Here is a 71,815-nt window from a genome sequence, read left to right as displayed (position 1 = left end):
TTTTAGAAGCTGTGTACAGTCGTGTTTCAATTTAACAAAACCTTGACCAGGGTGTCCTAGTGAGGAGTCACAGGACTGATTGAGTTGAGCACGATTCGGATGATTTCATCAGGGTTGACAGTTTAACCCTGAGTCGTCCTAAACACAGGGGTCAAAAGGGATGAATTATACGGTAACCATATTCACGTAGGTTCTGAATGTTGCGATTGCAACTATTCGACTTATCCGGACGTCGGGTACCATTGCTAGATGGTCACTTCGATTAGTACAGGAATTGGTTCCTGTGCTACCGGCTTAGGTTCGAACCTGCGGGGTCACACACATTAGAGGTTTCTTTCTGATTTGATGGCTGATTATTAGTCTTATATGTTTGAGACTCTATGATTGAGAATTAGGATTCTCTGATCATGAGTTCCACACATTTTGGGTACCGAGATCAAAATTTTGAATTTCAAATTTTGAATTTGAAATTTGAACTCTTCGATCAAGGTTTCATATTGATGGACTTTGATACCCGATTGCCCATCGAATTTAGACTCAATAATTATGAGAGGTTTTATTAGTGATTTGATCGCTAATTAACTCAATTTGATTGAGTAATTATTTTTGGATCAAGTTCAATTAAATTGGATTCAGTTGGGTTTGACCCGATTAGGTTAAGAGTTGACCTAATCGTCGAGATGGTTTGGTCCCTGATTTGATCAGGGGTTAGGCTTAGTTAATTTTTGATTTGATTAAGATTTTATTGAGTCTAATTAAGCCTAATTGTGTTGGGTTTAATCTAGTCTAATTGTGTTTAACCTATTTTGATTAGGTTGGTTCAATTAAGATCAAACCACCATTTGAATTTAAATCCCTGCACCACCTTAAATCTCTACGCCCATTTGAATTCACGAGAAGAAACTTCTCGTGAATTTTTTCTTATGAAAAGATCTTCTCATGCCCACTCTTGTGCGCCAATATTTGGATAAAGATGATTAGTTAACCATTCAAATTCAAAGTGTGTTTGAATTTGAATGGATAACTTATCTCTTGCGCATACATGATATTATCCACTTTAGCACCCCACATCTCACACGAGAAAGAGTTTCTCGTAAAACCTTTCCACGCACAAAGCAGACTCGCACCTTCTCTTCTCACGCCCAAGTGGATAGGGATGAGTTAGTTTTAGTTTGAATTCAAATTTGATTTGAATTCAAATGTGTAACCACTTGTCTTAATCCTCTCACGCGGATAAGACACATTTTGAACTATTTTAAAAGAGATAGGGAGCTGGGGCGTGCGTAGAAAAATTTTGAGAAAGAAATTGGGGCGTGAGGAAGCCTTGTGCATGAGGTGAAGGTCCAATACCTTTCGAGAGAAAAAGAAAGAAAAGAAAGAAAATTGGGCGCAGGATTTTTGGTGTGTACCCTAGGGTTTCTACCTAGGGTTCGAAAAGTGAGATTGGTGTGCCACGAATATCTTGAGTCCATCAAATTTTAGGAAGAGATCTATCAGCCTCTCGACCAATCATGCAGATGATCTGGAGCATCTGAGGAGTCGGCACACATCGATCGAAGGAGTTCGATCAACATCAGCCATCAAAAGGGTGAAATCACGAACTAGCATTCGTGAGGAGCCGATCAGATGGGAGCTTCATGTGGATGATCCGCAGAGGCCAGATATTAGTGTGGCTATGATGTGACGATCAGAGCCCTCCGACGGTGATCAGATTACGGTGATCGACTACCCGCAAAAGGTGATGTGTTTTGAACACAGTACAGTAAAAAGTTTACTGTTTCAAATTTGAATTTTAAATTTAAATGCATGCTGTTGTATCATATTTAAATCTTAGTGTAGGGTTAATTAGTATTAATTAATGAGATTAATTAATAATTCTATTGTAAAATAATAATTTTGAAAAAGTTTTAAAATTACCATTTTGCCCCTGCATTGAATTTTCACTTCACAACTATCACACACAATGAAAGAATAAGTCAACTGAGGCAGCTCATGCATAGGTCAAACTTTGCAGATGCCTCAGTTTAGTAGAGAGACTGACTCCTCAGCTCATACAACAATCATCGATCGTGTTGACAACCCGAGAGCCTGAAATACCTTACGATGTAATGCTGATCTAAGATACGGTATCTCCCATAACACTATCTCCCTACTTTCGAGTCTGAAAATCAGACGAAGGGAGTACTCCAAAAGTGCCTCGAACCCGATGCTCGGGCATTTCTACTTTCATGCCAATCTTTCGCATGTGACGTCAGCTTGATACATCCGATGCGGACGGACGTAACTTATGGGACTACTCAGACGACGGTCCTCTCGAGGCTTTAATTATTTTGTAGTGACTTTCATTTTCTTTCTCCTTTAAATTCACACTTTTAAAGAACGGGTATCCACATATTTCTTTGTATTGATTTTTCGTCACTTTCTTGGGGCAGGATGGATCCACAGCATGTGAAGAGGCTAGAGCAGATTCTGGCTCGAAGTAGACAAGTTGTGGTTTCGGTTGCTGAAGCGAAACCTACGGTCAGAAAAGAAGATCATGTCGCTCCTGCCATCAAGCCCACATTCCTATCATCAAAAGCTATGGTGTAAGATTCATCAGAAAAAGTTTCGATCGATGGTGCGCCATTGGAGACAGCACTGGACACGAGCGTCATGAGACGCTTCAAAGAGGATTCGACTGAAATATCATAGATGGAGAAGGTGGTTGACAATCCGGAGAAGGATCTGATGATGGCAATGAAAATTGGGAGATCTCTAGAGACAGTGACTCCTGCTTGGTGCCTTCCTGCATCCACTTCTCCTATAGGTCCTTCAAATCCGATGTTTCATGCTTCATCTGCAGGAGAGAAATTTCAATCCATGATAGAGTACCTGAGAAATCTCCTACCGCTAGCTGAGAGGCTGTTCCTCGACGATCTAAGGGGAGAGAAGCGATTTACCAATGCTTTAAGATCCCTTGCATAGGTGGGCCGATATTTGGCAAGCTTTGCGAGTTCCAATCTTGATGTTTCGATAATGGAGAAGGAAGAAATTGACTTACTGAACTACCGATCAGAGTGGCTAGAAAGGAACAATGTCGAGCTGGTCAAGAAACTCAACTTTACTGAGGAGGCTCTCTATGAGGCCCAAGTGTCAATCTTCCATCGGGACAAAGAACTGGAGCGGATCGAAAGGAAGATCGTGGCCTTCGAGCGGCTGAAATCCAAAGATGATGAGAAATCGAAGGTCTCGAGGAGTGGATTAAAACTCTCAAGAAATAAAAGTCTGAGGCTGAGAGAGACTATCGCCGGGTCTGTGATGACTTGGAGCATCTGAGGAGGGCACTTAAAGGGAGGAGAGATTCTCCTCACCTTGAAACTCACCTTCGAAGGAGCCCTAATTGGGGTCATTCCAAGAGGGCCAGGACTTCCAAGGGGATGAGCTATGGAAAGAGAGCTCCTTGAGGAGATGGGCATTATTCTTCCAAGGAAGTTCAGATCTCCTCAGAATCGCTCTCAAAAATCCAGGAGACTGGATCGGAGGTGGAGCACCTAAAGAAAAAGCTAGAAGAGAGAAAGATAAATCACAAGCTTCTTTGGGATAAATTTATAGATCATGAGATTTTATTTAAATGCGCTGAAAGTAGGAGAAAGAAGTTAGAAAAAGGAGCTAAGGTTATAGCCCAAGCTCACAGGGCAGCATTCTTCATGGGCTTTGAGAAGTACAAATCCGTTGTCCAGGTGCACCTTCCTCCTGACTTCATTCAGCAGCTTCAAACTGATTATCTGGATGAAGATTTATAGGCGATGTTATTTGATAATTTGTCAAGGTTCACGATGACATCCTACTTTTCAGATGAGATAGACAAGACTGATGCAGCCATCCAGGCCGAAGATATCGTCTGCACTGAGGAATACCATCCTACAGATGACTGTTCTGGCAATCCCCTTGAAGAATGATTTATGCTCTCCTCTTCTTTTATTTTTTTCTGTGTGATCTTAGGTTCTTGGTCTTGTAATAAAATCTTTCTTAGAACAAATATAATTTTTTTCTATTGATAAATATGAATCATACTTTTAAATATGTGAAAGAATTTAATATGTGCTCGGCTCTCGACTATAACTACAAAAACTAGAGTCATAGCCCAGGTGAATACCTAGCCTATTATGCTTTAAGCAAGGCACGAGTCGAGCTGAAGGTAGGGCTAAAATCTGAGCTGACTCGAGTTGTGATTAGAATCGCAAGAGATTAAAATTTTCATTATGATTCGGGGCGAATTTTCATATCTATCGAAGGTTGGAATTCGAATTGCTTCCGCATGGGAGCAGCTGGTGCATGTCTGTATGCACTCCTTTGAAAGTGGCATAAAGTGCGATTCATCTATCACTGGCATTAACTACCATATCGACGCAGTAATCATATCCATTCGTAGTCTCCATACGTCGCACGTATGCTAGCCCTCTGATGGTGTACGTCACCCGCAATTAATGCACAAATAGAGTGCAACTTTTGATGGTCCCGTTCGAGTCTGAGGTTATTTAAAATCTCCAAACAGGATGAGATGTGGATCTTACAGAGCTGTGGTTACCTTCTCTTCTATTGCAATTTTTTTTCTTTTTCATCTTTTTGTGGCTTTCCTGCATGAGAGAGAGATGTGGCTACCACGGAGTCTAATTTTGCACCGCTGGATTTTCAGTTAGAAATGACAGAGCAAGACATAATTATGCTGCATGAGTAGTACCAAATACCTTTCGTGTTTCAAATTGAAGTCTTGAGATCAGATGATCGAGTTTATCATCCGCCTCCAGGATGTATGAGCTTTTATGAGGAGTATTTTCAGGCTGGACTGAGGCTTCTTCTCCATCTCTTTTTCATGGCACTCCTCCAATACTTCAAAATATTATCATGCACGGTGGTCCTAAATGCATGACGATATATCTACAGATTCACCATGGTGTGTGTGCTGGCTAAGGTTGTGCCGAGCGTCACATTCTTCCACTTTCTCTTCAGCCTCAAGCAGCATCCTCAGAGAAAGAAGGATGGCTTTCGCTTGATATTTTCAGGTATGCCTTCCACTATGCATGACTGGAAGTCAAAGTTTCTCTTCGTCTCGCAAACATCAGGCGAAGACTAGAACTTTACTACTTGGGACGAACCCCAAGAGGCTTCGTTAAAGGAGCCTTCAATGAATAAGACTCTAGAGCAGGAGTGGCAGCTCTGTGGGGCTTCAAGATTTTAGAGTTGAAGGAGCTGCTATCGGCTCAGACGTTGTTTAATGCCGGTTTCAGCCAAGTTGCTCCTCAAGGTATGCGAATAAGCTGTTTTGATCTTAATTTTTCTGACTTTGTTCATCTTACAATTGGATCTTCATGATGATTGCAGAACTGAAAGTTGGAAAAAGCTTGAGCCCGTCAAAGAGAGAGAAAAAAATCCTATGGAAAAGAGGTGCTAAGCCCACTGCCGGGCAGAATCTTCGGATTAAAGTTGGAGATCCTGCGCAACCGATCCTAGAGATCAGGGAGTTTGAACCCTCCCCTCTGGAGGGTCATGAGATTGCACAGGTGAGAGAGGATTTGCCTACCATCTCTGACACTGCAGGTTACTGGGTGGGTCACGCAGAGCAAGGTCTGAAGGAGGTGATTCTGAGCTTATCCGCTCCTCTCAGTTCTCCGACCCGATGAACTTCACCTGCAGTCGAGCCTTCCTCAGATGAGGCTCCCATCGAGGTTGCCAGCTCATTTGAAATTGCACCACCTAAGTTGAAGCTTGTGGCCTTGGCATCGAGGGATCCCACTCTAGTGAGCAAGCTCCTCTCTGGACTGCTCCTCTCTGTCGATGCGAACGAGCTATTGGGAGTCCTTCGAAGGGAGATAAGGAGAGGAGCCGTGGATTGCTTTATCCGGATATGTTGGGATTTTCTCATTTAGCACCTACTGTATCTCATTTTTCATTTATGAATTTTTCTCTACTCACCAGCTCGCCCATTATCTGAATGGGTATATTGAAAGTTTTCGTGAGTTGGCCAAAGAGAAGAAGAAGTATGGACTCGAAGTCGAGATGCTCAAAAGAGCAAGAGAGAAGGCCGAGAAGAAGGTTGATGAAGTCTCCATGAGAGCCGACGCCGTCAAGAGGAGAGCCAAAGATGTCGAGGCAGCATTGAGGAAGGCTGTCGAGGAAAATTTTCGACTGCTTGAAGAAATAAAAGAGCTGAAGGTCTGTCTGGGGGCTGAAGAGAAGCAAATAGCTAAGGTCGCTTCTCAGACTGTGGAGAACTTTTCGGCCTCTGAAAATTATGAGAAAGAAAGGGCTAAATACTCTGTCGATGCCTATGATGCTGGAAGGCAGTCTATTCGAGCTCGAGTTGCTACCAAATATTCGGATCTGAACTTGAATTTTTTTGATGAAATTTGAGATCCTATCACAGTAGATGTCTCAGTGGCTGGCACCTCAGATCCAGGTACCGCCTCATAATTTTTATTTTTTTTTGATCCCTTTGGGATTATTTGTAAGAAAATTTGAAAGAAAAAAAATAAAAAAAATCTTTTTACCATACCTCGACTAGTAGATTTACTTACGTCAATCTGAGGCAATTCAATTTGAAGTAATTCAATTTTTAATGATAATCTCATTTTGCTCCCTTAAATGTGGATGATTATGAAAAATGATGGTTGATGATTTTGTCCGATAAGATTACGTCTGAAAAATGACACAAGGCCTGAGAAAACATGCCACGTGAGTCCATTTCATTTTGCGAAGCATCACACGGATTTATTCTCATTCTGAAAGAAGTGCATCATTAACAGCTTGGGTATTAACTTTTGAAAAGTACCAATTGACGATTGATGCGGTTGCTAGCGCCTATAAATAGAAAATCAAAGAGCAAAGGGATCTCCACTTCTCCTTCTGTGGCAAGGAGTCCTTTTCTTCGATTGCTGTCATGTCTTTGCCTTCGAATCTACCATCCTTGGGGCAAATCAAGCAACGAGTGAAAGAGCGGAATACCTCGGCAAGAGATGTCCGTCGGAGGTATCTAGCTCACAAAGGGGGAGAGCTAGATAGGCTGGCGCATCCTCCTCCCATAGGGCTCCCTCTCCTTTACCTCCTGTGGCTATGCTTCCCTCTCCATCTGAGTATATCCCGCCTGCAATCCAGGAGCACTGCATTGCAGAGTTTCAAAATTCTATGGCATTTAGAAAGGAGATGCTCGACGTCATCGCCACCATCTTTATCCAGGGCTTCGATGATTGTAAGGTCCATCTGCAAAAAATAATATCGTATCTAGAACTTCACGACATAGAAGCTAGCAGCATCGATGAAGAGGTGGAGGCCTCGACGGATGAAGATTGAATCAGCTCACTTGGATGGTGTGGAGGTGAGATCTCTGATAGACGAAGATCGAACCAGCTCACCTAACTGATCTGATGTTCCGTCGATTGCAGCGGGACATCCCTCCTCATCCTTCTTTTTCATTTTTCTCTCCTTCTTCTCCCATCTCCCTCTTTTTCTTCTTACCTTCCTCATTTTCTTCTCTTGTTTGCAAAATACTGTCTGGAGCAATTGTTCTCTTTTTGTAAAGCATATATCAGCTTCTTCTTTGTAAAGACTTTAATGAAATAAATTACTTTGCTTTGGTCTTTAAATTTGAATTTATGAAGTCTGTATGAATCTTACTCAGCTCGTAGAGAACAGCGCAGTGCGCATTTTGCTCGGCTCATAGAGATTAGCACAGTTAAATGCTTAGATCGGCATTGTTCAGCTCAATATAAGTGAAGTTCTAGGTAGCTCAGCTTTAGTATAACTGAGGCATCATAATAGCCATCTCAATACTATCCCCCTATTTCTGAATTTGAGACAATGCTTCAGACGGAAGGAATGCTGTTGAGATGATTACTGTGGCCATATGTTGTCTTTTTTATTCTTTCTCTAGTGCTTGATTAGCTATCTCTTATGAGTGGCATTATGTGTCTATGGCGATCTCATGCCTACGGCATCTAGCTCATCTCGTCTTCGCATTAGAGGCAGTGTGTGCCAGCAGTGAGCTTGTACCTATGATATCTTGCTCTTCTCATCTTTGTGTGAGAGGCAGTGTGTGCCAGTGGTGAGCTTATGCCTGCGGCATCCTGCACTCTCAACGACTTTCTAGGGGTCTGATTAGTTATCCTTTCAGAGATTCTCTAAGGGTCTCCCTTCACTTCTCGAACAAATCAGGCTCTACAGGAGTTTTGTAAGTTAGCCCCACCTCGAAATCGTCGAGGTCTTCTCGAGGGTCATGTAAGTTAGTCTTCATGAGTGGCTTTGTGCGCTTGTGGTGATCTTGTGGCTGTGGCATCTAGCACTTCTCATCTTCGCGTGAGAGGCATTATATGTTGGTGGTGAGCTTGTGCCTATGGCATGCACTTTCGGTAACTTTCTGAAGGTCTGATAAGTTATCCCTCACAAGTAACTTTGTGTGCCTGTGGCATCTAGCACTTTTCATCTTTGCGTGAGAGGCATTATGTGCCGGCGGCAAGCTTGTACTGTGGTATGCACTCTTGACGACCTTCTAAGGGTCTGATAAGTTATCCCTCATGAGTGACTTTGTGTGCCTGTGGCGATCTTATATCTACGGCATCTAGCACTTCTCGTCTTCGCCAAGAGACATTATGTGCCCGCGGTGAGCTTGTGCCTGTGGCATGTACTCTTGACGGTCTTCTGAGGATCTGCTAAGTTATCCCTCATGAGTGGCTTTGTGTACCTGGGGTGATCTTGTGCCTGCGGCATCTAGCACTTCTCGTCTTCGCGCGAGGCATTATGTACTGGCGACGAGCTTGTGCCTGTAGCATGCACTCTCGACGGCTTTCTGAGGGTCTGATAAGTTATCCCTCACAAGTGACTTATGTGCCTATGGCGATCTTGTGCTTGCGGCATCTAGCACTTCTTGTCTTTGTGCGAGAGGCATTATATGTCGACGGTGAGCTAATGCCTGTGGCATGCACTCTCGACGGTCTTCTGAGGGTCTGATAAGTTATCCCTCACGTTAGTTGACCATCGTTATAGTTCAAAATCTCAAGTAGGAGAAAGAAGCAACTCTTGGAAAACTTGGGTGCCCATCATATACTGGTGGCCCTGCAAATTTTATTTCCATAGAAAGCATTATTACATCATTGGTAATACATGCAGAGGTTTGCCGAATTTAAATTAGAGCTCCGTCGAGCTGCTTTAGCTTCCTTAGCTATAGCCTCCTGACATTTTGAGGTGAGACTCCACCTCTTCTGTTTTTTCGGTCAACAAGTTGGGTCCGCCTTTAGGTGATGGGATATCACTTCAGCGTTGATGTCGGACATGTTTGCAGCAGTCCAAGCGAAAAGATCCGCATGCTCCTGCAAAAGATAAATTAGTTGGCATCTGGTTACCTTACATAGATGTGAGTCGAGTTTCACCATTGGCTTGAATTCTCTTTCTCAACTAGTTGGGGGCGCCCGTCAACCAGGCCTTCTCTAAAATCTAGGCCCATCGGGGGCCCCAGACGATCCCTCAATAATTATGTGGATTTCTCTTCGGACGGATTGCTCTTTTTCCACCACCTGCTCTTCGACCTGATGCCGCTCCTGTCGAGCTAGAACTTGCTGTGGCTGAGGCATATGAGGTGGCTGCGGAGCTCTCAGAGCTCAGTGTTGAGGGACCACTCTCTAGACAAAATGATTCAGCCATCCTTGCCTAACGAGCCTCTCGATCTCGTCGTGAAGCTGATGGCAGTCTTCAGTATCGTGGCCACGATCATGATGATAAAAGCAATATTTAGATGGGTCCCAATGACGTTCTGACCTTGTTCGCATCAGTTGAGGTATAGATAACTCAGGCCCCACTTGTAAAAACACCTCGCTTCGAGAGACAGTGAGGGGCGTGTAGCTATCATACTGTCCAGACGGTGATAGTCGCCGTATCCTTCTCGGGGGACTCCGAGATCGACGACCTTGACTCCCATTATTCCACCTCGGGGGTGAAGATCGAGAGCGCAGATGGCTTTTCTCTATTTGCCTTGGATGGTGTTCCTTGCTAGATCCTGCTGTGGCTGAATCGACAGGAGTATCATCGGCAAAGGCCTCTTTTATGCAGGCATACTTCTCCGCACGGCAAGTATATCCGAAAGATTCCAGAAATAAGTTTTTATTAACGACTTTTTCAAATCGTTCTTCAACAGATAACTCATCATTGCAACCATCGCGGTCGACTGGTCCAAGCTTTGGACCTCCAAAGTCGTCGAGTTGGATCTATTCATGAAGGAACGGATCGACTCACCCTCCTTTTGCTTGATGTATGGAGATAGTTAGACCGCTTCTGCTATCGTCGACTGCTGATAAAATGACTGATGAAAGACTGACATAGATCTTCAAAGGAATGAATTGATGCTGGCCTTAGACTCGAGTGTCGAGCGGCCCCCTTGAGGGTTGGAGGGAATGCTTGACAGAGGATTGCGTCTAATGCCCCTTGAAGGAGCATTGCTACCTTGAAGGTCTCCACATGATTGACGGGATCGGTGGTCCCATTGCAAACCTCCAGCTGAGGCAACTTAAAGTACAGGAGGAGCGGTTCCTGCACAATCCTCGGGACGAAGGATGGTTGGCTGTTATATCCTTCGTAGGGCAGTACCGTGGAGCCATTATTATTGATGACTTTTTTTATTTTTTTGACCTAACTGCTGGTCGAGCTCATGGAATTGCCTTTCGATATCGACCTCATGGACAGTACTAGCCTCAGAGAACAGAGGAGATTGACGTCCGAGGGTTGAGTCATAGCCCGATTGTGGGCTTGGAGATTGCCGTCGGATCGGCTGCTGGGCCCTAAGATGACTTTGATGAGTCAGCCTCCTCTTCGGACTTCGAGGAGGCACCTGCAGCTTTAGTTGAGGTGGTGGTTATGGAGCCGTAATTGAAGCAGGATTCTGTGGAGGCGCTGTTGCGAAAGGCACAAGTGGCACCACCGAGGGAACCATATGACGCACCACTGTGGAGGATGCAACGACAGCCTAAGGAGGCTGTGGTGCCGCTTGGAAGGGCGCAAGAAAGGTATGGATCGTCTAAATTGCGATCGTCAGATGTTGAACTTGCTGAGAGAGCTGACCAAATTGGTCAGCCATGACTGACGTCGGAAGGATCGATTGAGCCAGTAGAGGGACCTCTGGTGCCAGTGGTTGAACTTGATTGTCGGCTTGGCTGACTGCCTATCGAGAAGTAATGGCATTGAAAAGCAGGAAAGATGTTCGTCTCGAAGCCATGAATGCGAATGTAGGCCCTTCCTCTATCTGTTGCTGCTTAAATCGGTTGAGGCCGGAAGACGGATGTTTGAGGTCGGAAATCAGACACCTGATCCTAGTGCAAGGATGCTGGCATTGGAGAAACCTGCAAAACAAATCCCAAATCGGAGGTTATGGCTCCGGCGAGGATCCTCTAACGCTCAAGTCAGAAAAATAGAGAACAAAGGAGGCAGCAACGAGTTCTTTGAGAGAAATTTGATTTGACTTACTTGGATCTTCGAAGTTTTGGTTGTTTATATAGAAGGATATCGGACAGTTGGTTGCATAGCTATGTGATCGTGTGATCTCGAGATTGTTGGGCTATTGAAATTGCCATAGTGGGCAAGATAATTCACCCCTTGATTGCTCCCGCGAGATCAGGGGAGACTGTTACGCTGGATTTTTATCTGTTCGGGATAGACAGCTGTCGCACACAATGAAGGGATAAATCGGCTGGGGCAGCTCATGCATAGGTCGGACTTCGCGGATGCCTTAGCTCAGTAGGGAGACTAACGTCTTAGCTCATATGACAATCAGCAATCGTGTTGACGATATGAGAACCTGAAATGCCTTACGATGCAATACTGATCCGAGGTGCTCACGGTATCTCCCATAGCACCATCAATTGGAGGCACGCTTACCAATTAATTTTTGATCGATATCTCACAAGACTGTCACTTGTCACCACATTGGTATATTTTCACTATCTCAAGCTTGAAAATGTTGCTATCATTGATGGCAGTAGTAGCTAATGGGTAATATTGTCGACTTTGCTATTAAGAGATATAGGTTTATGAAGAAAATTCATGGAATCGGGATTGTCGATTATCACAAGATTTGTCTGATAACTTATAATCCACACTATATACAAAATATAATTTTTTTACTTATTTTAATTATTTTTAAAATATATATAGAATAGATATTAATAAAATAATTTTAAAAAAAAATTGCATCCTACGCATTGCATGGGAGTTATAAATTAGTATATATATTATAAAGCAGAAACTGAGATAAATTTTTTAACATTTGAGATTGTCAACGTAAGCAATTTTTTCTATGCCATGTGTCCTCCTACCTAACAATCCTTCAAGCATTAAATTCAAACCTTGAATTAATAAAAAACCACATTAAATTTTATTTATCTAAATTAAATTATATTATTAATGTATGATATTATTGTATTCTTACAATTAAAGTCTATACATAGATAATTAAAAATATGAAATGATACTAAAAATTTGAATAAATATTATTTTATTATTTATATATAATTTTTTTTAACATGATCAGATCTAGAATCTGTGTGCAATATACGGATTCAAAACTAGTATAACTATAAACCTATTGCACCACATACAAAATGATAATAAAATAAGGCGAGAAACCATATACAAGAACTCCCTAGAAAAAAAACAATTTCATCAAACCATCAGGAAGAGAACTAATTTCATCAAATCATCAGTCAGAGAATTACAAATATGATGCTTCTGACATAATCCTCGTGCAGAAAACAGACACCTCGACAGAACCCTTGAAATCGCTGTTTTCATCAAATGAGAAGCTAAAGAGAATCAGCTAGGCTTCAGCAAAAGTCGAACAAATACCTGCCTATGCCCATTTTAACAACAGGAGGGAACTGGTTCTCTGGTTAACAGGTAGTTGCCTTTGGAGCAAGTGACCACCTCAGATAAATAAAAACAAGTACATAATATCAGACGAGATTACCTAATTTTTCATTTAAGCGAAAATGACTGAGTCGGCATTTCGATGTCATGACTTATTAGCGTGCCTTATGATGATATGTTCACTCAAATTGCCGTGTTTGACTGATGTATAACAAGTCCAACTCACTCACCAGTACGAGTCCATAAAAGATCTACCAATCCTACAGCCCAGAATTAAAACGGAACCCAGCAAATAGAGAAGAGGAACTCATGAGACGGAAAAATAGACGATTTCTTGGTGGTGGGGAGGTGCAAAGCAGAACCGGTAACAGAACATGAACCCTGCTAACACATTGGGTTAAGTTTCTCCATGGATAGGTTACACATAAGCCAACTTAATTCAAAAGGTCAAAATTGGTTTTCCTTCATCATCAGGTAACAAAACTATTGGTCTGAGAACTTAAAAAGATAAGTAATTCAAGTTTACCTGTACGTTTGGAGAACTTACTGGTTGGCATTTCCTACAAACAACAAATGGAGGCAGCTGCTGCTTAATTTACAGTTGTCTTGATCATCCAAATAAAGAAAAGGCAGTCACTGAAAAGAAAGGGGTGCTCATTTCATGTTGAGCTTGCGTGACATCTAATTATAACAATGAGACGAAAAGGAAAAAAAAAAAAAAAAGGATAAATGATACATCTATAAGCCTTAGACAAGCAAAAACAGCTTGCGATGTCAGGAGAAAAAAAACAACACGCCATGCTTCACAGATGATTTTCCAAAGGTCAAAAGAAGATACAATATAACTTAGATATAACATGAATCTACAACTGCACTTCACACGTTGCCTTGTTGTGACCAGCCTCCTTGCACCTACTGCAGTGGAGTGGCCTAATACTGGTCTTATGAGGATTAATTCGCTTTCTCTTTCGCCGTCCTGGCGGGCGCTGGGCATGAGGGGGATATGAATTTGCACCAACTACAGAACTGATGCTCTCAATATCTGGTACCAGGTTGATTGATGCTGAATAGGTCAAACGATAACTTTCACATTTGAAATATCTAGAGCAATATTCATAAGCAGATCTACCAGTACGATTAAAGACTGCAATAGCATGCAAGCACGGCAAGCCTGTAAGCTGCCACCTCTGGCATGTGCACTCCCAGCTAGCAATATTAACAACGTTTATTGAACTACCACGAACCTCAAATACAGAATCAGAAGAACATACAACAAGAAGCATTCGGGCCTTGGGGATCTCTTTCTGCAGTTTTTGCTCCATTGATGGTGTCAGTGTTCCAGCCCATGTGCTAGAAGTTTGCCTACGAGAATCCATAACATCCTTTGTCTTAGCAAGCAATGCACCAATCAATTGCACAATTGTCAACTCGTCTTTCACTGCAATCCATCTGCTTAATGAATCTACAATGTTTGGTGAGAGATGATCATACCGTGAACCTCGAAATAAGGCATTTGACCAATGTTCGGGCTTAGTAGACAGTACCCATTCAGCAACATCCCTCGAAATATTTTCAATTCTACCAATGCATGCATTAAAGTCATCAACTGCATAAGCTTGGGCAGCACTTTTGAAATCCTCGACAATTGCATGCTTATCTTGTTCTGAACAAGAACTCTTCTTCAATTCTGCTTTCAATTCCTCAATTAGATGGAACAGAGAATAGGCATGGTAACTATCCTCAAAAACTCTAGGCACAGACTCATCTAGCCCCTTCTGTCTGCAAGACACAATCGTCATATTACAAGATCTTGATACTGCATGTTTTAACTGCACTAAGAACCAATGCCAACTATTGTGAGTTTCAGCTTCCACAGCAGCAAAGGCAACTGGGAAGATACAATCATCTCCATCCATCGCAGCTGCACCTAATAACTTCCACTGATTATTTGCTTTTAGAGGAATTCTATCAAGAAAAAGAAGAGGCCGACACCCATGCTCAAAACCATGAAGAGAGGCATGTAAAGAGACAAATACACGACGTACCTTCGAATCAACTGATGCAGCCAATGTGGTTATACTACCAGGATTAGCCTCCATTATTTTTTTGCACAAATGAGGCAACTGATTGCATACTTCTTCATGCAAGAAATGAAGCTCTTTCTGGGCAGCCTCTTTTGCATGCCAAGCTTGAGTATAGTTCAAATTAATTCCATAATCTTGATAAATATCTCTTGCAATATCTCTGGGCTTTGATTGTGGATTATCAAGTAGTTTTTCCTTTACAATACTTGCTAACCAATGCCTTGTTGCTCGCTGGTGACCATCATCACCACTTCCTGCTCCACATGTGTGTACATTGTTGAATTTCTTGATCATAAACTTCTGCTTACGAGCGGACCCTGATGCATGTATCCGCCATGGACAAGTCTCTACAGTGCATTTAACAGTAACACGAACATTGTCATTCTTTATATATTTGTATGCGAAACCTTTGACAAAAGCATATTTACACAGTTCATCACGAAAGGCTTTCACATTATCAAATTCTTGCCCAACTTCAGTAATAACACAATCCCAAGGAGCAGACTGTGGTCCAGCATTCTCAGCAGCATCTACAGCCATGATGATAGGAGTGCTTGAGTCGGCTAGGGATCTCTGAGTTGCCCTACAGAAACATGTATTCCTAGTGATTTTGTTCATGGGATCAAGCAGCTAACCTGAGGAGATCTCATGGCATACCTGTCTTCAACATTGTCATCAGCGACTAATATTTGCTGTCCAACAATGTCCGCAGTTGGGGAAGAGGCAGAAAATGTAACTGAATCAGCTGCAACAATCCTAGTTGCAATGTAAGAATTAAAAAGTAATGCAAGGGAAGAAAAGCATTTAAACAACTCAGAACAAGTACTCATTATTTTCCGATTTTAAGTCTGATCCTGAAAACTTCTTGAACTGGTTTAATTGCCGTACAGGTAGCCAACATAACTATGATGGGAAACACAAAATAGCAGGTTCAAAAGCCATACTACAAAGGAAAAGGTAAACTATGAGTCAGACATATTTCGGTGATACAGTTCTTTACAGATCCTAGTCCCCTAATAACTCGAGTAGAGCATATGCTTCATGTTGGAATAGAAAATATGATTCAGACATACAAAGCAGAGTGATTTTGTAAAATATACCTCCCATTACTTTTTCCTGCAGTGTTTACTTCCAACTGTCTAATATTTTGAACAGTAGAACCAGTCGCAACTTTATGGGTATTTGCACCTACCACAGAAATCCTACCCCTAGGCACCCTAAAAGAGTACAAGTTTATTAATTAATGTAGGTAGCAAAAACTTAGAAAGCAATAACTGGAGTATATATATACCTTTTGCTACCTCCATTGACAGCTGCAAGCCTCTGTGATCTGACATTGCAGACAGCACCAACTTTGTCAACTATAGAGGTACCTGAGTCAGCTGCAATATTTCTGTGTGCCCTAGAAAAGAATACAGTCCTTGCAAATTCACAATCAAAAAGAAAACAAAGGTGCAGCTCATGCAAATTAAAAAAAGGATTGTATTTGAAAACTCATTTATATTTTAAAGGGCAATGAAAACAGGGCAATTGTTTCTAGGTTACCTGCTGTCAATCTTACTTGAGATGTATAGGTCTGTTGTTATAGAACCCATATTAAAATCAACCATGCGCCTTAGATCTTTGTCACTAGATATCGTGATAAGAGTTCGTTGGTTGCCTGGAAGAAAGTATTTGATAGACAAGTGACTACTGTCAATGTTAAACATACTTGCTAATTCTGACTTGAGATCATCAAACTTCATGTCACGGCTGATATCTAGTGCATGAGCTTCTCCACCACTGTAAGACATAGTTCCATCATCATTCGGGACGAAATCGCCGCCAAACTGGCAAACAGCTATAACAGTCCCCTCGACCATGGTTCTGGTCAACCGCATGTGGTTATATATTCAGATGAAAACTACTTGAAAAATCAATAAACACATAAAGTACGAAGAAGAAATGCCCAGATATAGTATCTTATTATTCAGTTTGTGCATTTATATACTGAAGAGTATTGCATCTATTACATGCTCACTGCAGATTTATTGTATCCTAGCAAAAAGATCTTTGGTGCTTTAAGGCACCTTTGAAGTTCTGACCATGCAAAATTATGGGCAAATAACAATTAGCTAAGTAGGAGACGTTTTGTGATAAATTGACCTCTTATAGACAGCACAAGAAATGTTAGTTGAAGGCATAAAAGGACAAGCTAGAATATCTGCAGCTTTTCATGATTGGTGGTCCATTCTAGGACAACCTATTCTAATTTTCAATTACTCTAGCACTGCTCACCAACATTTCAAAACATAACAAGCAGTGATGAATGTGAAGATCTAACTATGAAAAAGGCAAAATAGACATCAGTGAATCATTGTTTATGGATTTATGCATCCTAAAGTTCTTATACAATCATGCCTTCCGAGGTTTTAAAATTTAGTTTTGGTCCCTTTGGTAGAGTTTCAATTTTGGTAGTTTCACTCAGAGATTAGGAGTTTCAGCCAAAAAAAAGGCACAAAAATTTCTGGAAAAAAAAATGACAAAGAAAAAACAAAATCAAGGTAAATTATTTGCCATCATTTGATTGTATTTTAAGTTATCTAGGTTCAGAACTTATACAGTTTGAGTAGTTTCAAATCAAACAAAACCATAGACAAGCCATTGCCTATCAGTTAAATTGAGTTTGAAGTTATCTACGATCATAATTTGTATAATTTGCCAGCTTCAATCTGAAATTTAACTATGTTGAATCAACACTATATATATTACATGAATGGACCAATATCTTAACCAAATTATAAGATATAAATCAATCGAGCATAAACTAACAAGATAAGTACACAGGAGTGTAAAACAAATTACGTTTACCTATTTAATACCACAAACTATTGCAAAGTGACTCATGCAAATAACAGTGGCATCATCATTATCATCATGTAGGTGTGAGTACTGATAGTGATAACAATAAACATGAGATGGCTCCTCACCAGTCCAAGAAGTTATAAAATGTTTTATTTATTATTATAAAAAGATTACCTGGTAATTGCATCGTATTTAGTTGTTTATAATAATCTTTTTAATGTACTAAGATTAAGGGCCATTAGAAGCCTTGGCCATCAAGAATTATATATACTATAGATCCCTTTTTAACTCAAGAAAAAAAGGAAGTCCATTAAATATTGGTACCATATAGCTGATGCACTTAAATTAAATAACAAAGAAATGATAAATATATGATAGAGAACATAAAAAAGCTTGAAAAAAAATAATATTATGGCTAGTTTTAGTCAGTTTAGGCCAAAACTGACCTAAACTAGACTGAAACTACTCAGTTTCAGTCAAAACTTCACTTGCAGTACATGAGATTTTAATTTTTATTACTGTCGTGAGCTGTAACACTGAGCAGACACCAATCTGTTGCACAGCTTCGATTTGACTTGTTTTTTAAATGATGGAAATTGCTATAGGTGTTCTTGGTTATATGTAATCCAATCACCTGAAATTCCAGTTATTGAATTTTTTTGGCTATAAATATAAAAGTTACAAGTTGCTTGAGCATCAAAACAACCCTAAAGATGGCATAACACCATTTGTGCTCTATGAAGACCATGTGTTAAGTTATGCCCGCTTATGACAACTAGCTCATTTATTAGAGATATATTTGAGTGCAAATAAAGCTGTTGCCAGTGGAGTTGATGTAATTCCAAGCACAAAAATCTTGATCCATAGCAACTTTGTCTAGACAACCCTTTCAGGTCTTTTGAAGCATCTAAAAGAAGTTTTTGTATGATAAGCCAAGACAAGTGCTCATTTCAATTAATGAACCTTAAATGTTTTCCAGAGAAGATTTAATAAATCTCATGTGATTGAAAGTCCTATTTTAAACATCATCCATAAATCTAGTCATGACAATACACTTCTGCTACACCAATCTTGCTTCAAGACATTGCGATCAGACCCAAATTCATGGTCTAATAACAAAGGCTGGTGCTGACTTTCCTTATCATCGGATCCCCGGGTGGCTACTTCAATATCGCTTGATCATCAATCATAAAGTATCCCATCCACCGTCAAATAATATGGCCAAGGATCCAATATATCACAGTCGAATAGGATTAGTTCTACTTTCTCAAGGGCACTATTACTTAAACTAACAACTGGATCTTGCATGGTGCATCTATTCTGGTTCTTCATTGCTGTATCCTTCATGATTCTTGTTTCTACCATGTTAAAATCTTCCAACAATCAAACTGCAATATATTAAGTCCATATAGCAATCGGGTTGTCTTCTGTCAAATGGGAGGTGACAAATTTATTCACGTTTGAACCCTCCATTCTCGAATCCTTACTTGGTGCCCGGTATACTCTATTCCATCATCATCGGCACTTAATATATCCAAAAACCTAAAGCATATCCTCCTTGTGGTCATCAATATAGTCAAGTTGTGGTTTTCCTGCATAATCTTACTTATAGGTTTAAAAAGCCTCCATGCTGTTGAATCAATCCGCCCTAAAACCATAGAATGCAATTCTAAATCAGAAAATCAAATTTAAAAGATATAATTATGATTTTGAGTCAAAGTTAAATAGAGATATGGATATGCTGTTCACTTGAGTACATGATCAAAAAAAAAAGGTAGGTGAGTCTTCTAGTTTAAATGTCTAATCTAGACATTCGCACACTCTGTGGATGAAGAAAGGAGGTAAAATCAGAAAATATACTGAAACCAAACAATTTTGAAGAAAATATATATGACCAAAAAGTAAACTGATATATTTTTATGAGAAAACATTATGCCCCTAATCCCATTAGAACATCATTCAAGGATGACAATTTGGCATGTGCAAACACATGAGGCACTTCTAGAAAAGATGTCCCAAAATAATACACCTTACCCTTATCGAGTAACAAGGTTAGAGTGGAAATTGTAGGGCGACCAATTGGATACCCCACTCAAACCGAATGGGGCAGTTTTTAATTGATCCAATTAAACCCCGGGGTGGGTATGAGTTCTAGGTAAAATATCTGAAGTAGGTTCGGATCGGAAGTAGATAATGGTATACCCCGATCCAAACCCAACCTAATATGTAACCTTAATCTAAATCCCTCCTTCCAAAATTACAATTATTTTAGAATGCATACATGATAAGTTTCTTATCCAATCCAACCCGTGACCCATCTTATCTACTTGACCAACCCAACTTGACTCGAGGTGGGTATGGGGTGGGCATGGTACGATGTTTTTAATTGCAGGGTAGGCATGGATATTGGCCGACCCAACCTATTGCCATCCCTGGTCAATGGATACCCTAGTGGCATCCTCTAACGTGAAACCTTTTCTTACTTAACTAATGACCATTTTTTCCATTTTCATGGGGAATCTAACTATGATAAGTAAATTTTTTATTATTAAAAAACTCCCAAATTTTTTCCCATAAAATCTCTCCCTGTTCCTCCATCTCAATCACATCTTTTACTGGCACCACAGCATTCCTTTTCTTCTCACCGTATAAGTAGTTTAGACTTGTTTTGAAATCACATAATCATAATAATTAGTGCTTTGGAACATTGGGTATATGCGACACATATTAGGGACATGGGGTGTTGCAGAAAAATTTTTAAGTCAAATCTCTTCTTTGAACTTCCAATCAGATATTGATATGTTATTGAGTAAAGCCAACATTACTCTTAACAGTTTCCCCAAGGACATCCATTAACAGTACCCTATATTATAGGACAAAAAATAGAATTCCTAATGATGTTACATCTAAAAATAATTCGATAATAACTAAAACCTAACAAGTGATTTTTCTACTTTGCAACCCCCCATAAGATACAGCCAAATCAACCTGTCTTTTGGAGAGCAAGTAACGGAAGATGAGAAGACCTATTAGGTTTTCACCACAAGATCTTAAACTTTGGCCGTAAAAAATCTAGATATAAAGCCCCGATATCTCCCTTCTGTAACCTTTCCCCCAAGTAACTAATAGCGCACACCCCGTTCCTCGTGCTTGTCCAACACTCCACCCCCACTTCCCTACACAACCCCCCCCCCCTCTTCTCTCCCGGGGATATCTCTCTCACCCCTTCTCGTTAGTGGCTTACAATCAAATAAATGTACCGATCAGAAAAAAACGTTAATAACCAGCACGAATGATCTCATGAGCACTTCTGGGTAGAAAATAGTCATTCATGGAGAGAACTGAACGAACCAAGCAACAAACTTACAGCAAAGAAGATTTCATAAAAGAAAACAGCAACAAATTAAAGGAGGCTACTTGACCGGAATTAAGACTTCCATCAAAAAGAATTGCAAAAAAAGTAAGAAATTATTTCCAGATTAGATACAAAATGAGGGAACACATCAATCAGGTATCAGTAGTCATCGATGATGCATACAAGAAAGAAGAACCCTTGAATCTCGAATCGCTGATCAGATGTCATTAGGGCATCACCAATCGGATTTCGTAATCAACAGAACAAATTTAGGTTTTCACAAAAAACAAAATTCTTTCTTTTCTTTTTCTTTAGAGAAGCAGAGAGGTGACGTTTACCGCCGAGGGCGTTGCTGCTTCTCCGTTGTTCCGCCGCTCTCCCCCCACCCTCGCTGGCTCCCTCTCGCTCTCTCACAAGATCGAAGATGAGGATCGTATTTGGGCCGGACGACGTTGGTATGGATGTAAATAAAAGGCCATGTACGCGGCGCCGACCTTCTGGATACCGTCGAACCCGAAACCTTTTCGGGGTGCCGCCCGCAGCGCCTTCGCCGATAAGGGGAGAGCAGCGAGCCTTGCCTGGAGACGAAACCTGGCCCAGACCCTAGATTCGCAAAGGAGAGGCGCCAAGGTCGGACCTAATCGTCTTTATGACTACATATTATCGTTGCCGTATAAATTAATAAAAATTTTGTAGCAGAAAGATAGTTTTTAGATCCGGTAATAGTTATATGATAAATTAGATAAAAATTTTTATTTTATATTTTAAATTAAAAATAATTTTTTATTTGAATTTAAATTAAAAATAATTTTTATTTTAAAAATAAATTAAAAACAACTCTCCATTTCTAACTGAAATGACTGTTATATTCTTATACCTCATACGGTTATACAATAAGACAGTATTATTTTACAATAACGCAGTACTGATTTATAATAAGATGATATTATTTTCTAATATCACAATATTATTTTATAATACGTAACGCAGTACTGATTTATAATAAGGCAGTACTGTTTTCTAATATCTCAGTATTATTTTATAATACAGTAATACTATTTTATAATAAGACAGTACTGTTTTATAATAGTATTAAATTATAATAAAACAATATTATTTTATAATAAGACAATACTATATTATAATAAGAAAGTATTATTTAATAATATTCTTACATCATAATAAGGTAGTATTATTTTATAATAAAGCAGTATTATATTATAATAAGATAATATTATTTTCTAATATCGCAGTGTTGTTTTAGTGTTCATTTATAATTGCAGGGGCAATTTGATCATTTATGCCAATTGGGAAGCTACTTTTAATTTTAAACTCAAACGAGGAGTTTTCATTAGTTTACCCATAATTATACAGTTGTACACTTATACCGCAGCAACTAAAATTCCAGACATTGGGTGCCTTTGAAATTTGTCAATAAAAGATGCAAATGAGCCGTCTTATGGGCAGCTTTTGCAAAGTCGGACCAATTTGTGAAAATTCTTGCAAATTGTTGGCCCAAACCCAGCTTACTTACGGCCTTGAAATTTATTACTCCTTTTCCACATCTTTGTATGGACATGTATCACGTATGAGAAGTATTGTGTGCATGATGGACTTCAAAATTCCAAATTCACCATTTTGCAATTGCTAGAATATATTGTTCCTTTATAAAGTAAGAGAGTTTTCGATTTTGATTCAACTCGCACGAAAAATTTTCAAACGTAGAGATAGTTATTGTTAGCATATGTGCTAATCTTCTATTGATCCTTTTATTAAAACTTGGTGCAATACCATGCTGGTCAATTACTGAATAGGAAAATCACATTATCAAAATGTACATCGTTTTGTGTATGAACTTCCTAACTACCTAAATATTCGTCTTTATCAATATTTTGCGAGTTTGAATTATCTACAACTTTACATGTGTAAAGTCATGATAAGCTAATTGCATGGATGGATGTCATTAGTGAGGGTGATGGATTCATTAAATTCTCGTAGAGTGAATATCGTGGCAAATTCACTAGTATTGTTCCTTGTTAGCTAATCAAAAAGCAATAAAAGACACAACTTTAACTTTGCTATAGCTTGTGATTTATTTTTGGAAGGAGATCTGCAAGGAGATTGGTGGAGACCACACTATCTCCTCAAAAGATCTAAAATTATCCTTATATCTGAACCTAACCCCACCTTCCCCCCCCCAACACCCACCTTCCAATCTTATTATCCCTCTCTCCCTTCCCATTTTGATACGTGCCATATGTTAGACAATCAACATGCCACATGTCAAATGTATAGGTTGCCTTGTTCACCTACCCCCATTTTGTTAGGAATGCAGAATATAAAGAGGAATGCATGTCTCTCACTGGCTCTATGTGCCCCTCATCATGCCCCATTGGCTAAGGAGGGGGCACACATTGTGCCTCCTCACCCTTTCTTATAGCACCCATCTATTTTCTATATATGATGGATTAGCAGTAGTATGGCCATCTACTTTCTTATAGCCTTTCTTATTTCTCTCCCTATTTGCTCAAAGACCACCGGTACTATCCTATTCCTCCTTTTTCTCTTCCGTGCATGTGCACATCTTCCTCACCATCGAGAACCACCTGCATTGTTACCATCTCTTTTTTCTCTCTCTCACTCTCTTCTTATCCTTCTCTCACTCTAATCGGCTATAAAGGATTTCTCTATTTTTCGTTTATTTAAGTTGTCGAGCTTCAACTCGATTGTCGCTTCTAGAAAGCAAGCTCCAAACCCACACCCTCCTACCATAAACTTATCCCACGGCGTGGTCATATGCATTGTGTATGACAAGAAGATGGAGAGAGAGAGAGAGAGATGGAAGAGAATGGAGAGAATTTGATTGCTAATGGGACGTAAGAGAGATCCTTGGAGGAGGAAGACACTCGATTTTCGAGAGAAAAAAAGCATTGTATTCCAAACCATGGCTATAGGAACTTTGACGGAAGCTTTAGCTTGAATCTCCTTCCTTTTGTCTAAAAGATGATAGTTCCTCTCATATTTTATAATCCCATTCCTTCCTTTTTCTTTCTTATTAACTTGGATAAAATGCATACTCTAATATAGTTTTTTTTTTTTTAAATGTTAGCTTGAGTTTATTGGAGATTCCTATTTCTAATGTATTGAATTATGCATTTGGAGTTTCTATATGATGGTATAATGGTAAAATTCTTTTTTCTTTGAGAAAGAATCACATATAATTGTAGTCCTATGATAGATGTATGTATTATTATGATTTCTGTCTTTGTTCTCATAAAAATATATTATGCTTGGGGGCTTAAGGTAGTTTGGCCATTCCTACTTTCAATCTTTAATGCATCACCTAGTTCTTTTTTTCTTTTTATTTTTTTTAAAAAAGCTTGATCTTTTCTAGCACAAGCTTGATGATGATATCACAAATAGGATGATTTGAGTAAAATGGGATTGTAAACAAAGCAGAGAGATTTGCAAGAAGAACAAAATATCTTTTTTATGTTCACCATCTCTAATTTCTTGCAATTCTTACCAGAGATTATTTCCCCTTTCAATGCAAAAATAGGTGCTAATCTTTAATATTGATACATAAATTATAGAACATGAGAAGTGGTTTCTTCTCCCCCTTCTCCTCTCCTCCAAAAGGAGGCTTTGACTTTGATCATTTTAAATAAATCTATCACTATTTTGTACATTATCTAATATTCAATAATTACAAATTTTACTTATCCCTACTTTTCTAATAATTATTCATGTTATTTAATTAAATACGGCTGCATAATGCGGGTAACTTGCTAGAGCTACATGAAGCTCTTATATATATTTGAGATTTCATAAATCTCAATTTAAGAATGATTCTTAAATGAAAAAGAAAATTGAAATCACTAGTTGCATGATTTGCATAACTTCTTAAATTACAAGGTCATTATCAAACTTCAAGTATAAGATAGAGCTAAAATTAAAACTATTCTTGTTTCAAAATGCAAGCTTTTTTTTCCCTCCCAATGTAATCAAATAAAAAGATCCATAAACAGAGAAAGAAAAAAAAAAGAAGTTTCTTTGAATAGTGTTAAGTGGCACAACTATGGTACAAAAATGCTTCTCATAGAATTTCATATCATGTAGAATGATGTCATTGGTGTGATACAGAGGCGGTGCAAGACATCGCAAAGTTATATCATTTCCTTTATGCCATGAGGGTGCCGATTCAGGCAGAAAGACAAAAAAAAAAAAACTTTTCCGTGCCACGGTTGGTGGTGTATTATAGCATTTGTGGACTTCCAAGAAGCGCTTGCAATTCTGCCTACGAGAAGAACAGGGAAAAATCCCAGCCCCCGCGGGAGGGTGTTATTGGGTCCAGAAGACCCGAGCCGGTGGTCCAACCTGGTCTCACCTCACTCGCGCCTCGAAACCGCTCCCATCCCGGCATCCCCTTGCCCGCGCGCCGGCTCGTTGCCTCATCTCAATCGACAGATCCCAAGTCCGGTCACACAGAGAGAGGGAAGGGCGACCAATGGGGTTTCCCCTGTTGTCTCCAAGCTACTGCTGCGGCTCCCAACCTTCGCCTCCAATCTTTCATGGCCTCCTCCGTTTCAAGCCCGTTACCAGCCTCCGTAAGCCCAGTTCGGTACGTATCAGAACATTAAACTCGTCCACCAGTTTCCCATATAACCAACACTTCTCCTCCTTTCGTTGGGAACTTGGAATTGATGCTTTTAGAAGTTGGCACCATGGTTTCCTTGCCTCGTGGTAGGGTATCATTTGAGGATTAATTGCCACGGGGAACGGGTTTGTGTGTTTTGGCCGAGGTTTCTAGGACTCATGAAGTTGTGAACGCAAGGGTTTGATGCTATATGTCTCTTCTTAGAATGGAACATTGCGGTTCTCCCTCACCTCCAACACTAATGATTAAGAAGGAAAAACTCCACTCACGACGGTTTTAAAGGAGTATAACTCTCTTGGGACAATAGTCGAACAGATGGAATACAAAGCGGAAGCACTAGATCATTGCAGGAGAAAATAATTTGATTTCTATATTCTTATATCTGACCTCTGTGGACTTGCAAAAGAACTTGCAAAGGTGTACTGAGTTCACCATATCGGCACCAAGTGGATCTCAATGTCCTGAGAGTTGCTAGGGCTATTGCGCAAAGGTCCAATGAGTTTTCCTGTCTACCATGAGCACGAGTAACTGCGTATATTACTACCTTAAATAGCTCGGCTGGTTTCATTTTCTAATTCGCACCATCCATCTGCTATTCAGGTCCTGACTCAGAATTTTCTCATATTTAACAGTGCTAATATCCACCCACGAATGTCCATGTTTTCTTCCAAGTCTAGATAACTGCCTAGCATTTATGCTCCACCCATAAGATAATTTATTTGAGAACTGATAAATTTGAAGTTCTTTGGGTGGAATGTCATGTTAAGTTTTCTTCTTCTTTGGTATGTGATTTCCACTTGCTACTGATACATCTCTCTCCCCACCCCTAATGGCAGCTTTCATCAGTTCTGTGGCAAGCATGATATACAGCATGACTCTATGTGCTATAGTTCTTAAGAATCTATCTAAAGAATAATTCTGTAGTCTATAGCTATTGTGTTCATTCCAAGGCGCCATGAATATCACTCAACCTGCTCATTTTTTCTATGAGTTTCCATGCTGCCATATTATTCATAATCCTTTTGTTGAGTCTCTACAGCAGAAAAGACAGTTATGCCAATCTGGAAGAGCTTCCAAAATTTTGGCCTACTATGGCCTTACAACCCCTCCATATGAACTAGTAAGTGGCAATATTTTACTTTGGTTGTCCCAAGCAGTTTTGTTCACTTTGGTTTGTAATTATTGTTTGCCATCTAAAAGCTTATAACTTTTTCAGTATACCTTTATTGATACTCCTGATGTTAGGTTGTCTTGCATTGTCTTGCATGTTTCTCTCTCTAGGATGCTTTGGAACCGTACATGAGCCAGAGGACTCTGGAATTACACTGGGGAAAACATCATAGAGACTATGTGGATAGCTTGAATAAACAGCTTGCAAAAAACCCGTTATATGGCCACACTATGGAGGAGCTGATTAAAGTGACATACAACAATGGCAACCCATTACCAGAATTCAATAATGCTGCTCAGGTAATTCTAGCTTCCGGTTCATCTAAAGTTGTTGAAAAATGATGATGTTCTTTACATTTTTATCATTTCATTGTCTCCATTTGGTCTCCTTTAACTTTTTTGTTGAGGTCAGATTTCCTTTTTCTGGATGAGTTCTAGAGATGTAAGTTGATTGTTCTCCCAACTTTTTGCAATTTGTAGCAAACAGTTTTCTGTCATGATATTGTATTTTATTTTGCTTAGCATGTGGAATATTTTGCGGGTAGTTTGGTGGTGAACTTGGATTTGACAATCATTCAGGTCTGGAACCATGACTTCTTCTGGGAGTCAATGCAACCAGGTGGTGGAAAATTGCCTCAGGGTGGTCTGCTTCAGCAAATTGAAAAGGATTTTGACTCATTCTCTAATTTTAGAGATAAGTTTGTAGAGTCAGCCATGACACTATTTGGATCTGGCTGGGTGTGGCTTGTCTGTGAGTAATATTGACCTTGATCACTATCACTAGCTTTTTTAAATTTCTGATTTTAAATCACTGAACAGACTCACTTTTAACGTTACCATACTGTACAACTAGCAAGAATCCACTGATAGCCCACAGCCTTTTATGATCATTTTTCATAAAGAAAATCAGTATATATCTCAGTATTAGCTAGTCTTTGAGGAAGAGTTTGCTGCCATTTTGCTGAACTTTGTATGCTTGTTATCCTCTTTAACGTTTCAACTGACTTATGTTTCATTCACAATATGCTTCTGCTAAAGTGATGCCACACATTTTTAACATCTTTGTGTTATCATGACATTGTTTGACTCGCAAGTCATTCTGTTTTATTGCTTGTTTCAGTGCGAACGGAAGAAAAAAGGCTTTCTGTTGTTAGAACATCAAATGCAATGTGTCCGCTCATATGGGGTGATATTGTATGTTAAGCTTCAGCAGCTGAATTCTTCAATGCTTCTGATGTTTCTTGCATAACTGACCTGAATCGATTCATTCGTTTCTTTCTTGCAGCCAATCATTGGTCTGGATATGTGGGAGGTGACTAAAGCTGAATCTTTTGTTTCAGTTATCATAACCATTCATGCAACAAGTACTAACAAACTTGCTTTTGTTTTTTCTTCTATTGTGACAGCATGCATACTACCTAGACTACAAGGTATTTATTTTTCTATCAACATTACATTACTAAGCATTAGAAGAACATGTTGGAATTAGGTCATTCTAGATGAATTACCAAATGAATATTGAATTGAAAAATTTAATATTAAATCTGTTTGAATATATCTAACCTTAAAAAAAAAATTTGAGCAGGATGACAGAGAAAAATACATAAACACCTTCATGGACAATCTTGTGTCCTGGCATGCAGCTACGGTACGCATGCTTCGTGCTGAGGCTTTCGTAAATCTCGGGGAGCCGAAGATACCGGTTGCATAAGATGTTTAGCTATCTACGTCTTTGTGAAATGTATGTGTTGTTTCCCTTCAACAGGTGAGGTGAAACCTTGTTCTACAGAAAAATGAAAAAAAAAGGCGCTAACAGTCTACTTCTGTATGAAATGTGTTGCTATGTATCTCACCGGTATCCAAGGTGAGACTTTGGTATCATACTAGGTCAGGTAGGACTATTTTATCCTGTGCTGGATCAACTGTCAAACAATAGAGATTACTTTTTCTGATGATGGAAATACTACCTTTAAGAAAGTGGACCAAGAACTATGGGCTTGCTGTACGCTTCTGACTCGCAAACAAACTATTCAGAATAATCATGCCTGTGTAACAACAGTGGGGATTAGAAACAAACCAGAAAACCCTCAGCCTAAGGGCGAACTCGAACCTGGCTCTAGTCCATGATGCATCCTCTTTATTTTAGTTCCATATTACTGGTTCCCTCACCACAGAGTATGCTCTGATTTGATTTTCAATTATATCAGAAGTATCTGTTCAGAAATAAGTTGTTGTTTTCTTTTGTCAAGCACAAGCATGTGCCTTTCTCTCGGACACTCTGGAAACGGTAGCCAAAGCAAAAGTTGGCTCATAAATTGCCTTGTTACAAACTGTTCCACCATATTTGTAATTATAATGTTTGCAAATGGTGCTAATAGCTTTTTTCAATTAATTTTCAGGAAGAAAATGTTCGGGCCATTTGTTGATCTATCGAGTACTCTCATGAAGAGACGTTAAGCTTCTGGTAGAATATAAACTGAAGGTTGTAAAATATGGAGAAAGTGCACCAGCTCCCATGCTACCTAGACTCCAGAAAGGCACTGATTCCTGTATGTTTCCTCAGGTTTCAGTGTTTAGTTTCCTCTCCGATGCTCTTCCCTCGTTGCCTGCTGAACTTGGGCATTTTGTATATGTGCTGAATATCTTTCGAGAATTCCAACTTTTTAGAATGCTTCTTGTGAAACTTATGTGGCAGAATTTTTTTGATAATTTGTTGCCCAAGCTCTTGAATATTGATCGGGCCATCGATCGGGGTTAATTTTATGTGAACCATATATTACAGCGTTGGCTCCAGTGGAGTGCTTGCATCATACAGTGCCTATGGATTGTGCTTTCATCCATAATCTTGCACCTGTAAGTATTTGTATCAACGACGTCTCGCAAATGCAAAGAAGAAGAAACACCTTATGTTGCAGAACTAATGATAAGGGAAAGAAAGACACGGCCATGAATGACTAAAATTTTAAACATGACGTCAAATTCCATCAGTTAATCATAAAACGGAAACTATAAAAGCCAATCATTGATAGCTAATCAAACCAACAAGTAAGATGCCAGAATCTCTTCTAACAATGCCTAAGAGGACAAGGAAGAAAGTAGAGAAAGTAGCTACCCCCAACCGTCGTATCGAAGGAAGGGGAACATGCTACCCACCATCTCGAAGTCGAGGTCGCAGACATGCTTCAACTCACCCCTCTGGAGATCGCAAGAGAATACCTTCCCATTCATCGCATGCAAGAACACCAGATTGCAATCCGAACCATCGAGTCCCATCATCTTGGCGCTGCCGTAAAAGCTGCTGCCACCATAATAGCAACGAAGCACGAGATTGGTGAGTACCAAGTCCCCTTTCGCCAGGGGCCACAGGTTCATGTCGTGTTCCAAATGCCAAGCTTGGTTCCTCGACTTGCCGCGAAGAGCCCAAGTTTGGATGCGAGGGGACCGGCGGTCGAAGAGGACATAGCGGAGACGGCCCTCCGACCGGCTTAGGCATGCGTGGTGGCTGATCCTCTCCACCGGCAATTTGACGACGGAGAAGCACGACGTGTCGACATCGTAGCATAGCAGGTGGGTTTCACTGTAGAACCAATGGAGCACTCGATCATCGACAGCAACTCCGGATGGATCTGGCCAGTACTTGAACGTGGTCCCAAAGTCGTGCGGATGGTATTCGGGCACGGACCGCTTCCACCTTCCAACGGTGGAAGAGAAGGTTTGCACTGCAAGCGTTGGCCCGATCCGAATCACCTTGAAGCCACGGGGAGTTGTAGTAGAGGAAGCACTCTCGTGGACGAACCCGATGGCCCAGCGCCGAGAGACACGGCCGGTGAGTTGGGGGATGGCCGTCCACTCCTGGGTCGCGAGGTTGAAGACGTGGAAGGATCTGCCGTTGGAGGTGCCGAAGAGGAGCAGATGTCGACTGGAACCCACGAGGCATGAATTTTCGAGAGGGAGAGCAATGTTGAACGTGAACTTGGTGATCGATTTGTTGGTGGGGATGAACCTGGGCGGGGTGTTCGGCGGGTGCCGGTTGCAGAAGAAGCCAAGCATGGGAGGGCGTGTCGAGCGGTAGCAGCGGAGGAAGAAGGGGTCGGAGGTGAGGCGGAGCCATGCTTTGGACGCGAGCCCGCATCGGAGGAGGGAGTCTCGAGGAAGTCTGAGAAATATCTGGATTAAGATGTCGTCGGGGATCTTCTTCTCCATGAGAAAGGGATGGCAAAGCGTTTCCCTGATTGGTTTCTTGAGGACCATCTTTGCGTCATCGCATATAAAATACATATTTATTTATTTATTTGCTTATTTTTGGTAGGGTGTTAATGCATGGTAAGAAGAGACAGTCATGATGAATTTCCTATATCATATATGGAAATACTGAGATTTTGAACCGATTTTTCTGAGCTGAGATCCTTTCTTGCCATAAGAAGCCTGGATTTTCAAAAGAAAGAATCTTTTGCAAGTATTGTACGGCGGCACGCTATCGGAGAGCTCAACCCTAGAGAGCTTTTTTTTTTTTTTTTTTTTTTTTTCCGAAGTTTTTTGAATAAATATTCATATATTTAACTCTTCCGGAAAATAGTAGTGTGTTTGTTTCGTATCTTTCGTGCGAAAGAATGATTCCCCTTCCTTCGCACGAATCCACCATTGGATTACCCACCGCACAGCTCTCAAAGCACATAATACGGAAAGACATAACCGGTTTCCGTTTGTCAAATTAAGAGAAGGTAATACGGAAGCGGGAGTTGACCGGTAAATGCGTGTTCAGCCGCAACTTATTTATTTATTATGTAAAAACGGCTGATAGGTCGCCAAATTCGTGTCAGTCTAATCTAAATCACCATCTCAAGCTTGCCGTTTTCCTCTCCTTTCCGGTGAGAATGACATTTGATTTCTTGCAAAATAATGTAGATATCCAACTTATATCAACAATCTTTTGTGGAGTGGTAAATCCTTGGACAAGCGTTCGGGTTGTATCTTTTGTGCATCAAAGAATGATTATTCTTCTTTTACAACATCAATCATTGGACAACGCACCACATAAATATTCAAGCATTTTGAACACGTTTGTTTATCTGTCTGCATGGATTTCGAAATGATCAGTATGCGATCCAGCTATAGATTCATGCGAGAGAGGGTGGATCCTTGTTTTTGGTGAAGGACATATACACCCCCAGCCCTTCATAAAGCAAAATCATTATAAGAAACTTTCAAATCCTATGTCCATTTAAAATGTAAATTAAAAGCATACAATACACGGATACATGGTTGCACCGATTTGGTACTAATTCTAAGATTTGTTTTGATGAAAAAAAATAGTTCCAAGATCATCTTATTAAATTGGACTTGTGTAGATGTCCCTGTTTCAGCTTGAAAGTTTCTTCTGTCTCATAAAATTTCAGATGCTAATGGTAGACATGCAGAAGCAAAATTAATCAGGTGGTAGACAAAGGACATCATTCTAATGATACTAGGGTAGCTAAGATGGTCAGTTATCCACCAAAAGAAGGACTCTATAAGTGAAAGGGCTGATGTCAGGCCAAAAGAAGGCGAAATTATAGCTTCCTTGCTTTGTTAAGCTGATTCAAGATGAATGCGAGAAGAAAAAAGGCATTAACTCGAAGCCCAAAGTGACAGGGGAAGTCCAAGATGTTAGCTGTGATGAGGAGCTAACTCGACAGCTTCAGAACCAATTGGATTTAGAGGATATCTGTACCAGTGTCTTTGTGGCAACCGTTCTACTTTGAGATATAATTCAAAAATATTGCTGTTGTACTACTGATACTGATACTTGCAGTATGGAAAGGCAGGACAGGCAGTGGCAGAAAGAAAACTCAGAGAAGGGGAAGAGGAAGGAGAAAAGGGAGAACAAGATGGAACTATCTTGTCCATTTCTATGGTCGTTTTCTAAAGCTGGAACATATGGTGCCTTTCAGTTTCCTTTCACTCCAGATGCATACTGCTATGTATCTGTGATTCATAGGGCTCGTTAAAACTGGGGATGGGTCCTCTCGTTCGTAGGTTTCTCAACCTTAAATAGGCTATATGACTATTTCGATTGGGTAACTGATCAGTCTGGGTTGAGTGTAAGCCTGTTATTTACCAAATTTTTGGTTAGTTGATTTTCCTCCCGGTGGGTTGGAGCACACTAATTTTTCAACAGATGCTCGTGTTGCCAGACGAGACTCTACAAGATTTACTAAAAGTCTCCCAATGTGCTGCTTATATGGTATTAATCACCTGCCAGAGTTCAAGTGGTTTAACAAGAAAAGGGCAAAAATATAATAGAGCAAAGTTTTTTTTTTTTTTTGATGAAATAATAGAGCAAAGTTGGACAAACATAAAAAAAGATTATCCTTTACCATCTATGCTATGTTTCAAGGAGTCCATGTCATTGTCAAAAAGATTATGTCTATTTGAGTTCTGTCAGACATTAGAAGCAATAAACTATTCAATGGAATCAAATAATAGTGTAGGTACATCACTCAATAGGGAAGCTGACCTCTCGACATTATTAAGCTGACTCATTTTGCCTTCTTTGATTCAGCTGTTTTAAACTTATGACACTAATGCCAGAGACAACAATGTTATACATTGTTTCATGACCTACAGAAACATACCTGCCATGTCATTTCTGGGCTGCAGGATTATTTCTGTGTCAACAAACAAGCAAATTAATTTCCATGTTTCTCCAGCATTGTTCTCTGTCAGTAAAGAAGACAGATGATTTCTATATTTGACTGCTAAAATTTGTTTAAATTCAGGAAAATTGTCAATCTTCTACTTGCAGGCTTGATGATATGGTTTCGTTTCTTAGCATCATGTCATAACCAAAATTCTTAGTTCCCTGATATTAATGCCATTAATGAAATGATATTTTGGTTGGTAGCAGGTAAGATGCTCAGAAAATTGACGAAGCCAGCAAAAGAATGTCCTTTTGGTGTTTCAGATACTGGTGGTAATGCCTTCTATTGTTTCCCGTTAATGCTTGAAGAACTGCATGCGGACTACAAATTTGAAAAAAACAACTTATTAGTTTTGTATGATCAGAAGCAATTTCATGAGCTGCACCATGTGAGGACCATGAATGTGGATTCAGCAATCGCACTAATGATTTCATAAATATAAAATTATATTCATCAGGAATAGGCCTTCTGAAGAAATGAGAGAAGGATAAAACACTCGACTTAATTTTTAAAAAAATGACCTTCTTTTCTCTAATAGAAGTGTTTTTAACTTGCAGTTTTTCAATGGCAGTGAAGTTCTTGTATCATATTTGAATTTATGATACATGTGAACTATTTTTCTCACTACAAAAAATTTAATTTTTTACAATAAAATTTTTTCATCACTAAATATAATATTTTCATCGCTAAAAATATTAACGATGAAAATTTTTATCGCTAAAAATTTACAGAGAAAACCTCGTAGTAAAAATCCTAGCGACGAAAAAATTTTATTTCGTTGCCAAAAATAGTCAACCTAGATGACGAAGAGTTCATAGTATTAGCGATGAAAAATTATTGTTGCAAAAGCTTAAAATTTCATCGCTAAAATTACAATGCAAAATATTTTTATCGTCAAAAATCTTTTATTATTATTATTATTATTTTTAATTTTAACGATGAAAAATAGAATTTCGTCGCAAAGTTTAGTGACGAAAAAAATTTCGTCACTAAATATAGGGACTAAAAAAAATTTTCTCATAATTTTTCCGATGAAAAAAATTTTCGTCGTAATTTTTTGTGATGAAATTTTTTTCATCACAATTTTTTGCGATGAAAATAATTTCATCATAATTTTTGTGATAAAAAAAATTTTCATCATAATTTTTTACGATGAAAAAATTTGTTGCTATTTTTGCGATGAAAAAAAATTTCATCGTAATTTTTACGATGAAAAAAATTTCATCACTATTTTTGTGACAAAAAAAAAGTTTCATTACTAAAAAAATAAAGAAAACAAATAATATTTTTAACGATAAAAATTTATTTCATCGCAATTTTAACGATGAAATAAAAAAATTTCGTCGCAATATATAATGAAAATTTTATTTTTGGGATTGCCAAAATTTTTTAATTATTTTTTATGATGAAATTAATATTTCATCGCTAAATTAAATTTTGGATAAAAAATATTTTTTTATTTTTTTATCAAAAAAATATCTGCTCAAATATAAATTTTCAGATCAAACATATTTTATATAATAATATATTAACACAATAAAAATATTCAAATTCAAAATAGCAATTTCAAATAGCAATAAGTTTCATAGTCATCGTTGTCATATATAAAAATACAAATCCATACACAATTTTAAATTTAAAAAAACTACAAACTAGGTATCATCTGACTCGTTGGCCTCATTTCCTCCTCCAAGCGTCGATCCCTAGTTCGATATGTGTCGTGATGGTGGTGCAGAGGTGTGTCATGTGACTGTAGAGGTGCTACTTGGAGACATCAATACCGAGCCATCCCACCATCGTAGCCACTATCCTCTCAAGCGTCTGACTACGATTCATCCAGTAACTAATCTGATCTTGCATCATGCTCATGGATATCCTAACTGTCTCTGGCACCGATGCATCATCAGATCGGTCGGACAACGAACTGTGAGATTTTTTGACCGCATGCTATGCCCAGATCCTAACCGCCACTCGAGGATGGCATCCAAGATCGCATCATCTGTCATCGAACAAATCTGCTGTGATCCAGCATCGCTGTCAAATCCAACTTCCTCGTCGTCTGCTCTCTTAATTATAATATTTTTGTCTTCATAATAAATCAAATAAAATCATAAATTTTTTTAAACTCTTTAAAAGTATTCAAAATGTAGAGTAATGATACTTACATGACGCTGCCTCGTCTCCTCGGTCATAAACTTGCCGCTCTCGTTTTGATAGAATTTAGCATAGGCATCGACTCCAGATAGTACCTATTCAAACAAAAGAAAAGAAGAAAAAAGATATCAAAGTAATATAAATATTTAATAAAAAGTTATAAAGTATAATTGCAAATGTAGTTACGTACTATCCTTTTTATTTTCTGTGCAAAAGAGGCACTTCTTTGTATGTGAATATAATCAATCTTACTCCTATTCACCTTATTCGCCTCCAATCGCTACTACAAATACATACAATTATAACCAATAAAGGATATAACAATATTAAAATAACTTGAAATACTAGACATACCTAAAATGCCTCACTCCCAAAATACTCACATAACCACCGCCAATCATCACTAGACCCAGCCCAATTTATGTAAGATTGGATCACAGGATCAATCCTCTTCACCTGCAGCTCATTGCAGTATTTATGAAGCCTACATCACCGATTTCTGTATCTATTTGCAGTCATTTTGAAAATACATGCCGTCACTTCTTCGTCGCTGCAATCCTCAAAGTCAATATTATCATACACATTCATCATAACAAAAAGCAAATATATAAAATTATTCATATAATAAAAAATTATTTATATAACCAAAAATAATATAGATTGTGTAATGATATGCAAGACATTCGAAGTTAATTCTTACCTTGGTGTGAGAGACTAGAGCATCGCAGTATCGAGGAGCTACATGCTTGAAACTTTCAACGGCCCATGGAAAATGATTTCACATATACAAACTGATCTCATTTGCGATGATACTAGCCTCTGTGCCAACTGGATGATCCCGAAATATTTATACTTTTGGCTTTTCATTGTGCGTATGCATATATTTTTCCAAAACAAGACCCCTACTAGGACCACGCGACGGTGGGGAGGGAGGATGCCGGTGGTGGCGGAGTGATGGTGACGATGGTGGCACGCTTGACCGAGGATAGAGGATGCCAGCGGTGGCGGAGGGAGGGTGATGGCAATGGCGGGCTCGAAGGTGGAGGGTGGCGGGCTCGACCGGCGGTGACAGCGTGGAGAGCGAGAGAGAGAGGCGATTGGGGAGGGAGACGGTGACAGCGGGCTCGACCGACGACGGTGGCGGGCTCGAACGGGGAGGGTGGTGGGCTCGATCGGTGGCGACGGCGTGGAGAGCGAGAGGGAGAGAGAGAGGTGATCGGGGAGGGAGACGACGATGGTGGGCTTGACTGACGACGGTGGCGGGGAGGGTGGCGGGCTCGAACGGAGAGGGTGGTGGGCTCGATTGGCGGCGACAGCGTGGAGAGCGAGAGAGAGAGAGAGAGGCGATCGGGGAGGGATCGGGAGGGAGAACTGTGACTGGGGCGGGAGGACCAGCAACTGGGGGGAGGAATGCCGCTGGCGACCGGGGAGGGAGCAAGGGGATGGGTCAACGGCATGGGCAAGGGAGATGAATGTGTTTTGAATTGGGGTAAAATTTTGCCCTAATTAAAACAACTTCCTTTTTTTTCAAATTAAAAAATCTTTAGCGACAAAATTATTTCATCGCAAAATATAAAAATTTTATCGTAAAAAATTATATTTTTTGCAACGAAAATTATTTCATCGCAAATGATTAATTTTTTGTAACAAAAAATTTATTTCATTGCAAATATTTTTTTTTGAAACAACAGTGGTGGTGGAAGGAGGACACAGCGGTGGCCTCGATCGGGGAGGGCATCAACCCGGCCGGTAGCGTGCTTGATCGGAGAGGGAGGACGATGGCCGATATAGTGGCATGGAGGGACGACGATGGCCGGCACGGTGGTGTGGAGGGAGGATGCCGATCGAGAAAGGCTTCAACCCGATCGATGGAGCACTCGACCGAGGGAGTACGACCGACGATCGGTGCCGAGCTCGACCAGGAGGGGGAGGAAGAGGACCGATGGCGGCGGCAAGAGAGAGCGAGAGGGTGACTTGGTCGGAATGATGACGAAGAGGAAGGATGCCAATCGGTCGGTGGCGCGCTCGATCGAGGAGGGAGGATGACGGTTGATGCCGAGCTCGATCGGAGAGGGAGGACGATGGTTGGTGCTGAGCTTGATCGGGGAGAGAGAGGCATGTCGGTGATGTGGGACACCGAGAGGGTCTCTCTTGCATTTCGGGCTAAAATTTTTCTCTAAAATAATTTTTATTTTTTTTCAACAAAATAATTTTGAGCGACGAAATAATTTTGTCACAAAAAATAAATATTTTATTATAAAAATAACTATTTTGCAATGAAAATAATTTTCATCGCAAAAGGTCAATTTTTACAATGAAAGGATTATTTCATCGTAAATAATTTTTTTGGCAATGAAAAAATATTTCGTTGTAAAAAATTAAAACTCTAGCTACGAAAAAATTTTATCATTAAAAATTATGCTTCTAGCAATAAAAATTAAAATTTTATTAAAAAATTTTAATTTTTTTCAACAAAATAATATTTAGCGATAAAATATTTTCATCGTCAAATATAAAAAAATTTATCGCAAAAATCATGGTTTTTGCAATGAAAAAAAATTTGATCATAAAATAACTAATTTTTTATGATGAAATTTTTTTCATCTTAAAAAAATTTATTTTTGATGATGAAAATTTTGTCTCATCATAAAAGCTTAAAGATCTAGCGACGAAAAAAAAATCATCGCTAAAGATTCACTTTTAGCAATGAAAATTATAATTTCATCGTAAAAGATATAACTTTTTACAATATTTTTTTTTTCATCGCAAATACTTTATTTTTGATGATGAAATCTTTTTTCATCACAAAAACATAATTATTTACGATGAAAAAGAATTTCATCTTTAAAATTTTGTTGTTAAAAATCAAATTTTTTGTAGTGTCTGTTTGCTGTCTAGAGGCCAAAAAGGAAGGCTGTAGTCAATTAGTTTTGTGACCAACCTAATATCCAGTTGCTTGAGTACTTCTCCTTCTTTCTTTTGATGATGGGATTTGTTGCGGACAAGGGCTCGATCCATCATGTGAGGTATTATCTGCTCTGATTCATGGACCTCACGATTTTGTCCTTTAAAAGATATCTCACGTAGAAAAAATTTTTTCCTCCTTATAAGCGTGAGTTCCTCTTGACTCACAATCGATGTGAGATTATTGGTACCTTCCACATTATTAAAACTACAATAAAACCCTCTAGTCAAGGGGGACTCTGATATGTACAGTCCGAGGAGCCCCACAGTCAGTCGAGGTAGACCTCAGCCTCAGAAAATCGAGGTAGACCTCGATCCCTATCCGGCACGCGATTGTTGAAGACAAGAGTTCAGTCCGTCACGTGAGGTATTGTTCGCTCTGGCCCATGAGCCTCAAGATTTTACCCTTTAAAAGGTGCTTCACATGAGAAAGATTTTTTATTCTTTATAAGCGCAAGTCTCCTTTGACTCACAACCGATGTGGGACTATTGGTACCCTCCATATTATTAGAACCACAACAGAGTCCGCCAATCAAGGGAGACTCCGATGTGTACAGTCTGAGGAGCCCCACAGTCAGTCAAGGCAGATCTCGACCCTAGGGATTCAAGGCAGACCTCGACCCCTTTCTGATGCGTCATTGTTATGGATAAGAGCTCGGCCCGTCACGTGAAGTATTGTCCGCTCTGGTCCATAGGCCTCACGATTTTGTCCTTTAAAAGGCGTCTCATGTGGAAAGAATTTTGTTTCTCCTTATAAGCACGAGTCCCCCTTGACTCACAATCGACGTGGGACTATTGGTACCCTCCGCATTATTAGAATCACAACAAAGCCCTCCAGTCAAGGAGAACTTCGATGTATCCAGTCCGAGGAGCCCCACAGTCAAACCAGGTGGACCTTAGTCCCAGAAAATTGGGGTGGACCTTGATTCCTACCTGACGTGCTATTGTTGTGGACAAGGGTTCGGTCCGTCATGTGAGGTATTGTCCGTTCTGATCCATGGGACTCATGATTTTACTCTTTAAAAGATGCCTCATGTAGAAAGAATTTTTTCTCCTTATAAATATGAATCTTCTTTGACTCATAATCAATATGAAATTATTGATACCTTCTATATTATTAAAACTACAACAGGATTGCTTGATAAATTTAATGACAACACGTTTAATATCGCAGCCTTCTTTTTAAACATATAAAAAGGTAACTCTGTTACCGCTGTGTTTTTAAACTAAGCATCCGTTTGATTGTGGGGGATAAATAACACTGTTCAGGCTTATCCTACTAGACGGGATAGCTTTTTCAGGAATAGTGTAATTCTGGATGATGGCTGTTATTCCTTGTCAGAGGGGAATAAACAATTCCATGGAAAGGGGTAAAATAACTTTAATCCCTAGGTGGGAGCTAAAAATATTCCTTCCAAATTATGTTTCTAGCCTATACTTGTCCAATACTGGAAAAAAAAAAAAAAAGAAAGAGAGAGAGAGAACCTTAGATTCTATTACCCCGCCTATGTAACCAAATAGCAGCTAGACTTATCCTGCAATCATGTTGCAACCTTAAATTTATTCCTGAATAGAGAAATTTTGGAGGAATAATAAAGAATAGGATTTGCTATCCCTGATTATTTATCCTACAACCAAATGGGGCTTGAAGAAGCTTTATTTTTGCCCCTCGGAGGGTAGGGCAGTTGGAATGGGCCACGTGTTCCAACGGTGCAACCAAGGTTCGAGGCTCGTGTGCGGTCAATTAAATGCAAATGTGAAGGGATTGCGCTTATTGCTTCTTGAATCGAATATTCACTCAGTGGGATGGGGGGACACACAACCAAGATTCATGTGCGGTCGATGCTTGTGAGTCTCTCCTCGGATGGAATATTCACTCAGTGGGATGGGGGGACACACAACCAAGATTCATGTGCGGTCGATGCTTGTGAGTCTCTCCTCGGATGTGGTGGAGAAGAAATTATACTTATTGCTTGTGAGTCTCTCCTCGGATGGAATATTCACTCAGTGGGATGGGGGGACACACAACCAAGATTCATGTGCGGTCGATGCTTGTGAGTCTCTCCTCGGATGTGGTGGAGAAGAAATTATACTTATTGCTTGCTGAATCAAATATTCATGTCCACAATGTGTTGCTATGCCGGTCGCCTACCCCCCCCACAATTTTTTGTACCAAAAAAAAAAAAAAAAAAAAAAAAAATATATATATATATATATATATATATATATATATATATATATATATATATATATATATATATATATATTTATTGCTTTCTAAGTTGAATATTCATGTCCAGAACGTGTTGCTGTTATTTCTTATCAGAGGAGAACGTGCAATTCCATGGGAAAGGGTAAAATAACTTTAATCCCTGGGTAGGAGCTAAAAATATTCCTTCCAAATTATGTTTCTAGCCTATACTTGTCCAATACTGGAAAAAAAAAGAAAGAAAGAGAGAGAGAGAGAGAAAGCCTTAGATTCTGTTATCCCGCCTAAGCAACCAAACAGCAGCTAGACTATCCTGCAATCATGTTGCAACCTTAAATTTATTCCTGAACAGAGAAATTTTGGAGAAATAATAAGGAATAGGGTTTGCTATCTCTGATTATTTATCCTGCAACTAAATAGGGCTTGAAGAAGCTTTATTTTTGCCCCTCAGAGGGCAGTGCAGTTGGAACGGACCACGTGTTCCAATGGTACCAAGATTCGTATGCAATCGATTAAATACAAATACGAAATGACTCTGTGGATCAGTGCTTGTGAGTCTCTCCTCGGGTGTGGTGGGGAAGGGATTATACTTATTGCTTCTTGAATTGAATATTCATGTCCAAAAATGCGAAATGACTCCATGGATCGATGCTTGCGAGTCTCTCCTCGGATGTAGTGGGAAAGGAATTATACTTATTGCTTCCTGAATCGAATATTCATGTCCAGAACATATTGCTATGCCGGTCGCCTACCCCCCCATAATTTTTTGTACCAAAAAAAAAAAAAAAAAGGATTATGCTTATTGCTTCATGAATTGAATATTCATGTCTAGAATGTGTTGCTATGTCGGTCGCCCACCCCCCTCCACCCCGACAATTTTTTGTACAAAAAAAAAGCTTTATTTTTAAAGGCAGAGGTCTCTCTCCCCTTCGAATGCCCTTCGATTTTCTCCTCACGGACATGAACCAAAGTAGACAACAATTGAGTCCCTCTCCTCTAACTAAACCCTAGTTTCCCCCATAGAAACCCTAACATATTGTTTGGATTGGGGGTACACGGGAGTTCATAAAGGAAAGAGGGGGGAGGGTAAAGAATAAACCCCTCTTTGGTAAAATTTTTTGAGAGGTAAAGGAGGGTAGAGAAGGGTTCTCTCAACCCCTCCGTATCCCTCATTTATTTAATTTTTGTACCCCTGATTTGGGATGTAACGGAGAGGAAGGTTCACGTTTAATTTTTATTTTTTTAACTTATTTTTAATAAAATTTTAAAATTATAACTAGACCATTATATACTCTATCTTCCCAACCGCTCTTTTGCTCTTCGCACAACTTTGAAACTCTATAGCCATCCTTTCATCTGCGGGCCACTCCTCGCGCAAATCCGAATATCAAGATTTTTAGAAGACAGATTTCAGTGACAGAACTTCACGATCTTTGCCAACATATCACAAACATTAAACAGTATATCTATTAATAAAAAATATATATTTATTAAAATATATATAAATTTTTTTTATTCCTCTCTTATTTTTTTATTTAAATAAAATATATACCTTCTTTATCCTTTCTCCCTCTTTCCAAACTAATTTCCTCGCCCCCCGCTCCCTTCCCCTCCATTATCCTCCTCTCCTCTCCCCTTGTGAACTCTCTTGTACTCCCAATCCAAACAAAGCGTCATCGAACTGGCTGCCTCTTTCTCGATCGCGGCTATAACCTTCAAACGGAAGTTCGTCGATCTCTCCGGCGTTCCCGTCTGGAGCCCGGTGATGGTGATCCACATGCTGGGCGGCTATAGGTTCGGTTTCTTGTTCCAGTTCTTCTCTCTCCTCTTTGAATCGAGGTGTGCTCCTCTTTTGATCGTTCCTTGAGAAATCTCTTGGAAGGTTTTCGGCTCCGCTTCTAGTCTTCTTCTTCGCATCTTCAAAGCTTACCAGGGTGGGAGAGGAGAGGAAGAGTAACATCGATGCGGGGTTCAGGAAGGAGGGCAACGGAATTCGTGAGATTTATCACTTTTCGATATTTGTGAAAATTCCAGGGCTTCGTCACGCTCATTTGAACTCCTTTTGTGCTCTTCTTGGTTTAAGTTTGGCTTTTTATATCATATTCATCAGAGGCGGCTCAAAACTTCTCTCCCTATCTCTCCAAAGCACAAATAGAGAAAAAGTCTTCCGGAGCTGCCATCCTTTTAAAGTTTTTCTTGATTTAGACCCTTGTGGAGCTTTATCTGGTGTTTATCCTAAATTGTGGCTCAGTTAGTTCAATATGGTTATATCGTACTCTATCGCCAAGAACATCCAAAAGTATTCCAGCCTTATAGGAAATTTTTTTTTTAAAGTCTATCCATGGCGTTTGGTTTGATTTTGTTGTTTATTATGTTGCTGAAGCATCTTTAGGACATTTTAATCATTATTTTTTGTGTAATGTTTTATGCTTATCCTGTAAAGTCTACTCCATGTTTGCTTTGAAGCTTAGCTCAACTTTTACTTTGCATTAACCTTCTTTTTTTTTTTAACCAAAATATCAAGATATGGCTCGTCAAATATTTGTTGAGATATATTTTTCCCCATGTGTAACATCCCGGCCCAAATGGGCCCAAAATCAAGCCCAAAACCCAAAACCATACAAAAAAAAAAAAAAAAAGAGAGAAGAAACAGAACGGGATGGGAGTCTTCTTCTCCAATGAATCCCGATCGGAGAAAGGCTCTAGGCCTGTTGAAACTCTAGGATCCTTTATAAATAAGCCTCTCCTCTCCCTCTCGAGCTTCCACCGGCGACCGTTGAGCCTGATTTCTTTCCTTTTCTCCGTGGAAGCCGTGGCACCCTTTTCTTGTGTTCGTCGGAAATCGAAGGTCGAAGAGGTCACCGGAGTTCAGGTAAGGGTTCAATCTTTCTTCCTCTCCCTCTTCTCTTTCTTCCCATAGTTTTAAACTCCTCGCCGGCCGTCGGGATCATCGAAAATTTCATGAACAACGTGAAACCCCTGTTCGACCGGGACCTTTTTCTCCCTTTTCCGGCCACTGACGCCGCCGGTTGCAGCGTCTCATCCTCGAGACCGGACCCTCATATCTCCTCTCTCTTCCCTTGAGCGCTTGGCCACCGGTGACCGACCAATGATCGGAATTTATGAAGAAAGGGGACGGATCCCCTGTTTTTCGAAAAAAAAAAGCCGCCGGTCGAACCCCATCGCCGACCGGCTTCGCATGGTCGACCGTCGTTGTCGGATCTCCGGCCAAGCCACCACCCCATCAGAGCCTGAGCCACCGGGGGGGACCTCACGGTCTTCCCCTGTTTCAGCCAAGGGAGGCCGCGGGAAGAAAAGAAAAGAAGAAGGAAGAAGAAGAAGAAAAGAAAAGAAAAGAAAAAGGAAAAAGAAAAAGAAAAGAAAAAGAAAAGAGAAAGAGAAAAATAAAAATAAAATAAAATAAAAAGAAGAAGAAGAGAGAAAAATTTTTCTCTCTCCTCTCTCTATCTTCTCTCTCCAGTTTCTCTCTCTAGATTCTCTCCCTATTTTCTCTCTCTAGACTTTTTCTCTTTTTTATGGATTTTGTCTCTCTAGAGTCTTTCTCATTCTTTGATTTCATCACAGATCGTAGAATAAACTTGTGATAAAAATAAGATGATCTGAGATTGCTTCGAAATTCGTGTGGTAGATCTGATCCCAATTCGATCCTATTCGAAATTTATAATACTTGATTCATATTGAGTCACCCTGATAGGACCTCTGATGATCTCGATCATGAGTGCCTCATCGAAAGGATATGAAAATTTCTCTCTCCACTTTCTCTCTCTACTTTCTCTCTCTAGAATTTTCTCTCTCTTTATGGATCTCTCTTCATGAATTTTCTCTCTCTAGAAGTCTTATGGATCAGTGGAGGATCCAGATACTTAGATAAATCCTAATTTTGATTAATCCTAAGAGAGGTCCTCGATTTGTGTATTAGGATCAATTATCGGTAATTTCTCTATATGTGATTTTTATATTGATCAGGGTTATGAAGAGATGATTGTCTGCATATGATATCAAATGAAATATTTTGTTAAAAAAATTCATAAATCAAAGAAGAACATTGATTTCTGTGCTTGGATCAGTCACCGATGAAAGTAAGAATCCCTGTACATGATCACCATTATAAATATGCTATTTTACTGTTGGTCTTGCATTATTGGTTTTGCATCGTCGGATTTGAGATCGATGAATTTATTATACCTGAGATACTGTTATTTGATTTTGAGCATGAGTATGTTATGTCAATATATATATGTATCAGAGATTGATGGCATGATTATACATATCTGAATTGATCATAATGCAAGTCGGAATTGATTTGATGAAATCAACACAAAATGATTAAATGAAAAGAAAGAGATATATGATATGGACTAGCCTTGTCATATGGAACAGCCCGCCAGGAGTTTATGCCTGGGACAGCTCCCACTGGCTTACAGGTGGATCAGCCGGCCAGGAGCTCATGCCTGGAACAGCCCGCCAGGAGCTTATGCCTGTGACAGCCTCTCACGGGCTTCCATACATGGGACAGCCGGCCAGGAGCTCATCCTGGGATAGTCTTGAAAGGCTTTTTATGTGAAAATTGATTCGGATGATGACTGAGGTATAGACTTGGATAATCCAGAGCCAGAAAGAAAATGTTAAAAATCGTGTGATTATGAAAAGAAAAATGAAAGATAAGACATGAAATAATTGTTGAACAAAAGTATTTCACCTGTTAACATATGATGATGCATCTATTTTAATAAGACCGAAAATTTATGGATGTTTGTATTATTCTGGACATTGAACATGAGATTTTATATTTTATTGCTTATTCTTATTTTCAGATTATATTACTATATCAGTGTGATATGGAAATTCTTACTGGACTGTAAAACTCACATCCTTTCATCTTTCTTTTCTTTTCAGAGATACAGGATGTTTATGATTGACTATGGCTTGGATTTACGGATGAGCAGATGGATAGATAGAGTGTCATAGTACCTGATCAGAGGATTGAAGAAATTTAATTTGTACATATACAAGATTTTATGAATTATTATTGAAATTAATTGTTATGGATGTTAAGGTTGTAATGATTTATTTTGGCCTTGCATATTCTTTAGGGCTTGCTCTAAGGAATGTGCGGCCATCACGTATCCGACCCAGGTGTTGGGTTCGGGGCGTGACAGAACGGGAAGAAGACTCTCGATGGTGTTGGGTCCCGATCCAAATGGGCCCAAAATCAAGCCCAAAACCCAAAATCATACAAAAAAAAAGAGAGAAGAAACAGAACGGGAAGAAGACTCCCGATGGGAGTCTTCTTCTCCGATGAATCCCGATCGGAGAAGGGCTCTAGGCCTGTTGAAACTCTAGGACCCTTTATAAATAAGCCTCTCCTCTCCCTCTCGAGCTTCCACCGACGACCGTTGAGCTTGATTTCTTTTCTTTTCTCCGTGGAAGCTGCGGCACCCTTTTCTTGTGTTCGTCGGAAATCGAAGGTCGAAGAGGTCACCGAAGTTCAGGTAAGGGTTCAATCTTTCTTCTTCTCCCTCTTCTCTTTCTTCCCATGGTTTTAAACTCCTCGCCGGCCGTCGGGATCATCGAAAATTCTATGAACAACGTGAAACCCCTGTTCGGTCGGGACCTTTTTCTTCCTTTTTCGACCACCGGCGCCGCCGGTTGCGGCGTCTCATCCTCGAGACCGGACCCTCATATCTCCCTCTCTCTTCCCTTGAGCGTTTGGCCACCGACGACTGGCCAATGATCGGAATTTATGAAGAAAGGGGACGGATCCCCTGTTTTTCGAAAAAAGAAAAGCCGCCGACCGAACCCCATCGCCGACCGACTTCGCATGGTCGGCCGTCGTTGCCGGATCTCCGACCAAGCCGCCACCCCATCGGAGCCCGAGCCACTGAGGGGGGGGGACCTCACGGTCTTCCCCTGTTTCAGCCAAGGGAGGCCGCGGGAAGAAAAGAAAAGAAGAAGGAAGAAGAAGAAGAAAAGAAAAGAAAAGAAAAAAGAAAAAGAAAAAGAAAAGAAAAAGGAAAAAGAAAAAGAAAAAAAAAAGAAAAAGAGAAAAATAAAAATAAAAATAAAATAAAATAAAATAAAAAGAAGAAGAAGAGAGAAAAAATTTCCTCTCTCCTCTCTCTACCTTCTCTCTCCAGTTTCTCTCTCTAGATTCTCTCCCTATTTTCTCTCTCTAGATTTTTTCTCTTTTTATGAATTTTGTCTCTCTAGAGTCTTTCTCATTCTTTGATTTCATCACAGACCATAGAATAAACTTGAGATGACAATAAGATGATCTGAGATTGCTCCGAAATTCGTGCGGTGATCTGATCCCAGTTTGATCCTATTCGAAATTTGTAACACTTGATTCATATTGAGTCACCCGGATCGGACCTCTGATGATCTCGATCATGAGTGCCTCATCGGAAGGATACGAAGGTTTCTCTCTCCACTTTCTCTCTCTACTTTTTCTCTCTAGAATTTTCTCTCTCTTCATGGATCTCTCTTCATGGATTTTCTCTCTCTAGAAGTCTTATGGATCAGTGGAGGATCCAGATACTTTGATAAATCCTAATTTTGATTAATCTTAAGAGAGGTCCTCGATTTGTGTATTAGGATCAATTATCGGTAATTTCTCTATATGTGATTTTTATATTGATCAGGGTTATGAAGAGATGATTGTCTGCATATGATATCAAGTGGAATATTTTGTTAAAGAAATTCATAAATCAAAGAAGAACATTGATTTCTGTGCTTGGATCAGTCACCGATGAAAGTAAGAATCCCTGTACATGATCACCATTATAAATATGCTATTTTACTGTTGGTCTTGCATTATTGGTTTTGCATCGTCGGATTTGAGATCGATGAATTTATTATACCTGAGATACTGTTATTTGATTTTGAGCATGAGTATGTTATGTCAATATATATATGTATCAGAGATTGATGGCATGATTATACATATCTGAATTGATCATAATGCAAGTCGGAATTGATTTGATGAAATTAACACAAAATGATTAAATGAAAAGAAAGAGATATATGGTATGGACTAGCCTTGTCATATGGAACAGCCCGCCAGGAGCTTATGCCTGGGACAGCTCCCACTGGCTTACAGGTGGATCAGCCGGCCAGGAGCTCATGCCTGGGACAGCCCGTCAGGAGCTTATGCTTGGGACAGTCTCTCACGGACTTCCGTACATGGGACAGCCGGTCAGGAGCTCATCCTGGGACAGTCTTGAAAGACTTTTTATGTGGAAATTGATTCGGATGATGACTGAGGTATAGACTTGGATAGTCCAGAGTCAGAAAGAAAAGGTTAAAAATCATGTGATTATGAAAAGAAAAATGAAAGATAAGATGTGAAATAATTGTTGAACAAAAGTATTTCACCTGTTAACATATGATGATGCATCTATTTTAATAAGACATAAAATTTATGGATGTTTGTATTATTCTGGACATTGAACATGAGATTTTATATTTTATTGCTTATTCTTATTTTCAGATTATATTACTATATCAGTGTGATATGAGAATTCTTACTGGGCTGTAAAGCTCACACCCTTTTATCTTTCTTTTCTTTTCAGAGATACGGGATGTTTATGATTGACTATGGCTTGGATTTATGGATGAGCAGATGGATAGATGGAGTGTCATAGTATCTGATCAGAGGATTGAAGAAATTTAATTTGTACCTATACAAGATTTTATGAATTATTATTGAAATTAATTGTTATGGATGTTAAGGTTGTAATGATTTATTTTGACCTTACATATTCTTTAGGGCTTGCTCTAAGGAGTGTGCGGCCATCACGTATCCGATCCGGGTGTTGGGTTCGGAGCGTGACATTATGTTTATGAATAGCATTGAGTTACTACAATTGCTGGCAAAATTATTTTGAAATAAATGTTAGAAAACATACCAAAATTATATATAACTTGTGTAGTTTGGTTTTGCATTAGCCAGGTGAACAAACTAATTGCCATTGCCAAAAACAGAATAATGTCTGTATCAGCCTTGAAGTTCTCTAGTTATTGAAGAAGGCACTTGCAGACATGGGTATATGAGAACACAAAACAGCTATCTCAAGTTCACATTAATCACGACTATTGCAACTTTGCTCAGTGCTACTGACTATCCAAATATCATTGCAGCACATCAAAAATATATACAGCGAAGGTATTACCTCATTTCTCTAACGGTGAATTGTGTCTTTGCGGGGTTCCAGTTCTAGCAAATAGCACAATCAAAACTATCTTGATCATCCTAGTTGCAGCAATAGGTGCTGGCCGAGGTAGGTGATTGGACACGAGACAGTCAAGGCTTATAACTGGCCTTCTTGGTGGCGTCATTGGTCAATATGTCTGTAGCAATGGTGATACTTGGTCTTCAGATCTAGGAATTCTTAGCAATTCACAACCATGACTAATTACAACCTTTAAGGTAAACATCCTCATGTTCCTAGGAACACCACTTCATGTTCTCTGGTTAATTAGTCTGACCTGGCATTGATGTTCCTTAGATTTGCTTAAGTATGAATGGATGAACAAACAAGATATCCACAGGCAAGCTGATTAGTTCCTCTGCCTCTTCTAGTCATTGATGTTACAGTCTCCCTCTTCTAGTCAATCTGGCTGGTTTCTATTTGATGACACAGCCAATTATGTCTTATTTAATATGGTTCTGCGACTTTGTATATATATGTTAACATTGGATGGTAATGAACTAGGCAAATAGTTCTCCAACTTTGACATCAATCAGAATTTGCATTCTTGTCTGTTTTAATTTGATTCCCGAGCTTGCTGATGACCTAGAAGGTTCTATATGAAATATATGCCAACCGTTAACCAAGGTAGATCATATTCCCATATTACTGTGTTCCTTATCAATCTGTCTAGTGTTGTTCACACAGGTTAATTATCTGATACCTTTGGTTCTTCAGGCCATGATTTTAAACCCCCACTTGAAATTAGAAGTAATGATGGTTTTATTCTCATTCAAATGGATAGAGATTGTACAGGACTTTAACTAATCCTTAGGGTTTGTAACGTCAACGTTACAAGTAAGTGCACCATGAGTTTGTTGCATAACCAAATCGATCTAGCTGAATTCTATGTTTATATTTAAATCTACATCCTAGTTTTTAACCTGTTACTGAACTATCAATTCGAGACCATGGCAGATGCCATGACATTTCTTGAGCATGAGATCTGCTTGACTATTTCATTACATCTGGTAATGTATATTCCACACCATGTCGAGTAGCCTGATTCTATTATATTCTATGATTATGATAATTAGAATTCATTGATATGAGTTCATAGACTTTGTTCTTTTTCTTAAAGATGCCACCAGAATTTGTTCTTTTCACCAAATATCTAATCTTAATGTTTGTACGTTACCTAGTAACTAATGCTCTATTTTAAATTTTCGAAACTTTGTGAAGGTTCAATAGTCAGTTTTCAATTTCTGTTTGGTCAGACAGTCAGAAATGGTACAAATGGTGGAGTCACTGTGAGGGCCTTTTAGCAGCTGCAGCAGCCGGCTTTAGTTGTTGGATTGCTTACAACAGAATGTGCTGTAGATGTGGTCTACGAGGCAGCTTCTAATAATACCTTTAGCTTCAGCAACAGGGATTTCTGGAAGCATAATAGAATCATTATTAGGTGCAAAACTCCAGTTTGGTGGACATCGCACATTGCACAAGAAGGTAACATGGCAAACTACAAAATCATTTTATTTTTTTCTTGGCCAACGAACTTATCCTCTCAAAAATGAAACATACTTCAAGTTCATTGTCGAAGTTACTTATCTTTATATTAACACATTGTTGTGATACATGTTGTGGTGTAGAAGGGAGGGCATCATTAATCCCACATTACTTATCTTCAAGAAAAATTCTAGCTTATATAGGAGGAGACTATCTTTCCCATGTGAGGCACTTTTTAAGAGGCAAAATCATGAGGCTCAAGATGGCTAGAGGCTCAAGGGCTCAAGACAGTTAAAGGCTAAAGCGGATAATACCTCAAATACTGAGCTATGAGTCTTTGATTGCAATAATACATATTATTTTTCAAATTTTTGATTCTCTGAAAACTCTATTCTTCTTCTTGTGAAGGGGTTGGAAAAGGGGGACCAACTGGGATCAAGATCTCAAGAATGAACATACCGGACAACAATGGGATTGGTGCAGTGTCAAATTTGTAACTACACTGCTTACCTCCGTTTCATGCTTGTATATATTCTAAGAGTGGCTCTTATCTTTATTTGTCATTGGACAATAAGAGGCAGTAGATCTTCCATGTGGGAGGATTTGAATGTGCGGTTGTACCATTGGAGAAGCCAAATGGTTAGCTACCATGTCTCTCCTCTTTTTCTTTTCTTTTCTTTTTTTCTTGATATTGGGGACCTATTTTTTGCTCCAATCCTTGCACATATGTTTGATGCACTATCATCAGGATGCTTGACTCCTAAAAGCACACTTGTCTGTGCTGCAATATCAATGCAGCAGCTTTGTTAATTTTTTAGGGAATGTCCACTTCAATCTGCAATTTAATTTACCGTATGAATTGTCAGCAGGAGTTCATTTGCCGCCTCCTGTAGGGGCAGGTTAACATCTTTCAGAAAGCTTGGCTACACTGGTGATGTTATCAGATTACCACAAAAATCATTCATCACCGTTTTGATTGGGTAAGATTGATCAAACTCTATTGTGCAACATGATGAACTTTTATTGGCAAACAGCACACAGTTAACTAGGGACATCCAAAAGCATGTGTTACGGCATTTCTTGTTATATAGTGCAGACATACAGCTTTGCGTGGTTCAAGAGATAAGGCTCTTGGCACAAAATGAACAAAGGTGGAAATATGGATCTACTATATAGCGACCTTCATGTTTTCAATGGATAACCTACGTGATCAAAAAGAAAATACGGGCCTCGATCCCAATTAATTCTTCAAGTGCAAAATTTCTATTTGTCTCTCACCTATCAAAACCCATTGAACTTTGCACCTATCTGCATGAGTAAAGGAATTGAAAATACACACTAATAGATTATGAGTCCAAGCATTAAATGCGAGGAGAAGTGTTCACAACATTCATGAAGTTACACGAAACAATACCCCACGTAATGGTACATCAACATCATAACTGCATATTTTATTTTAGACGGAATGCGTTAAGCTCCAAATACAAAAGAGATGGAGGGCATTCCGTTGTAAGTTTTTTTGCTTTGTTCCTACTACTACTACATGGTTACTGGCAGCAGCAGCAGAGGCAGTCTAGGCAGCACTCGCAGGTCTCATAGCAGCAGAAGCAGCAGCACAGTGCAAATAAGCTGCAAAAGAATTAGATGTGTAGCATGATTAAATCAACAAGCCAAATACATGAAATTTGGATGGGAAAACCAGGTAGGAATAAAATATGACATGATAATAAATTTTAAAGTTGATTCATCACCACTAAAATATGGCACATCTTACCTCGCTGCGCTTGATAGACATTGATATAAGCTTGACCCTATGTTTTATGATACACTGAGCCACATGATCCTATGATAGATTAGATTATTGTTGACTACAATCAACTGTTTTTTGTTTTGACCTCTGTTTGGTAATCCTGACAAACCTCTCAGGAATTCTTCAAACTTCAATCACTGCTGGTATCCTGAGATGTGATTTCTGATTAGCGGCTGAAAAAAGCAGATTTATGTGGACTTCAAAATTTTGTCATTCAGTTTTTTTTTCTCTCTTCGATAACATTTCTTTTTTTATTTTTTAAAGAATATTTTCCTTGGTACGTTAGATATTGTTTTTCTAGCCATATTCTTTTTTTTTTTTTTTTTTTTTTTATGGTAAGCCATATTCTATTTGCTCAAAGAATTTAGCAGAGTCAGCGATGACGTGTGTGAAGCACTACATTGATGTTCTCTAGACAAAATAATTGACCGTTCTCTTATCATCCATATGATTCTCGTAAGCTGGGTCCATCGTTGGCCCTCAACATGAACCGCATATATTGTCCTGATTTGATAGGTTTTGACTTAGAATACCACATTGGTATTAGTAACCGCGCACAATTCCGTCGACAATTCAACCAAATTTACCGCGACGGGTGGGAAACCATCCAACTTCACACGGATTTCGACCGCTAATTGATCCGTTTGGTTGGGATACCTGAGATCACAGAACAATTTAAAATTTTTTTAAAATTATTTATTAAAAAAATAATTATAAAAAAATAATTTTTATTATGCTTGATCAATGATTTTTTTTTAAAAAAATAATAATAAAAAAATAATTATATTTGATTAGATATAAATCTATATAAAAATATGATTAAATTTATAAATATATTTTTAAAAATAAAATAATTTTTTAATATTAAAATAGTATTGTCATGTTTATTTAGTTTCCATATAATGGCTATACTCACATGATTTTTCACATAATGTCATTGTTATTTTAAATTTTTTATAAAATTTTTTATTAAATATATTAAAAAAATATTAAAATAAATTTAATGATCATATAATTAATTTTATTAAAAATATTTTTATCAAATATAAATTATCATCATTCAAAAATTTATCAAATATTAATTTTTCGTAATATTTATTTTATTTTTTAAAAAAATAAATATAAAATTTATTATTTTTTTATTTTTTATAATTTTTATATAAAATATAATAATTTGATATGTGATTTATTTTTATATGTTAGATTATCCCTACCAAACGGATCCTAATTTGTCCGAGGGCCGTCCAGTTCAGAGCTCTGTCACCTCAACGGTAACCACGTGGATCCAATAAAACTGCTGGTGGTTGTATCCGTAAAGACCACAAGGGTGGGGCCCTTCCAAATAAATGTGCTGCGCTGCGATTAAGGTGTCTAGGTGAGTGCCTCACGTTAAACTAAGGCAAATAAAATCGGATGCCATATTTACTGGTAAATGCATGATTAGCCCAAAAGAGGAAGAAACAACAAGCAATATACACCAAATCTCACCTATCATCAGCCTGAGATCAAAGAGACAGATCCTTGAAAAAGAAAAAAGAAGGAAGGATCCTTGTTATCAAAAAAAGAGAAAGATCCTTGAGGATATTATTCTTGCTTCTAAATAACCACAAGTTTGCTTATTTTATTTGATATTTTTAATATATCTGAGCATATTTTATTTGATATGATTATACAGGGCGTCATACCGCAGATGAGAAACTAAAAAGAACGTTTTAGATTGACCTTCTTTTATTTTTTTTCCTCTTCCTATTTCAGATATTCTTGACGACCCTAAGCAATCCCCACCCTCTGATCGATACGATTATCAAGGACTTGGAGGAGGCCCTAACAAAATACTATAAGATACGATAATACATGCCCATCCGCTAGACGGACGGCAGATCTTCACCATACACTATGTCCAGGGTGTCGAATTGATTCAAAGCAATAACATAACTTTTTTTTCTAAAAAAAAGGAACCATCCGATGATCATCGGACGGCGGCCATCACCCAAGATGAAAAATAACATGGAAAAAGCGGGGGAGAGAGATGTACAGGGCATAGATGCAGCCCTTCTCCTCGTGGCGCCTCTGGATGTGCTCGAAGTACGACATCTCCTGCGAGCTCGGTGGCGCGTACATCTTCGCTCACTTTCTCCTCCTCTTCTTCTTAGTCTATTCTTAATCTTCTCCTCGTCTTTGAGAAAGAAAAACAGAGAGAGAGAGAGAGAGGATAGGAAGCCCCCTCCGGAGCGGACGTGAGGCTCTCCTTTATAGAGCGAGACAGGGATAGAGCGTGAAAGGTGTGGCGTGGGCCTTCTTTTTTTTTTTTTTTGTTTTGGTAAGGGGCCTTTACTTCCAGTGGAAGGAAGGTTCTCTCACAATCGCTCTCTCTCTCTCTCTCCCCCCGCTCCTCCCCACCCCAAGTCTCCTACCTACCCGGCCCGATTTCTGTCTCTATATGAATAATGATCCTTTATTTCGCTTTGAAAAATCGACATCCAACTTGATGCCGCTGTTTATAATAATAATAATAATAATAATAATAATAATAATAATAATGATAATAATAATAATAATAATAATTGTTGTTGTTATTATTGTTATTGGATCCTTGATGCTGGTGCCAATGATATATGCAACCATCTCGCAAAACTATAATCTACTACTTGAGCATATAGCATAGATTAATGATGTTATTAATATCTTAAATTATTATTATTGTTAGTGTTGGATGTTAATGCGATTGATATTAATCTGCTCATCAATAATTAAGACCCATTACTTAATGTATATTATAGATTAATTATGCTAATATTAATATGCACAGATATCATCAAAATTTCTTGCTTATCTTCCACAAAAAATCGACTATCATAGTCTCATATTTATTATGATATATTATATTATTATATTATATTTTAAAAATAATTAAAAAATTTAAAAAAATATAGATTTCATGCATCACAAAGGAATGATATTAATGATAAAAATTTCTGCCTAAAAGCTCAATTTGTCCAAAATTCTTTTTTGGCCATGTGAATGCTAATATCGATATTAATAATGAAGGTTTCCACTAGATCACAATTAAAATTTATTAGTTTTATATAACAAAAATTTGATTATTGAAATTTTTTAATAATTATAATTTTTATATTATCATATTATATTTTTTTGGAGCACTTTATTCGTCGTGTGGAGCCCATATTAACAGTATTATGAATGGAGCCTTTTATTTTAGATAACAAGTAGGAAAAATTTAATATGATTTCTTTATCAAAGAATCATAATATGATATAATTAATAAAAAATATTAGCTTATTAAATTATATTAATAAAAAAAAATTATGAATACTGCTAAATTAATATAAAAATTAATGATATTATTAATAATTATATATTTTAATATATACTAATAGTAATGAAAAATATTTTTTATTAATACTATATCCTATCCATACCCCACATAGATTATTATATTATATTATATTATAATTTTATAATAATCATAATCTTACTTAAAAATAAAGGTACAACTACTAATGCCTCCACTGTGTTGCATTCAAATACCTTCTAAATGCATTACTTTTTTATCTCTTATTTTTTATAGATCAAATAGTAATTTTTTATTTTATAATAATATATTACTTTACTATATCAATAGATATTACTACATCATAATATTGTATTTAAAATTTATTTTAAAAAAAATTAAATTTTTATATATGTTATTATTTTATTTTAATGAACTTCGAAAATGTACTTGATCTCAGGAATTCTACAAACTTTAACTACTGGTGGTGTCCTCAGATGTGATTTGAGATCAATGGCCGCAAGCTTGTTTACGTGGACTTCAAAATTTTGTCATCTAGTATTTTTATCAGAGAAGACATTTTTTTTCATTTTTTTTAAAAACATCCTTCCTGGTATTTTAGATTATATTTTACTAGTCATATTCTATTTCCTCATATTATATAGTTGAACTAGTGGTTCCCGTCTACGAAGCATGGTACGATGTTCTCTAAAAATAAAAAAACTGACAAGCGAAAACTTGAATAGAAAAAAAAGGGTCCAATAAGATACAAACCGAACCCGATATTAACGGGCTTGGCTACACTTTGAGTCCTTGAAACGAATACATCCCAGAAGAGGTCTGACCTGTTCAAAATTATATAACTGGAAAAAATTGAGACCATCCAGACCAACTAACCTGGTCCAATTCACTCTGATGAAATCCATAGTAGACTTCACGGAAACGAGTTCAAATACAGATGTTGAACCACCTCCAGACCCAAGATTCTGACTCGTGGATAAAAATAGATTAGCAAACAATAAGTCTGTTCAAAGCTAAATCATGATCAAATCCTGCCATTTCCCGGCCAAGTGTTGAATCTTACTAATGAAATTAATGCTTGACCTGATGATAGACAAAATGCATATTTAAGCAACCAAATAATGAAAGACGAGAAGTCTATCGCCCGAAGAAATTATAACCTACACTGCATGGCGCAATCAATCACAGCCACTCATTCCAGTAGCAAGTATTTATTTTGATGCATCTCCGTAAGAACAAGTGGCTATTATTAGCTACATTCATAGTCATATGATACATGTAGCATGGGATATGATTTCTGGTTGTCCGCTAGCTTTCTGTTATCAAACAAGTTAACAAGGTACAGCCTAGCAGGCCATTTTAGCTAGGCTGTCGTTTTTGACGAGGTACCCAGTAAACATCTAAAAATAAATTTACCCATGCTAATGAAAGATATTTCATTACCACATAGAATGTGGTTAATCTACTGTATTATATGCTGCCAACGTAAGCTAGCCATAATACTTTATACTCAAATCAACTCTTCCGTGTAATTTTAAGAATTTCACCTTTGCCTTCAGATGCTGTGTTGCAACGTGGAATCATAGAGCGCATCTAGTGAGAAGACCACTTGGCGATTGGTTTTACGCAGGATTTTCTAGATAAGCTTCCAAGGCATCGAGTAGCCATAGTGCAGCTGGGAGGAGCACGGTTCTGCGGTGCCGCACGTGCACTACTACAAAATACGGTGCACCTCTGGATGGCTGCCATCAGACGATGGACGGCCATCAAACAACACACGCATGAGGACGATCGTGTTATACATGCTGTGTTGGGTGGATGTCTGGCCGGGACACCACCTCCCAAGATCCTTTCAGTACCACGCGATGCAGCAGGAAGAAAGAAGAAACAAAACAAAAGGAAAAAACAATCAAAATACGTGGATCAGCCACAAAAGGGCTCGCCTCCACGGGGCATGCAAACTTCACTATGAAAAAGAAATTTTACAAGAGGAGACCTCACCCTCAATCCTTGTACACCCAATTCTTTCTCACCTGAAGTTTCCCTCACAAAAGCCTCTTTCTCTTGGAGACCCCCCTGAACCCCTGAAGAGCCTGGGGACCGCTATCCAGGAGCCTCTTGCTCCTTCTCTCTCAGCGCCCTCGCCTCTCTCTCTCTCCTCTGGTTCGTACGGCGGCAAGAAAACAACCACTGCCCTCTCTGTTTCACGCACAGCCCTATTTAAAGGGTTAAACACGGTTTAAAACATAATTAGAGAAGGATCAGCAGTCCTAAACAAAGCAGGATAACCCCAGGACCGTCGGATCAAGATCGGGAGCCTTCTGGGCCTTTAGATCGCGCTCCGGTCCACAGAATAGTACCGTGGACCGCGAAAAATATGTGGGAAACGCCCACGCGGTCCACAGGCCGCGCCGTGGACCACCCGGTCCACGATGGACCGGGGCAAGGGGGCCAGTAGGCCGCTGGCCTGGGCCGCGCCTGCGCGCGGGCCTGCGCTCGCCTGGGCCGCGCGCCCCGCTGGGCTGCAGGCCTGGGTCGCGCGTCCCGCGCGCCGCCGCCTGCGGCCGCGCCGCTGCCGCCCGCCGCCAGTCACCGACGGTCCTCCGCCGCCTCGATTCTCGTGCTGACTTCAAAAGCTCGTATCTCTTCCATCCGAGCTCCGATTCAGGTGATCTTGGTCTCGTTGGACTCCGTTTTTTCTCGCGAACCTTGCTGTGGGCTCAATGTGGGCTGAATCTCGAGGCGTCAAATCCTAACAATCTCCACCTCGACTCGATATTCGGCCTCCTCCAAACTCTGAGAGCTTCTGGATCTCCTCGCCCCCATGCCCTGGAGCAATCGCCTGTTGATCATGGATGGGCAAACATGGGAGTCGAGCCAGGCTGCTCGATCCCATCTCCGTCGTATGCTGTGCTCCTCCTGACCTGAGACCTGCTCGGGGCATCATCCTGCGGCAATAGGAATCTTACCTTGCGACGTCGCCTCTCGTCCTCCTGAGTCTCCTGTCTCGTGCCCGATCCGCCTCCTGGAGCTCCACCTCGCTCTGGACTCCACCTGGCTCCCGATGCTCCACCTCGCACTGGACTCCCTGCCAGGTAATAATGTCCTCTGCTCCCCTTCTTCCCCTCCAGCACAATCCTATTGCCGCGTAGCACCCTCAGGATTCCTCCACCAGCTACCGTCCTGTAGCCTCTCGAATCCAGTCTGCTAAGTGAGATAAGATTCCGCCTGAAATCGGGTATGTATCGGACCTCCCCCAATCTCCTCACTACACCGTCATGTGTCCTCCAGCTGACCGTCCCAATGCCTCTGATCGCACAGCTCGATCCATCCGGCAGATATACAGTGCCCTCACTGTTCCCCAGGGAGTCAAGCTGCTCCTCTCTGCAACATACATGATAAGGGCATGCAGAATCTAATATCCACTGCTGGGAAGAAGCAGATACCTCGTCAGATATCTCAAAGACATCTCCATCTAAATCACTGCCGGCCGTCGCTACAGCAGCCACCGTCCGATTTTTCAGTTGAGGGCAATCTCTGGCTAGATGCCCCAACTCCTCACATCGGTAACACCTGGTTTTGCTCAAGTCCCTCCTGGACTTAGACCGCCCTTGTTGCGATCTCCTGTCGCTCCGTCTACCGCCTCCTGCACCTCCAGAAGCCACCAAAGCTGAGCTATCGACACCTGAGCTCGAAGCTGGGTTCTCCCTCCTGAGAACCTCGTTCTGGAGTATCGCCGCGGTGACCTCGTCCATCTTGATAGTGCTCTTCCCCACTAGAAGAGCAGTCACCAATGACTCGTACGAAGAGGGAAGCGACGCCAGCAAAACCAGTGCCCTGGTCTTCTCCTCAATGTTCTCGCCAATGCTGAGAAGGTCGGTGAGGATCTTCTAGAAGTGGCTCAGATGCTCCTGCACGCTCTGTCCCTCAGTCATCCGCAGTTGGTAAAACTGCCTCCAGAGGAAAAGAGTGTTGGTGAGAGACTTCGCCATGTACAACTCCTCGAGCTTCGACCACAGCACCGTCGGAAAAGTCTCGCTCAGCACATGGATCACCACCTCATCTGCCAGGTACATGCGGATGGTACTCACCACCTGCATCTGTAGCCATTTCCAATCCCGCACCTCCATGGTGGTCGGCTTCTCATCGCACAAGAGAGCATCGATCAACCCCTGTTGGATATGCACGTCTTTCACCCTTGCCTGCCACAAGGAGAAATTGCTCTTACCATCGAACTTGTTGATATCTATCTTGATTGTTCCTGTTTTCTCCATCTTCAGTCTTGCTCACCACCACTGCAATCTGCGTCCTTGTACCGCCTTGCTCTGATACCACTGTTGGGTGGATGTCTGGCCGGGACACCACCTCCCAAGATCCTTTCAGTACCACGCGATGCAGCAGGAAGAAAGAAGAAACAAAACAAAAAGAAAAAATAATCAAAATACGTGGATAAGCCACAAAAGGGCTCGTCTCCACGGGGCATGCAAACTTCACTATGAAAAAGAAATTTTACAAGAGGAGACCTCACCCTCAACCCTTGTACACCCAATTCTCTCTCACCTGAAGTTCCCCTCACAAAAGCTCTCTCTCTCTTGGAGACCCCCCTGAACCCCTGAAGAGCCTGGCGACCGCTATCCAGGAGCCTCTTGCTCCTTCTCTCTCAGCGCCCTCACCTCTCTCTCTCTCCTCTGGTTCGTACGGCGGCGAGAAAACAACCACTGCCCTCTCTGTTTCACGTACAGCCCTATTTAAAGGGTTAAACACGGTTTAAAACATAATTAGAGAAGGATCAGGAGTCCTGAACAAAGCAGGATAACCCCAGGACCGTCGGATCAAGACCGGGAGCCTTCTGGGCCCTTAGATCGCGCTCCGGTCCACGAAATAGTGTCGTGGACCGTGAGAAACGCGTGGGAAACGCCCACGCGGTCCACAGGCCGCGCCGTGGACCACCCGGTCCACGGTGGATCGGGGCAAGGGGAACCAGCAGGCCGCTGGCCTGGGCCGGCCCGCGCGCGCGGGCCTGGGCCGCTGCGCGCGGCCCTGCGCGCGCCTGGGCCGCGCGCCCCGCTGGGCTGCGGGCCTGGGTCGCGCGTCCCGCGCGCCGCCGCCTGCGGCCGCGCCGCTGCCACCCGCCGCCGTTCGCCGGCGGTCCTCCACCGCCTCGATGCTCGTGCTGACTTCAAAAGCTCGTATCTCCTCCATCCGAGCTCCGATTCAGGTGATCTTGGTCTCGTTGGACTCCATTTTTCGCCGCGAACCTCGCTGTGGGCTCAATGTGGGCTGAATCTCAAGGCGTTAAATCCTAACATGTTGGTTGCTGTTTGGTGGCCGTCCATCATTCGATAGCGACCATCCAAAACTATAGCATACTCTATGGTGTGCGTACGGTACCACAGGAGATCAGCCCGCGCTCGCCTAGGGAGGTCCTACTTTATTGGTGGGCAATCCCATGGGATCCTTTGTGTTGACAGAGACCAATCCACTTGTTGCAAATTGAGCGACTGTGACAACAAACTGCTTGGAGTCTTTTTTTTTTTTTTAATATAAAAAAATTATTTATTTAAATAATTTAAATTTTAATTTATTTATGAATCTAATGTAAAAATGATAAAACAATATTTTGAATGTCGTTTTATCAAGGCCATGTCACCCATAATTTTCATGTAGATGTTATCCAAAAAAAAAAATTATTTTAAATAATATTTTTAAAAACATCATTTAAAATGACATTTTTAAAAATGCTATTTTGAATGGTGTTTTTAAAAACGTTATTCAAAATGGTATTTTCTATTTTTTTTCAAAAAAAAATAGAAAAGAATAAAAAAAATAAAATATATTTTTTAAATTTATAAATAAATAAAAATTTTAATTTTGAATAAAATTTAAAATTTAAAAATTTAAATTTTTAATTCAAATAAAAAAGATAATTTTAAATTATTTTTTTTTCAAATTAAATTTTTTAAAAAAATATCTAAACAAAAATCTTAAAAATTTAAAAAATTAAAAATATCATAGAAAAGAAAAAATGAGAAAGAAATACGAAAAAAAATAAAAATTATAAATTTGAATTTAAAAAAATAAAAATTTTAATTAAAAATTATAAATTAAAAAATTAAAAAAAATAAAAATTTTAACTTTAATTCAAATAAAAAATATCATTTCAAATTATTTTGTCACTTTCAAATTATTTTTTGAAAAAAATATCTAAAAAAAGAAAAAAATTGATGTAAAAAAATAAAAAATACCATAAAAAAGAAAAAAAATAGAATTGAAAAAAAATAGGAATTGTAATTCTAATTCAAAAATAAAATTTATAATTTTAAATTTTAAGAAATAAAAATTTTAATTATAATTCAAATAAAAAACATCATTTTAAATAACTAAATTAATTTAATTTTTTAAAAAATATTCTAAATAAAGGAAGAAAATACCTAAAAAATACCAAAAAGATAAAAAAGGGAAAAAATGAGGAAAAAATATAAATTTAAAATTTAAAATTTGAAAAATAAAAATTTTAATTTTAATTCAAATAAAAAAATAATTTCAAATTATTTTCTCATTTTAAAATTTTTTCTTAAAAAAATATTTCAAAGAAAATTTTAAAAAATTAAAGAAATAAAATATATCATAAAAAAGAAAAGATGAGAAAGAAATGGTAAAAAAATATAAGGTATAATTTTGAATTTTTTAAAAAAATTCTAATTTTAATTCAAATAAAAAATATTATTTCAAATTATTTTTCTCATTTAAATTAAATTTTTAAAAAAATATCAAAAAAATAATAAATTAAAAAAATAAAAAGAACCATAAAGAGGCCATAAATTTAAAAAAATAAAAAAGAATTATAATTATAATTTTAAATTTGGATGAAATAAAATTTTTAATTTTAATTAAAATAAAAAATATAATTCAAATAAGAAACATCATTTCAAACTACTTTCTTTATTTAAAATTAATTAATTTTTTTTCCATACCACACTGTACGTACCTGTTCGTGCCTGTATCAGATTGAGATGTACCAGTACGATTCGATTTATCTCATAATTAAATTATTTGATATATTATTATTATTTACGTTATAATTTCTATAGTCCTTTTAGCATAACTTTTTTTTCCTAATGTTCCGAGATACATTCGAGTATGTGTATCCATATGCACAAAGCATAATATCTGATCATTTAAAATTAAATAATATAAAATAAAATTAATATTTAATATTATTAAATAGAATAAAAATATCAAACATATAAAAATAATGTAATAAAAATTTAAAACATACTAAGTACAAATCTAACAAAGACTAAGTCCCACAAGAATGTCGCGGTGCCTGTGGTCGCTTGGACCTTCTCAGGAAGGTCCTCGCCGGCTGCTCCTGCTCTTGCTGTGATGGCTCCTCCCCTATATCAGTGGAGGAGATCTGCTGATCATACTGCTCAGGAATAACTGATGCTGTCGGATCATCTACGGACTGAGCAACTCGCTCAACCCTCTCATCTGGATACACGGATGGACCTAAAAAGAAAGTATCATACTCATGTGGCCAACTGATACCCGGTGATGTCATCTTGGGGATGTAGGAAGAAGAAGGCGCTGTTATCTGTGGATCAAAAGACGGTGGCATCTGTGCAGCATCTAATGATGACATCTGCGGAATATACGGTGATGGCATATGTAGAACATATGGTGACGGTGTATATCTCATATCTGGCGCCAGGGCTACTCCATACCAAAGCACACAGCTATATGAATCAACACCAATCGCCACCAATATTTCAGAACTTGTTCTCTCTATCTCCCGTAGTATCTAAATCCGTTCGTCCTCATCAGTCGTAGATAAAGCACGACGAGCGTCCAACACAAGATCCGACATAGAATCAGATACAAAATAAAAATAAAACAGTGAGTATACTGTAAAATATAAAATAAAAATATAATACAAATAACATAAAGTAATTTTCATAATCTTACCAAAAGACACACAGTAGAACTCTCACCCTCGTATCCGGAAACTGCATACCGAGGCTGTCCAATGACTCGCACCGTAATGCTAAAAAACCAAGCCATGTAGTCATCGATATATGAACGGCCTCTCAAAATAGGATCACCATGAACAATGTGATCTCGACGTGCATCTCAAATATCGATGTACTCTGCATGTCTGATACGCCAGTCAATACGAGCTCTCCCTCGTCGATCAATACGATGAAGTCTCTGGCTGGTATCAAACTACTATGGGATGTCCTGAATCTGACCAAACTACCGTAGGACACGATCGAAAAGATGCCACTCTACCACGTCAAAACAAATAAGTGGCACCCTAGCAGTCCATATGTCGTGTCCAACTGTACATATCTGCGGCATTATAGCCAATATCTCATCTGTATATGGCTCCCACAAAAACTGATAGAGTTAAAATAAAAAAAATTAGTAAGCTAAAATTTTAATAGATTATGAATACTGTAAAATGATATTTGTAAAAAATTTAAAATTTATCCGTTTATATATATCAACTAATGTATCCAACTGGCACCTATAAACCCGTGCCACTCTCATCGGTACATGATGAACGTTGAATGCAACGTTTCATCTGTTTCACAATCTACTCATGTTAAATAAATTTTATCAAATTTAAAACAGTAAGTTTTAAATAAAAAAAATAATATTTTTATACCTATATTCCAATGGTCCGTCTAGTCTGAATGGAACATCAGGATCCTGCTGCTCTGATGGCATCTCGAGCAACTGTCGTCGTAATAGACTGATAGTCGGCATACGTTCCCATACCCAAATCTGTAAATTTTAAAAAAATCATACATGATATACCCAATGAAAAAGAGGGAGAGAAAGAGAGAAAGAGAGAGAGAGAGGAACAGGGAGAGGAGGGGCCGACCAAGGGAAGGGGACCGCCGGGGCCCGCCGCCGGCCGTCAGTCGCCGACGGCAAAGGAAAAGGGAGAAAGAGAAGAAGAGAGAGAGGAAGAGGGAGAGGAGTGGGCCGGCCAAGAGAAGGGGAGGATCGGGGCCCGCTGCCGGGGTGCACGGCCCGCCGCCGGCCCTCTGACGCCGGCGGCCAAGGAAAAAGAGGGAAAGAGAGAGAGGAAGAGAGAGAGAGAGGAAGAGGGAGAGGAGGGGCCGGCCAAGGGAAGGGGACCGCCAGGGCCGCCGTCGGGGCACGTGGGCCGCCACCGGCCGTCTGTCACCGGCGGCCAAGGAAAAAGAGGGAGAGAGAGAGGAAGAGAGAGAGAGAGAGGAAGAGGGAGAGGAGGGGGCCGGCCAAGGGAAGGGGAGAGCCGGGGCTCGCCGTCGGGGTGCACGGCCCGCCACCGGCCCTCTGATGCCGGCGGCCAACGAAAAAGAGGGAGAGAGAGAGAGGAAGAGGGAGAGAGAGAGAGAGAGAAAGAGGGAGAGAGAGGAGGCAGCTCACCACCGTCGGGAGCTCGCCGTCGTGCTGCCGTGCCGTCGGAGAGACGTTGGAGAAAATGGAGAAAAGGGAGAATGGAGAGAAAAAGGGGGAGAAGGGGAGAAAATGTCATTCTCTTTGGCATTTTCTCTTTTTTTTTCTCTTTTCTTTTTTTTATTTTTTTAATTTCTTTTAATTTCTTTAATTATTTTTATATAATTTTTTAATAAATAAAATTAATTAAAAATGGGGATAGTAATTTGAATGATAATTTTTTGTTTGAATTAAAGTTAATTTTTTTTTAATTTATAATTATAATTTTTATTTTTTTACCATTTTTTTCTCTTTTATTCACTTCTTTTATGGCATTTTTTTTGGAATTCAATTTAAAATTTTTATAACTTCAAATTATAATTTTAATTTCTCTCATTTTTATCTTTTTGACATTTTATTAGGTATTTTTTTCTTTTATTTAGATTATTTTTTAAATAATTAAATTTAAATTAATTTAGTTATTTAAAATGATATTTTTTATTTCAATTATAATTAAAATTTTTATTTCTTAAAATTTAAAATTATAAATTTTGTTTTTGAATTAGAATTACAATTCCTATTTTTTTCAATTCAATTCTTTTCCTTTTTTTATGATATTTTTTATTTTTTTACAATATTTTTTTTCTTTTCTTCAGATATTTTTTTAAAAAAATAATTTAAAATGGAGAACGTAATTTGAAATGATATTTTTTATTTGAATTAAAGTTAAAATTTTTATTTTTTTAATTTTAATTTACAAATTTCTTTTTTTTACATTTTTTCCTCTTTTTTTCACTTTTTTATGGCATTTATTTTTCTTTTATCAAAATTTAATTCAAATTAAAATTTTAATTTTTTTAATTTAAAATTATAATTATATATTTTTTCTATTTTTTTTCATTTTTTTATTTTTATGAAATTTTTTAGGCTATTTTTTATTTATTTAGAATATTTTTTAAATAAATTAATTTGAAATTGGAAAAGTAATTTGAAATGATATTTTTTATTTTAATTAATTTTAAAAGTTTTATTTCTTTTAAATTTTAAATTATAATTCTTATTTTTTTTCAATTTTTTTAATTTTTTGACTTTTTAATGGCACTTTTTGTTTTTTTAATTTTTTATTTTTTTGAATATTTTTTTAAAAATTAATTTGAAATGGGGAAAGAATTTGAAATGATGTTTTTGAACTAAATTTAAAAGTTTTATTTTTTTAAATTTAAATTTATAATTTTTATTTTTTTTACATTTTTTTCTCTTTTTTCTATTTCTATGATATTTTTAATTTTTTAAATTTTTAAGATTTTTGTTTAGATATTTTTTTTAAAAAAATTAATTTGAAAACAAAAAAATAATTTAAAATTATCTTTTTTATTTGAATTAAAAATTTAAATTTTTATATTTTAAATTTCATTCAAAATTAAAATTTTTATTTATTTATAAATTATAAATTATAAATTTTATTTTTTTTCCCATTCTTTTCCATTTTTTTTGGAAAAAATTAGAAAATGCCATTTTGAATGGCATTTTCTAATTTTTTTTTTTGTATGACGTCTACGTGAAAATTGTGGGTGACGTGGTCTTGATAAAATGTCATTCAAAATGATGTTTTATTATTTTTATATTAGATTTGTAAGTAAGTTAGAATTTAAATTATTTAGATAAATAAATTTTTTTTTGTATTATTTAGGAAAAGAATTCAAATTGCTTGGCTAGCATATTAATAGCTATTCCACGGAGGACGGTACAAACAATTACTAAACCTTCCAAAAGAATCCACATCCAAGGAGTTGATCGTTGGGCTCTCCTCTCCATAGACTACTAATAAAGAAATGTAGAACTAAGTTTGGATCCTTTATGGTGTGACTTTTGCACTCCTGTTCTACATCCATCCTAAAGATGGATGGCTCTCGTTTATCCTAAAAGGTTTTCATAGATTTTTCCATACGATATATGACATGGATTTAAAGAACATCTGCACAATTTTAAGATGCATGATGTGGCGGATGGTACCGTGCTCTATGGTGCAAAGATCCTATTTCATTCAGGACCTAGTCTTCGTCACACCCGGTTCTAGATATTCATGGTCTCTAAACGCTAGCTGCGACGAACCACTTCGTTTTAGCCATCCTCTGGTCCAACTTCCAGCCTTCTAGGTATTTAACATTCCTGATAAGACCCTTCTGCCTTCTTCTAACACTCCAGACCTCATTTCGCTAGTAATTTGAGAATTTGGGTGTGGAACTCAATATATTAATCTTGTTCTTTTTGCATGCTACAGGAATAGTCATTGTGTGCTTATGCAAAGAACAAAGTTATATAACACTAAACTAGAATACCCAAAATGAGATCTTGAGCTAAATTAGTATAGATCTTAAGAACCATCAGATAGTGTGCTAAATATATTTGTTGCGAACAAAAATTCGGTCCGTCACGTGAGGTATTGTCCACTCTGACTCATGGATCTCACGATTTTGCCCCCTTAAAAGATGTCTTACGTAGAAAATTTTTTTTTCTCCTTATAAACATAAATTTTTCTTGACTCACAATCAATGTGAGACTATTGGTACAATCCACGTTATTAGAACTACAACAATATTTATCTTTAAAAAAAAATAAAAATTTTTAACAATCAGACATGATTCCCTGGACATGCTAATAGCTAACATTGTATATTTCGTTGATTCATGAAAGGAGAATTGTAATATTCCTTATCAATTCCTAACATGTTTAAGACAATTTACGTAAATGGTGAATATATTGCTTATTTGTTCATAGTGTTACAAAATTCTTTTTTTTGACAAAATGGTATTACAAAATTATTACAACACAAGATAAACACCACGAAAGAAATGGCTAAGTGGTAGCTCGTCATTAGCAATCCTTTTTTGTCACCAAAAACAATATCTGTATTCTCTTTCAAAATATTTGAAAGAAAATAAAGGCTAAAAAGGGTATAAAAATATATCAAAATTTTCATATTATTATAATTATTTATCAAAATTCTGTACATGCGTGCCGGTCAATTATTCATACAGCGCCAACAAAAATTTATAAATAGTTTCGTATGCTCCGGCATACCACATGCATATTGTTCATTCTGGCCTAGCTAGTGGGAGACCGATGAAAGCTAGTTACTAACAAAAACATTTGCTACTGTCATCATAACATCAGTACTTATTAACTTAGTGCATCGTTGAAAATCATGAAAAATTACAACACAGGATATTTTCAATATGTTTTTGGCAATATTTAGTCTTTAATAATGAATCCTATTGTGATATCTAGCATCTTGCACCAAACTCTGAACTTTGCATTTTTTTCGGCTTCCTAGCCTCTGTTTTGTTTCCCTTTCACCTCTAACAGAACCGTGCCTCTCTTTATTTGTATTCTTTGGCTAAACCAATAAAAGATGGATGGTTTCAGCCTCCCTTTCAATAAAAAAAATAAAATAAAAATTCAATAAATAAAAAATTGTGCAGGATCCACGTATATACCTTATCCTGTCATTAGATCCAGTCTCCAATGTACTCAGCAATATATGATATAACTTAATTTGCTGTAGCGTTCGTCTTCTGAAATACATATCGAGTAGATATTGCGACGTAATCATAAAAAAAACTTCAGATGTCATGGAGAAGCAGATGGGCTTCTAATTGCTCCACTTCATCTTGGATCTAGCGATAATGATGGCAGAAAATATTTTGTTTTATAAAAATCTCTATATAGCAAATAAATGTTTGTCAGCCGGCAAGAAAGCTTCATCGAAAGCAAAACCGGACAAAGAAACCCATCTAAGAGTGGATATTATGTAGATAATTTATATATTATAAAAGATCTAACATGACGTTTGTTGTGGTTAGCTACGCTTCAAGGTTCATATATACAAATGGCGAATGATTTTTATTTTGTTTTATTTTATTTATCTTTTTGGGAATGAGTTGCGGCATGGTTTTTGGTCAGTGATCATTTGATTTGGGTACAAGTAACACTTTTGCATATAGACCTGATCTCGATGCGGGGAAGGGAATGACACTTTGAGCTGAAATCTGGTCTAGATCTAGACCAAAGTTAACCAGTCTAGGTTTGTAGTCCAGGTGCTGGGCTCTACGCAGACCAAGCTCATTTTTTCCCAAGTCTTAGAGTAGAGCCTGCAGGTTACTTGATCTGGATATGGACTCAGCCTTAGAGACTAGCAACTGAACCCGAGACTAATATATTGAAGCTGGAGAAATTTTTGTGCACCACACATTGACTCACGCACGGGGTCGAGCAGCGATGCGGGAATTTTTTTTTTTTGTCCGGTCCTATGCGTGAGACAATCACGGCACGTGCAAAATAAAATTTCTCATTGAAGCTGAAGTTCTGGGCCGATTGGGCCAGCACAACCAATAACACTGGTAGTTGTACGTCTATCTTGCATCCTCACGATCAAACGACAGAGATCTCATCTCAAATAGGATTTTTGAAAATATATGTATACAAAAGCTTGGGGTAACGGGGTAATGGATAGGAGGATCGTTACCAAGGGTCAACTGATTGAAGAAGATAGAGAATGTTTACTTTGGGGGAAATTTTCAATGGGCCGATAATGTGAAAAGGCCTAGGACCCAAAACATCCATGCTTAGCAGGCCCACCTGTCGAAGCTCTTGCCGACTCAAGGTCAGCCATTGCTGGAGCCCTCGCAGACCCAAAGTTGGCCACAACATTCGTCGAGTTCTTCCTCGACAACTGCATAATCGACACTTCACACTCTAAGTATATGGAGATCGGCCGAACACAACTCAACAATACTTGTGCATCACTGTCGATATCTTCCTATCGATCGATCAAGTTTGATTGACCAGCTATGCATTACTGAAAAGATCCTAATGACGGTATGGAGCGACCGACTTCTAGTCACCACCGACCAACCCTCGTCTAAACAACACTCAATCGGTAACTAAATTCAAAATACAGCGTCTGTCAGGCAACAACTGTCATGAAACTGATAAGTCAACCACAACTGCTGCATCTCGAATATTTCGAGCAATAGTTTTGCACCCCACGTAAATCGCTGGATCGTGCCAATCAATCTGCCAACTGAAGCTCCAGTTCTCCACCTATAAAGGAAACTTAAAGAGGACCCCAAAAAGATACGCGATTACTCTGCCTTTAACGCTCCTCTATTTCTTGTATGCAAATTCTAACTTGAGCGTCGGAGGATCCTCTTCGGAGCAACCTTCGATCAGAATTTTTGTGCATGTCACACCCCCAGGAGGCCAGCTTTGCCGCCAACTCTAGCATCTCGGTGCCATACGAATTCTCGCACTAACAGATCGGTGCTAGAGGATTCCATGATCGATCGACGGGCCTCAGCAATCTTCTCTTTAGCTTCCTGCCTGGCCTCTGTGACTCGGTCCTTGGCCAGCTTCTTGGCCTTGGGAACCCGCTCTTCAGTCTCTCAGCCTGGACGAGCTTTGCATTGACTGCCTGAAGCTCCTCCTCCTTCTGCACGAGATCGATGGAAACTTTATTAAGAAATTCCCTCAGCTTATCGGCCTCTACCTTGGCCACATCGGGGTGCATGCTTGCCTCAGTGGCATTGGACTCGGCCCTTTGGCGCAAAACTCTATGGATCTCCATTTTGCATGCATTGTTCAAGGTGATGACCAAGAAATGGTGTATCTATGGGGAAGTTGCGATTAGCAAAAAGAGGAGAGGAGAAACCAAAGGATGAAACAAAGAACAAAAATAGCATCTGGTGCATGGTGGTCACGGAGTGTCGTTGTAAATCGGTGAAGCCCATATTGTCGATACCCCTCAGCTCTATAAGACGCATTGACCTTTCGATCAGTTCTTTGACAACCCTCCAGTCATCAAATGACGCATATTCAAGAATAAAAGTAAGGTGGATGTCAGGATTTGATTGGTCAGTAGAAGGAGATATGCTGCTTGGGCCTGCAGCTGAAGGAGGCTGACACCTAGCCCCACGAGGAGATGTCGGAGCAGTAAATACGGGAGCCACTGGTGTGGAGACATGGGCATTGGAGCAGTCACCAAAATCAGAGCCACAGTCAATGAAGACGGACTCAGAGGAGTGGAGGTCACCGATACAACTGTGGCCTCAATCGCAGGGCCTTGCTGGTCTATGATCTTTTCTCTATGGACCATCGGCTGTTTAGAGGTGCCTTCGGATATTGGAGCCTTCCTCTTCTTCGAAAGGTTCTGCTTCATCTTGACGACATCTTCAAGTCTCATCTCTACAAATAATCGAACTTGGTCAGCAGCTTTAAAGAAAAAAATAAAAAAAGTGGGCAACTACAGTACTCACCCCTCAGGTTAACTTGGCTAAGTCCAGCATTAAAGATGGCCTCATCGGACACCAGCTTATCGGTCAAAGGAGCTTTGAACTCTCTAAGGATCGTAAAATGATCCTATTCATCGGCCCCCACTTTGAGATCTTGAATGCTGAAGCCTCTAGCCGGCCCCAGCTCGACAAATCTCAGTCCTCCACCAGAGAGCTAGATACGAACAAGAATCGCCCCTTCCACCTGTGGATGGAGGA

The 71,815-nt window shown here is 38.9% G+C and overlaps 3 protein-coding genes and 3 long non-coding RNA genes across 21 annotated transcripts; 3 read left to right on the top strand and 3 right to left on the bottom strand.

The window, feature by feature from the left end:
- Window positions 1–13,653: 13,653 nt before the first annotated feature.
- LOC105040249 (uncharacterized) lies at window positions 13,654–21,800 on the bottom strand. 7 transcript variants are annotated; one of them, XM_029263113.2, is made up of 7 exons: window positions 21,501–21,800; window positions 16,675–16,745; window positions 16,509–16,592; window positions 16,255–16,383; window positions 16,064–16,180; window positions 15,621–15,719; window positions 13,654–15,546 (listed from the first exon to the last, which is right to left on the bottom strand). In XM_029263113.2, exons 3-7 carry the CDS (start codon window positions 16,571–16,573, stop codon window positions 13,743–13,745), a joined length of 2,214 nt encoding a protein of 737 aa, XP_029118946.1. In that variant the 5' UTR covers window positions 16,574–16,592; window positions 16,675–16,745; window positions 21,501–21,800; the 3' UTR covers window positions 13,654–13,742. The 7 variants fall into 7 exon arrangements, with proteins under 7 accessions (XP_029118946.1, XP_029118942.1, XP_029118944.1 ...); XM_029263109.2 differs by having other exon boundaries at window positions 16,509–16,829; XM_029263111.2 differs by having other exon boundaries at window positions 16,509–16,745.
- A 3,628-nt stretch (window positions 21,801–25,428) lies between these two features.
- LOC105040250 (superoxide dismutase [Fe] 2, chloroplastic) lies at window positions 25,429–29,799 on the top strand. Of its 7 annotated transcripts, XM_029263118.2 has the most exons (10): window positions 25,433–25,783; window positions 26,859–26,939; window positions 27,101–27,289; window positions 27,569–27,740; window positions 28,110–28,183; window positions 28,275–28,301; window positions 28,396–28,419; window positions 28,575–28,637; window positions 28,755–28,881; window positions 29,389–29,799. In XM_029263118.2, the coding sequence occupies exons 1-9, from the start codon at window positions 25,670–25,672 to the stop codon at window positions 28,761–28,763; spliced, it is 753 nt and encodes a 250-aa protein (XP_029118951.1). In that variant the 5' UTR covers window positions 25,433–25,669; the 3' UTR covers window positions 28,764–28,881; window positions 29,389–29,799. The 7 variants fall into 7 exon arrangements, with proteins under 7 accessions (XP_073111015.1, XP_010915005.1, XP_029118951.1 ...); XM_010916703.4 differs by lacking the exon at window positions 28,755–28,881 and having other exon boundaries at window positions 25,432–25,783; window positions 26,862–26,939; window positions 28,575–28,754; XM_019848966.3 differs by lacking the exon at window positions 28,755–28,881 and having other exon boundaries at window positions 25,434–25,783; window positions 28,575–28,730.
- A 298-nt stretch (window positions 29,800–30,097) lies between these two features.
- On the bottom strand, window positions 30,098–31,240 carry LOC105040339 (F-box protein At5g07610-like). The gene has a single exon (XM_010916822.2). The coding sequence runs from the start codon at window positions 31,238–31,240 to the stop codon at window positions 30,098–30,100; it is 1,143 nt and encodes a 380-aa protein (XP_010915124.2).
- An 11,327-nt stretch (window positions 31,241–42,567) lies between these two features.
- On the top strand, window positions 42,568–48,894 carry LOC140856714 (uncharacterized). 3 transcript variants are annotated; one of them, XR_012140292.1, is made up of 4 exons: window positions 42,568–42,790; window positions 42,879–42,991; window positions 45,914–46,017; window positions 48,589–48,894. It is a non-coding gene; the product is annotated as an uncharacterized lncRNA (long non-coding RNA). The 3 variants fall into 3 exon arrangements; XR_012140290.1 differs by lacking the exon at window positions 45,914–46,017; XR_012140291.1 differs by lacking the exons at window positions 42,879–42,991; window positions 45,914–46,017.
- A 293-nt stretch (window positions 48,895–49,187) lies between these two features.
- LOC105040252 (uncharacterized) lies at window positions 49,188–51,546 on the top strand. 2 transcript variants are annotated; one of them, XR_003800112.2, is made up of 3 exons: window positions 49,188–49,445; window positions 50,449–50,712; window positions 50,856–51,546. It is a non-coding gene; the product is annotated as an uncharacterized lncRNA (long non-coding RNA). The 2 variants fall into 2 exon arrangements; XR_831080.4 differs by having other exon boundaries at window positions 50,484–50,712; window positions 50,856–51,542.
- Window positions 51,547–52,037: 491 nt separating this feature from the next.
- LOC105040253 (uncharacterized) lies at window positions 52,038–54,901 on the bottom strand. The gene is made up of 2 exons (XR_831081.2): window positions 54,558–54,901; window positions 52,038–52,341 (listed from the first exon to the last, which is right to left on the bottom strand). It is a non-coding gene; the product is annotated as an uncharacterized lncRNA (long non-coding RNA).
- Window positions 54,902–71,815: the final 16,914 nt, after the last annotated feature.

The sequence above is a fragment of the Elaeis guineensis genome, chromosome 3 (genome assembly GCF_000442705.2).
Source record: "Elaeis guineensis isolate ETL-2024a chromosome 3, EG11, whole genome shotgun sequence".
Lineage (NCBI taxonomy): Eukaryota > Viridiplantae > Streptophyta > Magnoliopsida > Arecales > Arecaceae > Elaeis > Elaeis guineensis.
This window is presented reverse-complemented; position numbering and strand designations above follow the sequence as displayed.

Coding starts and splice junctions, on each gene's coding strand:
- LOC105040249 (XM_029263109.2), bottom strand. CDS start 16,825: ATGGTCGAGGGGACTGTTATAGCTGTTTGCCAGTTTGGCGGCGATTTC. Junction 16,384..16,508: donor TCAAGTAAGATTGACAGCAG/GTAACCTAGAAA, acceptor TGAATTTGCAAG/GACTGTATTCTTTTCTAGGG. Junction 15,720..16,063: donor GCAGGAAAAAGTAATGGGAG/GTATATTTTACA, acceptor CATTGCAACTAG/GATTGTTGCAGCTGATTCAG.
- LOC105040250 (XM_019848966.3), top strand. CDS start 25,670: ATGGGGTTTCCCCTGTTGTCTCCAAGCTACTGCTGCGGCTCCCAACCT. Junction 27,290..27,568: donor AATTCAATAATGCTGCTCAG/GTAATTCTAGCT, acceptor ACAATCATTCAG/GTCTGGAACCATGACTTCTT. Junction 28,184..28,274: donor CGCTCATATGGGGTGATATT/GTATGTTAAGCT, acceptor TCTTTCTTGCAG/CCAATCATTGGTCTGGATAT.
- LOC105040339 (XM_010916822.2), bottom strand. CDS start 31,240: ATGGTCCTCAAGAAACCAATCAGGGAAACGCTTTGCCATCCCTTTCTC.